The 72089-nt window shown below is 42.1% G+C and overlaps 4 protein-coding genes across 4 annotated transcripts; all 4 read left to right on the top strand.

The window, feature by feature from the left end:
• Positions 1-4519: 4519 nt before the first annotated feature.
• On the top strand, positions 4520-7178 carry LOC308290289 (T-box protein VegT-like; the record flags this gene model as incomplete). Its single annotated transcript, XM_080732074.1, has 6 exons — positions 4520-4535; positions 4838-4976; positions 5092-5194; positions 5799-5963; positions 6084-6387; positions 6514-7178. 6 exons carry the CDS (start codon positions 4520-4522, stop codon positions 7176-7178), a joined length of 1392 nt encoding a protein of 463 aa, XP_080588200.1.
• Positions 7179-13166: 5988 nt separating this feature from the next.
• On the top strand, positions 13167-15490 carry LOC308290288 (T-box protein VegT-like; the record flags this gene model as incomplete). Its single annotated transcript, XM_080732073.1, has 5 exons — positions 13167-13288; positions 13404-13506; positions 14111-14275; positions 14396-14699; positions 14826-15490. 5 exons carry the CDS (start codon positions 13167-13169, stop codon positions 15488-15490), a joined length of 1359 nt encoding a protein of 452 aa, XP_080588199.1.
• A 7475-nt stretch (positions 15491-22965) lies between these two features.
• Positions 22966-25303, top strand: LOC308290287 (T-box protein VegT-like; the record flags this gene model as incomplete). Its single annotated transcript, XM_080732072.1, has 5 exons — positions 22966-23087; positions 23203-23305; positions 23910-24074; positions 24195-24498; positions 24630-25303. The coding sequence occupies 5 exons, from the start codon at positions 22966-22968 to the stop codon at positions 25301-25303; spliced, it is 1368 nt and encodes a 455-aa protein (XP_080588198.1).
• A 28813-nt stretch (positions 25304-54116) lies between these two features.
• LOC308290286 (T-box protein VegT-like) lies at positions 54117-56798 on the top strand (the record flags this gene model as incomplete). The annotated part of the gene is given in 6 exon segments (XM_080732071.1): positions 54117-54227; positions 54231-54238; positions 54361-54463; positions 55015-55179; positions 55301-55604; positions 56155-56798. Coding segments are annotated over 6 exon segments (1335 nt in total).
• Between the last annotated feature and the right edge of the window lie 15291 nt (positions 56799-72089).

The following is a 72089-nucleotide window of genomic DNA, read 5'->3' as shown; positions in this document are numbered from 1 at the left end:
ACTTATGGGGGCTAGAAGTGTTACTGTAAATAGCAATAAAGAAACTGCTGGCTTATTGTGTCTAAAAAGACATATTTAGCCACTTGTACGCATGCCCCACATTTTAGCACGGTAAACGTGATAAAATAATAGAACGAAGCAAATGAAAACATTTTAACACTCACTTTCTCTAATTACAATCTAAAATATGTCCTTTAAGAAAGGAAGCACTGCCTGGGTTCATTCAAAGTGGCTCAAAGTCTGCAATAGGTATATGCATGGAAGCAACAGTCAAAAGACAAAGCTTCTGCTAAATAAGGTACAACTGTAAGGCTTTCCCCCTAACTGAACTCTCATGCTGCTTCAATGCTAAGTGAACTGTACTGTCATGAAACTGTACCTTTTCCTATGCAAACTTCTAATAAACTAAGTCTTCAATCAATCAAGCAATGCTCAAGTGCTTCTTCAAACTATCAATCTGGCTAATGTTGTTGCCTCAAACATTACAGCTAAAGGGGTGTTCAGCTGTATGAACCCTTGTGTGTTTCTCCAAATTACACAATCTGTACAGCTAAAGGGTTTTTCACCTGTATGAATCGTCACATGCTGCTTCAGAGTACTATCATCACTAAAGCTGTTATGGCTTTTCCCCTGTTGGAACCATTATGTGATTCTTCAAACTAACAATATGGCTAAAGCTGTTGCCACAAACGTTACAACTGAGTGTTTTTTTTTAATAAATCACCTTTTTTATTACATAGTTACACAACTTCTATGATATTAGGTTATACAAAAGTCCTGACAGCTTTTGCTTAAAGCTGTTGCCACAATCTGTGCAGCTGCGGTTTTCCTGTGAATGAATTCTCATGTGTTTCTTCAAAGTTGTAAAACTACTAAAGCTGCTGTCAAACACAGTAGGCTACAGCTAAAGGGTTTTCCCCTGTATGAATCCTCATGTGCTGCATCAAACCACGTTTTTTCTCTAAAGCGGCAGCTACACATTTTACAGCTAAAGGGTTTTCCCCCTGTATGAATCCTCATGTGCAGCTTCAGACTGTCTGCCTGACTAAAGCTGCCGCCACAACCTGTACAGCTAAAGGTACAGGTTTTACCCTGTATGAATCCTTGTGTGCTGCTTCAAATTACTACTTTTATTAAAGCAGATGCCACACACTGTAAAGTTGAAGCGGTTTCCCCCCGTATGTACCCTCATGTGCAGCTTCAGAATACTATTAAGACTAAAGCAGCAGCCACAAACTGTGCTGCAATTTTTTTTCCCCCCTGTATGAATCCCTATGTACTACTACCAAACACTCTAACTCAGACATATTGGATTGTAGAGCTATGTAACTTATTTCTACAAAACATATCCATTACACCACATTTACATGCATCTGTGCCAGTTTACACAAATGAAACCATTATTTCTGGTTGTAGGGTTTTAATACTCAATATTTATTTAATCTGTTAGAGGTGACAGATTGTGAATGGTGTGGACTGTTTTCTTTAGAGGATGCTTGGCCCTTTGTTAATGGGTTAGGGTGTGTAGCCCTGTTGCTGAATGGATGGACCAACTCATTTGCATGTATTCCCTTTAGTATGATAAGTATAGTGAGCATAAAGCCCCCAACAGTGTTGTATGAATGGTCTGGAACATAGGATTAGGATTCTTTTGTATTCAAATTGCTTATAGCTTATTTGGCTTTTACAGGGTTAAACATGTAAACGAGCACAGAGCACTGTATAGATCAGACATACACATCATCTTAAAAGGGTTTATTCTACCAATTAGGGGCACAGGTTGTACAGGTTGAAAGAGTCAATAGTGGCACTCGGGCAATTAACCCATTTAGGCCTAACCTATAGTTAGGCCCAAATCAGAAATTAGCCTTATGCGTCTTACTGGTAGATAATGCAATAACACAAACATAACAAACCTGGTTCTCAATCTTCCTCCTTTTGGTTTCTCTACAGGACTGTTCAACTTCCCCAGGTCGGTTCATCTGTAATGATAAATGTCTTGGTATTAAACAAAGGGGGGAAAATACTTAGCATTCTGCAACATTAGAAAGGTGACACACATGTTTCATCCATATATTTGGGTTTTACAGGGTTAAACATGTAAATGAGCACAGAGCACATAATCTTAGAAGGTACACAGTGTCACCTTCCTAAAACAATTACATGCTGTTTTGAGTATCATTTTGATTAGGCTGACAACATCCATATAGAGAAGTTGGTGCTGTTCTCACCCCAGTAGTGGTCTCTGTAAAGAGCTACTATGCCATTTTATTTTCACAATACAATGTGACTATTTAGCACAAGGCACAAGACAATGTGTCCTTTAAAACATTTACACACTAATTCAGATGTTTAGTTTAGTTAGGCCTGGCTGAAATGGTTGAACAAAGAATACTTTCATTACTTTCACTTACTACACACTATAAACATTGCTTAAGTGTACATGTTTCTTTGGTTTGTTACATTATACAAATTGGAAAACATTTACATTAATATCTAGTCAGTTTAAAACGTAAGAAAGGAAGGTCTGCCTGCAGGTTAATTCACATTGGCTCTATGCCTATACCTATTAGGCTATGCATGGAAGCAAAGGAACCAAAAGTTATGCTTGTTGTGAGGCAGACTGTAGCATCTGTGGCTTGCCATACTGTGATTAGAATGAATGTTCCTCATGCACATTTACAGACTTCGGAAAAAGTCAAATAATGTACAACTGTAAGGCTTCCCCCCCAAATTTCCAGACTTCCCCCTAACTGAACCCTCATGCTGCTTCAATGCTGAGTGAACTGTACCGTCATGAAACTGTACCCTTTCCTATGCAAACTTCTAATAAACTAAGTCTTCAATCAATCAATCAATCAATGCTCATGTGCTTCTTCAAACTATCAATCTGGCTAATGTTGTTGCCTCAAACATTACAGCTAAAGGGGTGTTCACCTGTATGAACCCTTGTGTGTTTCTCCAAATTACACAATCTGTACAGCTAAAGGGTTTTTCCCCTGTATGAATCGTCACATACTGCTTCAGAGTACTATCATCACTAAAGCTGTTATGGTTATGCTTTTCCCCTGTTGGAACCATTATGTGATTCTTCAAACTAACAATATGGCTAAAGCTGTTGCCACAAACGTTACAACTGAGTGTTTTTTTTTTATAAATCACCTTTTTCATTCCATAGTTACACAACTTTTATGATATTAGATTATACAAAAGTCCTGACCTGAGTCACCTGACCCAAATTCTCAAAAATATGTGAACATTTTGGTCCGGCGGGGGTCAGGTCAAGCTGACGGGCTCGGTCTGAAAGCTTAAAGCTCTACTCCACGAGGAACCAACAAAATGATTTATTATAGCATAAAGATAATTTAACCCAGTTTAATCCTATCATCGGTATTGAAAATAGATGATCAACAAGCTTAAAATGCTGTCGTGAGCTTGTATATTATGTCAAATAGCAAAATGTACCTTCCAAAAAAGAGTTATTGAGAAATAATTGATCATGCTGTTCCCACCCCAGTAATAATAGCCTGTGTCAAGAGTGTAACCTATGACCTTTTATTTTCACGCTTTTGCAACAAACTGTACAGATGAAGGGTTTTCCCTGTATGAATCCTCATGTGCAGCTTCAGACTATTTGATTCACAGCTTCAAAGATTCAGAAAAGTTCCTCACTGTAAACACTCACGTGGGCTACATGTTTACCACAGGCTCTTGTATGGTGTTTCAAGTGCACCATCCATTTTCAGGGAGTGATGGATCAGATAATGCAGGGTCTTGACCTCTTCATAGAGTTTAATAGAGTTGAACATTAAATGAATCTAATTGACAAATTGAGGCAGCGGAAGGAAACAGGGCTAATGAAAAAGGGTTAGAAAAACATTAACAGTCAAAACTATATTTCTCTGTCCAACTCCTTGCAACCACATGAAATGTCCCTATTCTGGGTGCATACTAGCCTGACACTCAACCTGAATTGATATTTTGTTTCACTCATATCGCTGAAACATATTTTCCATATACATTTGGGGGTCCTTGACCTTAAAATGTTTGAGAACCATTGACTTTGAGACACAGACAAGCATAGTGTACTTTGCAAGCATGTGTATCCACTGGAACAAAAGGCCACCAACAACTCTAGTAGATCTATGCATAATGTCACAGTGTGAGCACTCCCCTGATGAGCCCACTTCAAAGGGTTAGACACCAGATAATGAGCCTGCCTGCCCCCCCCCCCCCCACTCTATCCTGAGCACTCTACCTACCTTGGCCCCTCCCCTTCTGGGAGGACCAATCAAGTTCAAGGGTCAGGCCTTCAGTCCAAAACATGAGGGGAGAGGATCATTTAAAAGGTCTTCACTCCATGGATGAACAGCACAAGCAACTTGAACTAAAGCTCTTGGAACTCCTGCACTTCACTGCTTTGTCTCACAAGAACCTTTGCATCAAGGTTCCACCAGCTGCCCACTACTACCACTAGTTCTACTACTGCTGCTAGTGGTGAAGATCTTAAGAAGATAGAATGCAGCAAATCTGTGGTAAGTCTCACTTTTAATTATCTTTGGGATCTAACTTTACACAGCAAGCTCCTCTGTGTTATTTTAACTTGCAAGAGTTACTTAAAATAGGCCCATTCTGTTTAGAGTTAAATTAATGATCCTGAAGTGTGCATTTTTTTTTTAACTTTTCATCAAAGTTAAATTAACATTAATGATTTCACTGTATTATTATTATTAGAGCATGCAACTTGTGTGCCATGCAGCTAAAACACAATGAAACTGTCTACTTGCAAGCATGATGATACAATGATTTTAATTCTATATTCTATTTGCTTTTGTAGACACCAAGCCCTTCAGCATGGCACAGTACCCTCCTGCAGATGAACCCTACCAGCAGACAAAGTTGACGTTGGAGAACTCTGATCTGTGGAAGACCTTCCATGGCTTTGAAACAGAGATGATTATCACCAAGCATGGAAGGTACTTTCACCCAACAGTCTTACAGAAACTAATAATCACAGGCATTCCTATAGCTTCAACTAACTGGTAGTTGAACAGTAAGCTCATCAGTGTTTTTGTTTCTGTGTCTTTTCAGGAGAATGTTTCCACACTGTAACATCAGCCTCTCTGGACTCCAGCCCTATGCCAACTACGTTGTTATGGTGGACATGGTTCCTGTGGATAACTTCAGATACAAGGTAAGGATAATTTTCTGCCGAGATAAACAATATTTGCAGGCTCCAGGTTATCCAATTATCACTGTTTGTTTAACCCTCGGTTGGAGGCCTTTCAATTAGCACCCTTCCAAGACTTCTCTTCATAGGAGCAATCTGGCTTTTTATATGTCCATATCAGTTGGCCTGGACCGTGTGGTCTCATACACACTTATTAGCATGCACATGAAAATAGAGGTGAAGTGCATTCACTAGGATTTGGTGATAGGAAAGAAAGAGGCCAATGTTGCATGTATGATGTTGGATCGGTTTTTAAAGACTAAACCAAAATTATCAACTACAATTGTATTTTTTATTATATACTATATTGTATATAGTATATATTGTATAAATAGCATTTTTTTTGCAGTGGAAATTGCCCTTTGTCGTAATGTAGCATAGAATCAGATTTCCATTATCACCAATATAGGCTTAATTCCATATGGATTGATTTCATGCATATTTGTTTTACCCAACAAGATGTTTTTTTTCTTGTGCAGAGAAAAAGATGTAAAACCCAGACATGCTTGACATCAGACTTGCCCCATGGTTTCACTCCTAACCCCCCTTCTTCTCCCATCTTCTGTAGTGGAATAATGAGAAGTGGGAAGTAGCAGGAAAGGCAGAGCCCCAGCCCCCGTGTCGAACCTACGTCCATCCTGACTCCCCCGCCACGGGAACCCACTGGATGAAGCAGTCTGTGTCCTTCCTCAAGATGAAACTCACCAACAACACCTTGGATCAGTTTGGACATGTAAGGATAGCAACTACAACTTGCAGTGTTATGAAAGCACATTACTACAACTACTATTGTTAGCAGCAGTACTTATGCATTATGTCTCATGCTATTTTTTGCCCTCTCTTTGATTATCAGATCATCATGCACTCGCTGCACCGCTACCAGCCCAGGTTCCATGTGATCCAGGCAGACAGCCTCTACACAGTCTGCTGGGGACATGTCCAGACCTTCACCTTCCCAGAGACCGCTTTCACGGCAGTCACTGCTTACCAGAACACCAAGATCACCAAACTGAAGATCGACCACAACCCCTTTGCCAAAGGATTCAGAGAGGACGGCACCCGCCCTCAAAGCAAGAGGTGCCGCTCAAACAACAGTCCCAAGAGGGCTGCAAAGAAAGCTAAGATGGATATGAAGGCCATGCACAATAGTCCTCCAGGTAATACCCCCTTCCAAAAAATATATATTTACATCTTAAACTAAACCAGGATGGAATTCTAAATGTATTAATAATGCATAACTATGAAAACAATTCTCAAATTAAACTGTGTGATTTTCCCCTCAGGCATCCAGAGGTCACCCTATGCCACTCAATCAATGAAGAGTCCCAAGGAGGAAGAGCAACTTTCACCCTGGGCTGTGGAGTCCTTGGAGCTGCAAGGACAAGACTACAGCAGCGAAGAGCAAATGGTCCCAGCATCCATTGCATACCAGCACTACCCCTCCAGATCCGGTGAGCATTCAGGACTCCCATCCCCTGTCTCTGTGGCGGGAGAAAGTGACGGACGGCGCAGCTACGAATCCCACGTCCCAGACGTGGCCACCGTTCCCGAGCACAACCAGGGCTTCAGGTTGGACCTCTGCAGGGAGATGGATCATCTGAACCAGCAGCGATCCCCGGTCCAGAGCCAGGCTGCCATGCCCGTCAGCCAAGACTACCGGCCGTCCCCGGCCGTTGGCATGTCTGTGTCATTCAAAACGAACGCTGCCATCCGGGGTTACCCACTCTACGGGCACGGGTACTACCCAGCTGAGCAGGGTATTAGTCACAGAGGAGAGGCAGAGGCAGCAGGACAGTACGTGATTCACCCGCTCACGCACCCCTCTCTCCATTCGCACGTCGCCACCGTCCCCGAGCACAGCAGCCACCAACAACGCAGCTACCATCACCATGATGGGAACACGGCAGAGTGGAGCCAGCACCCACTCTTCTCCTACCCTTGTTGGTGAATTGTGAAATGACAATATCCCCTTTTATTTTGAGAGAACATGTAACGGAGGTGATGCAAACCGCCCCACCCAGGCTTCGAACCCGGGCCTCCTGTGTGAAAGTCCAATATCTTAACCATTACAATGGGATATCCCTATGGACTGAGGGAGATACTAGCCTTTTTAGAGGCTTCAGGCTAGGGCTGTGACTTTCTCTGCCACAAACCCACTTAGTTTCTTGGGGTAAAATGTAAAAAGCATTGTATGAAAATGAAGAACTTGTTTATATTGTAAAAAGTGTTAGATTTTAGAGAGTTAGACTCTCTGGCTTGTACAGTGTACATTAACAATGGAGTCTGTTGAATCACAGACTACACATTCTTTTTTTGTGATATGCACCTATGCAACACTATATGAAATGTAAAAAGAAAAAAATCTGTATCACTGTGTGATGGACAATAAAGTTTATTTTTACATTTTAACCATGTGTCATGTATATTTATAATATAGCATAATCAAATTGTTTTTCTTCCTGGTACGAGAAACACAATAGGTTTCGGATGTTGGATACCTTCTTACTCAAATGTTAGAACATACATTCTTACCCAGTTATTAGAATAAACAGTCTAAAAACGGTTAATCTTCAGCAAGAGTATAAAATCAGCAGTATTATCATTACTGCGTTTGTGTTACCCTGGCCACACGAAACACAGGAGTTGACTTAGGACATTGATCATTTACATGAGGCAAGGGCAAGAGGCAAGAGTACGAACGAATGTCAACCAGCATAGCACCATTCAATGGAAATCAGAATCTCCAGAAGATACTTAAAGATACATGCACACAATGCGAACTCAATTGGCCCATATTACCTTGTTACATTATAACAAAATGTAAAACATTGTCATTGTTATCTTGTCAGCTAAAGGACAACTTTAGTTTTTTACAACAAGGGTTCATATTTTAGATTGTACCGGTAATTAAAGAATATAAAAGATGAGTGTTAAAATGATTTCATTTACTTCTTTCTATTGTTTTAGAGATTCTTATTTCAGTGCTTGTATGCAATGCATACAAGTTGGCTAAATATGTAATTTTACACAGGATAAGCCCATTCCCAAGATACAACGCAACCTTTCATGGTTGGATGTGACTTATGGGGGCTAGAAGTGTTACTGTAAATAGCAATAAAGAAACTGCTGGCTTATTGTGTCTAAAAAGACATATTTAGCCACTTGTACGCATGCCCCACATTTTAGCACGGTAAACGTGATAAAATAATAGAACGAAGCAAATGAAAACATTTTAACACTCACTTTCTCTAATTACAATCTAAAATATGTCCTTTAAGAAAGGAAGCACTGCCTGGGTTCATTCAAAGTGGCTCAAAGTCTGCAATAGGTATATGCATGGAAGCAACAGTCAAAAGACAAAGCTTCTGCTAAATAAGGTACAACTGTAAGGCTTTCCCCCTAACTGAACTCTCATGCTGCTTCAATGCTAAGTGAACTGTACTGTCATGAAACTGTACCTTTTCCTATGCAAACTTCTAATAAACTAAGTCTTCAATCAATCAAGCAATGCTCAAGTGCTTCTTCAAACTATCAATCTGGCTAATGTTGTTGCCTCAAACATTACAGCTAAAGGGGTGTTCAGCTGTATGAACCCTTGTGTGTTTCTCCAAATTACACAATCTGTACAGCTAAAGGGTTTTTCACCTGTATGAATCGTCACATGCTGCTTCAGAGTACTATCATCACTAAAGCTGTTATGGCTTTTCCCCTGTTGGAACCATTATGTGATTCTTCAAACTAACAATATGGCTAAAGCTGTTGCCACAAACGTTACAACTGAGTGTTTTTTTTTAATAAATCACCTTTTTTATTACATAGTTACACAACTTCTATGATATTAGGTTATACAAAAGTCCTGACAGCTTTTGCTTAAAGCTGTTGCCACAATCTGTGCAGCTGCGGTTTTCCTGTGAATGAATTCTCATGTGTTTCTTCAAAGTTGTAAAACTACTAAAGCTGCTGTCAAACACAGTAGGCTACAGCTAAAGGGTTTTCCCCTGTATGAATCCTCATGTGCTGCATCAAACCACGTTTTTTCTCTAAAGCGGCAGCTACACATTTTACAGCTAAAGGGTTTTCCCCCTGTATGAATCCTCATGTGCAGCTTCAGACTGTCTGCCTGACTAAAGCTGCCGCCACAACCTGTACAGCTAAAGGTACAGGTTTTACCCTGTATGAATCCTTGTGTGCTGCTTCAAATTACTACTTTTATTAAAGCAGATGCCACACACTGTAAAGTTGAAGCGGTTTCCCCCCGTATGTACCCTCATGTGCAGCTTCAGAATACTATTAAGACTAAAGCAGCAGCCACAAACTGTGCTGCAATTTTTTTTCCCCCCTGTATGAATCCCTATGTACTACTACCAAACACTCTAACTCAGACATATTGGATTGTAGAGCTATGTAACTTATTTCTACAAAACATATCCATTACACCACATTTACATGCATCTGTGCCAGTTTACACAAATGAAACCATTATTTCTGGTTGTAGGGTTTTAATACTCAATATTTATTTAATCTGTTAGAGGTGACAGATTGTGAATGGTGTGGACTGTTTTCTTTAGAGGATGCTTGGCCCTTTGTTAATGGGTTAGGGTGTGTAGCCCTGTTGCTGAATGGATGGACCAACTCATTTGCATGTATTCCCTTTAGTATGATAAGTATAGTGAGCATAAAGCCCCCAACAGTGTTGTATGAATGGTCTGGAACATAGGATTAGGATTCTTTTGTATTCAAATTGCTTATAGCTTATTTGGCTTTTACAGGGTTAAACATGTAAACGAGCACAGAGCACTGTATAGATCAGACATACACATCATCTTAAAAGGGTTTATTCTACCAATTAGGGGCACAGGTTGTACAGGTTGAAAGAGTCAATAGTGGCACTCGGGCAATTAACCCATTTAGGCCTAACCTATAGTTAGGCCCAAATCAGAAATTAGCCTTATGCGTCTTACTGGTAGATAATGCAATAACACAAACATAACAAACCTGGTTCTCAATCTTCCTCCTTTTGGTTTCTCTACAGGACTGTTCAACTTCCCCAGGTCGGTTCATCTGTAATGATAAATGTCTTGGTATTAAACAAAGGGGGGAAAATACTTAGCATTCTGCAACATTAGAAAGGTGACACACATGTTTCATCCATATATTTGGGTTTTACAGGGTTAAACATGTAAATGAGCACAGAGCACATAATCTTAGAAGGTACACAGTGTCACCTTCCTAAAACAATTACATGCTGTTTTGAGTATCATTTTGATTAGGCTGACAACATCCATATAGAGAAGTTGGTGCTGTTCTCACCCCAGTAGTGGTCTCTGTAAAGAGCTACTATGCCATTTTATTTTCACAATACAATGTGACTATTTAGCACAAGGCACAAGACAATGTGTCCTTTAAAACATTTACACACTAATTCAGATGTTTAGTTTAGTTAGGCCTGGCTGAAATGGTTGAACAAAGAATACTTTCATTACTTTCACTTACTACACACTATAAACATTGCTTAAGTGTACATGTTTCTTTGGTTTGTTACATTATACAAATTGGAAAACATTTACATTAATATCTAGTCAGTTTAAAACGTAAGAAAGGAAGGTCTGCCTGCAGGTTAATTCACATTGGCTCTATGCCTATACCTATTAGGCTATGCATGGAAGCAAAGGAACCAAAAGTTATGCTTGTTGTGAGGCAGACTGTAGCATCTGTGGCTTGCCATACTGTGATTAGAATGAATGTTCCTCATGCACATTTACAGACTTCGGAAAAAGTCAAATAATGTACAACTGTAAGGCTTCCCCCCCAAATTTCCAGACTTCCCCCTAACTGAACCCTCATGCTGCTTCAATGCTGAGTGAACTGTACCGTCATGAAACTGTACCCTTTCCTATGCAAACTTCTAATAAACTAAGTCTTCAATCAATCAATCAATCAATGCTCATGTGCTTCTTCAAACTATCAATCTGGCTAATGTTGTTGCCTCAAACATTACAGCTAAAGGGGTGTTCACCTGTATGAACCCTTGTGTGTTTCTCCAAATTACACAATCTGTACAGCTAAAGGGTTTTTCCCCTGTATGAATCGTCACATACTGCTTCAGAGTACTATCATCACTAAAGCTGTTATGGTTATGCTTTTCCCCTGTTGGAACCATTATGTGATTCTTCAAACTAACAATATGGCTAAAGCTGTTGCCACAAACGTTACAACTGAGTGTTTTTTTTTTATAAATCACCTTTTTCATTTCATAGTTACACAACTTTTATGATATTAGATTATACAAAAGTCCTGACCTGAGTCACCTGACCCAAATTCTCAAAAATATGTGAACATTTTGGTCCGGCGGGGGTCAGGTCAAGCTGACGGGCTCGGTCTGAAAGCTTAAAGCTCTACTCCACGAGGAACCAACAAAATGATTTATTATAGCATAAAGATAATTTAACCCAGTTTAATCCTATCATCGGTATTGAAAATAGATGATCAACAAGCTTAAAATGCTGTCGTGAGCTTGTATATTATGTCAAATAGCAAAATGTACCTTCCAAAAAAGAGTTATTGAGAAATAATTGATCATGCTGTTCCCACCCCAGTAATAATAGCCTGTGTCAAGAGTGTAACCTATGACCTTTTATTTTCACGCTTTTGCAACAAACTGTACAGATGAAGGGTTTTCCCTGTATGAATCCTCATGTGCAGCTTCAGACTATTTGATTCACAGCTTCAAAGATTCAGAAAAGTTCCTCACTGTAAACACTCACGTGGGCTACATGTTTACCACAGGCTCTTGTATGGTGTTTCAAGTGCACCATCCATTTTCAGGGAGTGATGGATCAGATAATGCAGGGTCTTGACCTCTTCATAGAGTTTAATAGAGTTGAACATTAAATGAATCTAATTGACAAATTGAGGCAGCGGAAGGAAACAGGGCTAATGAAAAAGGGTTAGAAAAACATTAACAGTCAAAACTATATTTCTCTGTCCAACTCCTTGCAACCACATGAAATGTCCCTATTCTGGGTGCATACTAGCCTGACACTCAACCTGAATTGATATTTTGTTTCACTCATATCGCTGAAACATATTTTCCATATACATTTGGGGGTCCTTGACCTTAAAATGTTTGAGAACCATTGACTTTGAGACACAGACAAGCATAGTGTACTTTGCAAGCATGTGTATCCACTGGAACAAAAGGCCACCAACAACTCTAGTAGATCTATGCATAATGTCACAGTGTGAGCACTCCCCTGATGAGCCCACTTCAAAGGGTTAGACACCAGATAATGAGCCTGCCTGCCCCCCCCCCCCCCCCCACTCTATCCTGAGCACTCTACCTACCTTGGCCCCTCCCCTTCTGGGAGGACCAATCAAGTTCAAGGGTCAGGCCTTCAGTCCAAAACATGAGGGGAGAGGATCATTTAAAAGGTCTTCACTCCATGGATGAACAGCACAAGCAACTTGAACTAAAGCTCTTGGAACTCCTGCACTTCACTGCTTTGTCTCACAAGAACCTTTGCATCAAGGTTCCACCAGCTGCCCACTACTACCACTAGTTCTACTACTGCTGCTAGTGGTGAAGATCTTAAGAAGATAGAATGCAGCAAATCTGTGGTAAGTCTCACTTTTAATTATCTTTGGGATCTAACTTTACACAGCAAGCTCCTCTGTGTTATTTTAACTTGCAAGAGTTACTTAAAATAGGCCCATTCTGTTTAGAGTTAAATTAATGATCCTGAAGTGTGCATTTTTTTTTTAACTTTTCATCAAAGTTAAATTAACATTAATGATTTCACTGTATTATTATTATTAGAGCATGCAACTTGTGTGCCATGCAGCTAAAACACAATGAAACTGTCTACTTGCAAGCATGATGATACAATGATTTTAATTCTATATTCTATTTGCTTTTGTAGACACCAAGCCCTTCAGCATGGCACAGTACCCTCCTGCAGATGAACCCTACCAGCAGACAAAGTTGACGTTGGAGAACTCTGATCTGTGGAAGACCTTCCATGGCTTTGAAACAGAGATGATTATCACCAAGCATGGAAGGTACTTTCACCCAACAGTCTTACAGAAACTAATAATCACAGGCATTCCTATAGCTTCAACTAACTGGTAGTTGAACAGTAAGCTCATCAGTGTTTTTGTTTCTGTGTCTTTTCAGGAGAATGTTTCCACACTGTAACATCAGCCTCTCTGGACTCCAGCCCTATGCCAACTACGTTGTTATGGTGGACATGGTTCCTGTGGATAACTTCAGATACAAGGTAAGGATAATTTTCTGCCGAGATAAACAATATTTGCAGGCTCCAGGTTATCCAATTATCACTGTTTGTTTAACCCTCGGTTGGAGGCCTTTCAATTAGCACCCTTCCAAGACTTCTCTTCATAGGAGCAATCTGGCTTTTTATATGTCCATATCAGTTGGCCTGGACCGTGTGGTCTCATACACACTTATTAGCATGCACATGAAAATAGAGGTGAAGTGCATTCACTAGGATTTGGTGATAGGAAAGAAAGAGGCCAATGTTGCATGTATGATGTTGGATCGGTTTTTAAAGACTAAACCAAAATTATCAACTACAATTGTATTTTTTATTATATACTATATTGTATATAGTATATATTGTATAAATAGCATTTTTTTTGCAGTGGAAATTGCCCTTTGTCGTAATGTAGCATAGAATCAGATTTCCATTATCACCAATATAGGCTTAATTCCATATGGATTGATTTCATGCATATTTGTTTTACCCAACAAGATGTTTTTTTTCTTGTGCAGAGAAAAAGATGTAAAACCCAGACATGCTTGACATCAGACTTGCCCCATGGTTTCACTCCTAACCCCCCTTCTTCTCCCATCTTCTGTAGTGGAATAATGAGAAGTGGGAAGTAGCAGGAAAGGCAGAGCCCCAGCCCCCGTGTCGAACCTACGTCCATCCTGACTCCCCCGCCACGGGAACCCACTGGATGAAGCAGTCTGTGTCCTTCCTCAAGATGAAACTCACCAACAACACCTTGGATCAGTTTGGACATGTAAGGATAGCAACTACAACTTGCAGTGTTATGAAAGCACATTACTACAACTACTATTGTTAGCAGCAGTACTTATGCATTATGTCTCATGCTATTTTTTGCCCTCTCTTTGATTATCAGATCATCATGCACTCGCTGCACCGCTACCAGCCCAGGTTCCATGTGATCCAGGCAGACAGCCTCTACACAGTCTGCTGGGGACATGTCCAGACCTTCACCTTCCCAGAGACCGCTTTCACGGCAGTCACTGCTTACCAGAACACCAAGATCACCAAACTGAAGATCGACCACAACCCCTTTGCCAAAGGATTCAGAGAGGACGGCACCCGCCCTCAAAGCAAGAGGTGCCGCTCAAACAACAGTCCCAAGAGGGCTGCAAAGAAAGCTAAGATGGATATGAAGGCCATGCACAATAGTCCTCCAGGTAATACCCCCTTCCAAAAAATATATATTTACATCTTAAACTAAACCAGGATGGAATTCTAAATGTATTAATAATGCATAACTATGAAAACAATTCTCAAATTAAACTGTGTGATTTTCCCCTCAGGCATCCAGAGGTCACCCTATGCCACTCAATCAATGAAGAGTCCCAAGGAGGAAGAGCAACTTTCACCCTGGGCTGTGGAGTCCTTGGAGCTGCAAGGACAAGACTACAGCAGCGAAGAGCAAATGGTCCCAGCATCCATTGCATACCAGCACTACCCCTCCAGATCCGGTGAGCATTCAGGACTCCCATCCCCTGTCTCTGTGGCGGGAGAAAGTGACGGACGGCGCAGCTACGAATCCCACGTCCCAGACGTGGCCACCGTTCCCGAGCACAACCAGGGCTTCAGGTTGGACCTCTGCAGGGAGATGGATCATCTGAACCAGCAGCGATCCCCGGTCCAGAGCCAGGCTGCCATGCCCGTCAGCCAAGACTACCGGCCGTCCCCGGCCGTTGGCATGTCTGTGTCATTCAAAACGAACGCTGCCATCCGGGGTTACCCACTCTACGGGCACGGGTACTACCCAGCTGAGCAGGGTATTAGTCACAGAGGAGAGGCAGAGGCAGCAGGACAGTACGTGATTCACCCGCTCACGCACCCCTCTCTCCATTCGCACGTCGCCACCGTCCCCGAGCACAGCAGCCACCAACAACGCAGCTACCATCACCATGATGGGAACACGGCAGAGTGGAGCCAGCACCCACTCTTCTCCTACCCTTGTTGGTGAATTGTGAAATGACAATATCCCCTTTTATTTTGAGAGAACATGTAACGGAGGTGATGCAAACCGCCCCACCCAGGCTTCGAACCCGGGCCTCCTGTGTGAAAGTCCAATATCTTAACCATTACAATGGGATATCCCTATGGACTGAGGGAGATACTAGCCTTTTTAGAGGCTTCAGGCTAGGGCTGTGACTTTCTCTGCCACAAACCCACTTAGTTTCTTGGGGTAAAATGTAAAAAGCATTGTATGAAAATGAAGAACTTGTTTATATTGTAAAAAGTGTTAGATTTTAGAGAGTTAGACTCTCTGGCTTGTACAGTGTACATTAACAATGGAGTCTGTTGAATCACAGACTACACATTCTTTTTTTGTGATATGCACCTATGCAACACTATATGAAATGTAAAAAGAAAAAAATCTGTATCACTGTGTGATGGACAATAAAGTTTATTTTTACATTTTAACCATGTGTCATGTATATTTATAATATAGCATAATCAAATTGTTTTTCTTCCTGGTACGAGAAACACAATAGGTTTCGGATGTTGGATACCTTCTTACTCAAATGTTAGAACATACATTCTTACCCAGTTATTAGAATAAACAGTCTAAAAACGGTTAATCTTCAGCAAGAGTATAAAATCAGCAGTATTATCATTACTGCGTTTGTGTTACCCTGGCCACACGAAACACAGGAGTTGACTTAGGACATTGATCATTTACATGAGGCAAGGGCAAGAGGCAAGAGTACGAACGAATGTCAACCAGCATAGCACCATTCAATGGAAATCAGAATCTCCAGAAGATACTTAAAGATACATGCACACAATGCGAACTCAATTGGCCCATATTACCTTGTTACATTATAACAAAATGTAAAACATTGTCATTGTTATCTTGTCAGCTAAAGGACAACTTTAGTTTTTTACAACAAGGGTTCATATTTTAGATTGTACCGGTAATTAAAGAATATAAAAGATGAGTGTTAAAATGATTTCATTTACTTCTTTCTATTGTTTTAGAGATTCTTATTTCAGTGCTTGTATGCAATGCATACAAGTTGGCTAAATATGTAATTTTACACAGGATAAGCCCATTCCCAAGATACAACGCAACCTTTCATGGTTGGATGTGACTTATGGGGGCTAGAAGTGTTACTGTAAATAGCAATAAAGAAACTGCTGGCTTATTGTGTCTAAAAAGACATATTTAGCCACTTGTACGCATGCCCCTATGCGTACGCATGCCCCATATTTTAGCACGGTAAACGTGATAAAATAATAGAACGAAGCAAATGAAAACATTTTAACACTCACTTTCTCTAATTACAATCTAAAATATGTCCTTTAAGAAAGGAAGCACTGCCTGGGTTCATTCAAAGTGGCTCAAAGTCTGCAATAGGTATATGCATGGAAGCAACAGTCAAAAGACAAAGCTTCTGCTAAATAAGGTACAACTGTAAGGCTTTCCCCCTAACTGAACTCTCATGCTGCTTCAATGCTAAGTGAACTGTACTGTCATGAAACTGTACCTTTTCCTATGCAAACTTCTAATAAACTAAGTCTTCAATCAATCAAGCAATGCTCAAGTGCTTCTTCAAACTATCAATCTGGCTAATGTTGTTGCCTCAAACATTACAGCTAAAGGGGTGTTCAGCTGTATGAACCCTTGTGTGTTTCTCCAAATTACACAATCTGTACAGCTAAAGGGTTTTTCACCTGTATGAATCGTCACATGCTGCTTCAGAGTACTATCATCACTAAAGCTGTTATGGCTTTTCCCCTGTTGGAACCATTATGTGATTCTTCAAACTAACAATATGGCTAAAGCTGTTGCCACAAACGTTACAACTGAGTGTTTTTTTTTAATAAATCACCTTTTTATTACATAGTTACACAACTTCTATGATATTAGGTTATACAAAAGTCCTGACAGCTTTTGCTTAAAGCTGTTGCCACAATCTGTGCAGCTGCGGTTTTCCTGTGAATGAATTCTCATGTGTTTCTTCAAAGTTGTAAAACTACTAAAGCTGCTGTCAAACACAGTAGGCTACAGCTAAAGGGTTTTCCCCTGTATGAATCCTCATGTGCTGCATCAAACCACGTTTTTTCTCTAAAGCGGCAGCTACACATTTTACAGCTAAAGGGTTTTCCCCCTGTATGAATCCTCATGTGCAGCTTCAGACTGTCTGCCTGACTAAAGCTGCCGCCACAACCTGTACAGCTAAAGGTACAGGTTTTACCCTGTATGAATCCTTGTGTGCTGCTTCAAATTACTACTTTTATTAAAGCAGATGCCACACACTGTAAAGTTGAAGCGGTTTCCCCCCGTATGTACCCTCATGTGCAGCTTCAGAATACTATTAAGACTAAAGCAGCAGCCACAAACTGTGCTGCAATTTTTTTTCCCCCCTGTATGAATCCCTATGTACTACTACCAAACACTCTAACTCAGACATATTGGATTGTAGAGCTATGTAACTTATTTCTACAAAACATATCCATTACACCACATTTACATGCATCTGTGCCAGTTTACACAAATGAAACCATTATTTCTGGTTGTAGGGTTTTAATACTCAATATTTATTTAATCTGTTAGAGGTGACAGATTGTGAATGGTGTGGACTGTTTTCTTTAGAGGATGCTTGGCCCTTTGTTAATGGGTTAGGGTGTGTAGCCCTGTTGCTGAATGGATGGACCAACTCATTTGCATGTATTCCCTTTAGTATGATAAGTATAGTGAGCATAAAGCCCCCAACAGTGTTGTATGAATGGTCTGGAACATAGGATTAGGATTCTTTTGTATTCAAATTGCTTATAGCTTATTTGGCTTTTACAGGGTTAAACATGTAAACGAGCACAGAGCACTGTATAGATCAGACATACACATCATCTTAAAAGGGTTTATTCTACCAATTAGGGGCACAGGTTGTACAGGTTGAAAGAGTCAATAGTGGCACTCGGGCAATTAACCCATTTAGGCCTAACCTATAGTTAGGCCCAAATCAGAAATTAGCCTTATGCGTCTTACTGGTAGATAATGCAATAACACAAACATAACAAACCTGGTTCTCAATCTTCCTCCTTTTGGTTTCTCTACAGGACTGTTCAACTTCCCCAGGTCGGTTCATCTGTAATGATAAATGTCTTGGTATTAAACAAAGGGGGGAAAATACTTAGCATTCTGCAACATTAGAAAGGTGACACACATGTTTCATCCATATATTTGGGTTTTACAGGGTTAAACATGTAAATGAGCACAGAGCACATAATCTTAGAAGGTACACAGTGTCACCTTCCTAAAACAATTACATGCTGTTTTGAGTATCATTTTGATTAGGCTGACAACATCCATATAGAGAAGTTGGTGCTGTTCTCACCCCAGTAGTGGTCTCTGTAAAGAGCTACTATGCCATTTTATTTTCACAATACAATGTGACTATTTAGCACAAGGCACAAGACAATGTGTCCTTTAAAACATTTACACACTAATTCAGATGTTTAGTTTAGTTAGGCCTGGCTGAAATGGTTGAACAAAGAATACTTTCATTACTTTCACTTACTACACACTATAAACATTGCTTAAGTGTACATGTTTCTTTGGTTTGTTACATTATACAAATTGGAAAACATTTACATTAATATCTAGTCAGTTTAAAACATAAGAAAGGAAGGTCTGCCTGCAGGTTAATTCACATTGGCTCTATGCCTATACCTATTAGGCTATGCATGGAAGCAAAGGAACCAAAAGTTATGCTTGTTGTGAGGCAGACTGTAGCATCTGTGGCTTGCCATACTGTGATTAGAATGAATGTTCCTCATGCACATTTACAGACTTCGGAAAAAGTCAAATAATGTACAACTGTAAGGCTTCCCCCCCATGTGTTGTTTCAAAGTTTAAATTAGACCAAAGCTGAGAAGTATGCAGCTAGAGCGTTCCCCCTGTATCAATCTGCATGTGCATCTTTTACTTAAAGGTGTTGCCACAATCTGTGCAGCTAAAGGGATTTCCTGTGAATTCATTCTCATGTGTTTCTTCAAAGTTGTAAAACTACTAAAGCCGCTGCCACAACCCATACAGCTAAAGGGCTTTCCCCTGTATGAATCCTCATGTGCTGCTTCAGATTACTACTTTTATTAAAGCTGATGCCACACACTGTACAGTTGAAGGGTTTCCCCCCTGTATGTATCATCGTGTGCAGCTTCAGAATACTATAGACTAAAGCAGCAGCCACAAACTGTGCTGCAAAAGGTATTTTTTTCCCTGTATGAATCCCTATGTACTACCAAACACTCTAACTCAGACATATTGGATTGTAGAGCTTTGTAACTTATTTCTACAAAACATATCCATCACACCACATTTACATGCATCTGTGCCAGTTTACACAAATCAAACCATTATGTATGGTTGTAGGGTTTGAATACTCAATCTTTATTTAATCTGTTGGAGGCCACAGGTTGGGAATGCTGTGGACTGTTTTCTTTAGAGGATGCTTGTCCCTTTGTTAATGGGTTAGGGTGTGTAGCCCTGTTGCTGAATGGATGGACCAACTCATTTGCATGTATTCCCTTTAGTATGATAAGTATAGTGAGTATAAAGCCCCCAACAGTGTTGTGTGAATGGTGTGAATGGTCTGGAACATAGGATTAGGATTTTTTTTGTATTCAAATTGCTTATAGGACTACTGGAACATCATGACGGTGACACATATTCAGCCGTGTTTCATCCATATATTTGGCTTTTACAGGGTTAAACATGTAAACGAGCACAGAGCACTGTATAGATCAGACAGCCACATCATCTTAAAAGGGTTTATTCTACCAATTAGGGGCACAGGTTGTACAGGTTGAAAGAGTCAATAGTGGCACTCGGGCAATTAACCCATTTAGTCCTAACCTGTAGTTAGGCCCAAATCAGAAATTAGCCTACAAAAACAAATATGTTGATACATACCGTACATGTACTGTAAGCCCCTCCCATACACTAAAATTTGTACACGACAATGTAATACCATTGTATTATAACATTTATTTTCAAAAGTGTATATGAATACAATGAATAATGGTATCATTATTCCAAACTAAAACAACGCACAAAAGAAAACATTTCTCTTACTACACACTATAATAAACATTACAAAAGTGTACACATTTATTGGGTTTGTTACATTATAACAAAATGTAAAACATTGACATTGTTATCTTGTCAGTTAAGAAAGGAAGCACTGCCTGGGTTCATTCAAAGTGGCTCAAAATCTGCAATAGGTAAATGCATGGAAGCAAAGGTACCAACAGTTATGCTTGTGGTGAGGCAGACTGTAGCTTCTGTGATTAGAATGTTCCTCGTTCAAATTTCCAGACTTCCCCCTAACTGAACCCTCAAGCTGCTTCAATGCTGAGTGAACTGTACCGTCATGAAACTGTACCCTTTCCTATGCAAACTTCTAATAAACTAAGTCTTCAATCAATCAATCAATCAATGCTCATGTGCTTCTTCAAACTATCAATCTGGCTAATGTTGTTGCCTCAAACATTACAGCTAAAGGGGTGTTCACCTGTATGAACCCTTGTGTGTTTCTCCAAATTACACAATCTGTACAGCTAAAGGGTTTTTCCCCTGTATGAATCGTCACATACTGCTTCAGAGTACTATCATCACTAAAGCTGTTATGGTTATGCTTTTCCCCTGTTGGAACCATTATGTGATTCTTCAAACTAACAATATGGCTAAAGCTGTTGCCACAAACGTTACAACTGAGTGTTTTTTTTTTTATAAATCACCTTTTTCATTTCATAGTTACACAACTTTTATGATATTAGATTATACAAAAGTCCTGACCTGAGTCACCTGACCCAAATTCTCAAAAATATGTGAACATTTTGGTCCGGCGGGGGTCAGGTCAAGCTGACGGGCTCGGTCTGAAAGCTTAAAGCTCTACTCCACGAGGAACCAACAAAATGATTTATTATAGCATAAAGATAATTTAACCCAGTTTAATCCTATCATCGGTATTGAAAATAGATGATCAACAAGCTTAAAATGCTGTCGTGAGCTTGTATATTATGTCAAATAGCAAAATGTACCTTCCAAAAAAGAGTTATTGAGAAATAATTGATCATGCTGTTCCCACCCCAGTAATAATAGCCTGTGTCAAGAGTGTAACCTATGACCTTTTATTTTCACGCTTTTGCAACAAACTGTACAGATGAAGGGTTTTCCCTGTATGAATCCTCATGTGCAGCTTCAGACTATTTGATTCACAGCTTCAAAGATTCAGAAAAGTTCCTCACTGTAAACACTCACGTGGGCTACATGTTTACCACAGGCTCTTGTATGGTGTTTCAAGTGCACCATCCATTTTCAGGGAGTGATGGATCAGATAATGCAGGGTCTTGACCTCTTCATAGAGTTTAATAGAGTTGAACATTAAATGAATCTAATTGACAAATTGAGGCAGCGGAAGGAAACAGGGCTAATGAAAAAGGGTTAGAAAAACATTAACAGTCAAAACTATATTTCTCTGTCCAACTCCTTGCAACCACATGAAATGTCCCTATTCTGGGTGCATACTAGCCTGACACTCAACCTGAATTGATATTTTGTTTCACTCATATCGCTGAAACATATTTTCCATATACATTTGGGGGTCCTTGACCTTAAAATGTTTGAGAACCATTGACTTTGAGACACAGACAAGCATAGTGTACTTTGCAAGCATGTGTATCCACTGGAACAAAAGGCCACCAACAACTCTAGTAGATCTATGCATAATGTCACAGTGTGAGCACTCCCCTGATGAGCCCACTTCAAAGGGTTAGACACCAGATAATGAGCCTGCCTGCCCCCCCCCCCCCCACTCTATCCTGAGCACTCTACCTACCTTGGCCCCTCCCCTTCTGGGAGGACCAATCAAGTTCAAGGGTCAGGCCTTCAGTCCAAAACATGAGGGGAGAGGATCATTTAAAAGGTCTTCACTCCATGGATGAACAGCACAAGCAACTTGAACTAAAGCTCTTGGAACTCCTGCACTTCACTGCTTTGTCTCACAAGAACCTTTGCATCAAGGTTCCACCAGCTGCCCACTACTACCACTAGTTCTACTACTGCTGCTAGTGGTGAAGATCTTAAGAAGATAGAATGCAGCAAATCTGTGGTAAGTCTCACTTTTAATTATCTTTGGGATCTAACTTTACACAGCAAGCTCCTCTGTGTTATTTTAACTTGCAAGAGTTACTTAAAATAGGCCCATTCTGTTCAGAGTTAAATTAATGATCCTGAAGTGTGCATTTTTTTTTTTACTTTTCATCAAAGTTAAATTAACATTAATGATTTCACTGTATTATTATTATTAGAGCATGCAACTTGTGTGCCATGCAGCTAAAACACAATGAAACTGTCTACTTGCAAGCATGATGATACAATGATTTTAATTATATATTCTATTTGCTTTTGTAGACACCAAGCCCTTCAGCATGGCACAGTACCCTCCTGCAGATGAACCCTACCAGCAGACAAAGTTGACGTTGGAGAACTCTGATCTGTGGAAGACCTTCCATGGCTTTGAAACAGAGATGATTATCACCAAGCATGGAAGGTACTTTCACCCAACAGTCTTACAGAAACTAATAATCACAGGCATTCCTATAGCTTCAACTAACTGGTAGTTGAACAGTAAGCTCATCAGTGTTTTTGTTTCTGTGTCTTTTCAGGAGAATGTTTCCACACTGTAACATCAGCCTCTCTGGACTCCAGCCCTATGCCAACTACGTTGTTATGGTGGACATGGTTCCTGTGGATAACTTCAGATACAAGGTAAGGATAATTTTCTGCCGAGATAAACAATATTTGCAGGCTCCAGGTTATCCAATTATCACTGTTTGTTTAACCCTCGGTTGGAGGCCTTTCAATTAGCACCCTTCCAAGACTTCTCTTCATAGGAGCAATCTGGCTTTTTATATGTCCATATCAGTTGGCCTGGACCGTGTGGTCTCATACACACTTATTAGCATGCACATGAAAAGAGAGGTGAAGTGCATTCACTAGGATTTGGTGATAGGAAAGAAAGAGGCCAATGTTGCATGTATGATGTTGGATCGGTTTTTAAAGACTAAACCAAAATTATCAACTACAATTGTATTTTTTATTATATACTATATTGTATATAGTATATATTGTATAAATAGCATTTTTTTTGCAGTGGAAATTGCCCTTTGTCGTAATGTAGCATAGAATCAGATTTCCATTATCACCAATATAGGCTTAATTCCATATGGATTGATTTCATGCATATTTGTTTTACCCAACAAGATGTTTTTTTTCTTGTGCAGAGAAAAAGATGTAAAACCCAGACATGCTTGACATCAGACTTGCCCCATGGTTTCACTCCTAACCCCCCTTCTTCTCCCATCTTCTGTAGTGGAATAATGAGAAGTGGGAAGTAGCAGGAAAGGCAGAGCCCCAGCCCCCGTGTCGAACCTACGTCCATCCTGACTCCCCCGCCACGGGAACCCACTGGATGAAGCAGTCTGTGTCCTTCCTCAAGATGAAACTCACCAACAACACCTTGGATCAGTTTGGACATGTAAGGATAGCAACTACAACTTGCAGTGTTATGAAAGCACATTACTACAACTACTATTGTTAGCAGCAGTACTTATGCATTATGTCTCATGCTATTTTTTGCCCTCTCTTTGATTATCAGATCATCATGCACTCGCTGCACCGCTACCAGCCCAGGTTCCATGTAATCCAGGCAGACAGCCTCTACACAGTCTGCTGGGGACATGTCCAGACCTTCATCTTCCCAGAGACCGCTTTCACGGCAGTCACTGCTTACCAGAACACCAAGATCACCAAACTGAAGATTGACCACAACCCCTTTGCCAAAGGATTCAGAGAGGACGGCACTCGCCCTCAAAGCAAGAGGTGTCGCTCAAACAACAGTCCCAAGAGTGCTGCAAAGAAAGCCAAGATGGATATGAAGGCCATGTACAATAGTCCTCCAGGTAATACCCCCTTCCAAATTATATATATTTGCTATTTGGATCTTAAACTAAACCAGGATGGAATTCTAAATGTATTGATGCATAACTATGAAAACAATTCTCAAATTAAACTGTGTGTATTTCCCCCTCAGGTATCCAGAGGTCACCCCATGCCACTCAATCAGTGGATACAATGAAGAGTCCCAAGGAGGAAGAGCAACTTTCACCCTGGGGCGTGGAGTCCTTGGAGCTGCAAGGACAAGACTACAGCAGTGAAGAGCAAATGGTCCCAGCATCCATTGCTTACCAGCACTACCCCTCCAGATCCGGTGAGCATTCAGGACTCCCATCCCCTGTCTCTGTGGCGGGAGAAAGTGACGGACGGCGCAGCTACGAATCCCACGTCCCAGACGTGGCCACCGTTCCCGAGCACAACCAGGGCTTCAGGTTGGACCTCTGCAGGGAGATGGATCATCTGAACCAGCAGCGATCCCCGGTCCAGAGCCAGGCTGCCATGCCCGTCAGCCAAGACTACCGGCCCGCCCCGGCCGTTGGCATGCATGTGTCATTCAAAACCAACGCTGCCATCCGGGGTTACCCACTCTACGGGCCCGGGTACTACCCAGCTGAGCAGGGTATTAGTCACAGAGGAGATGCCGAGGCAGCAGGACAGTACGTGATGCACCCGCTCACACACCCCTCTCTCCATTCGCACGTCGCCACCGTCCCCGAGCACAGCAGCCACCAACAACACAGCTACCATCACCATGATGGGAACACGGCAGAGTGGAGCCAGTACCCACTCTTCTCCTACCCTTGTTGGTGAATTTTGAAAGGACAATATCCCCTTTTCTTTTGAGAGAACGTGTAACGGAGGTGATGCAAACACACAGCCTCCTGTGTGAAAGTCCAATATCTTAACCATTACAATGGGATATCCCTATGGACTGAGGGAGATACTAGCCTTTTTAGAGGCTTCAGGCTAGGGCTGTGACTTTCTCTGCCACAAACCCACTTAGTTTCTTGGGGTAAAATGTAAAAAGCAGTGTATGAAAATGAAGAACTTGTTTATATTGTAAAAAGTGTTAGAGTTAGGTTTTAGAGAGTTAGACTCTCTGGCTTGTACAGTGTAAATTAACAGACTACGCATTCTATTACTTTTTGCAATATGCAGTGCACATATGCAACACTATATGAAATGTAAAAAAGAAAATCTGTATCACTGTGTGATGGACAATAAAGATTTATTTTTTATTTTAACCATGTGTCATGTATGTTCATAATATAGCATAATCAATTTGTTTTTCTTCCTGATACGAGAAACACGATAGGTTTCAGATGTTGGATACCTTCCTACTCAAATGTTAGAACATACATTCTTACTCAATTATTAGAATAAACGGTTAATCCTCAGTAAGAGAATAAAATCAGCAGTATTATCATTACTGTGTCTGTGTTACCCTGGCCACATGAAGAAAAAAAGCAGTTTTACATCTGCCCGTTTACACAAATTAAACCATTATTTCTGGTTGTAGGGTCTGAATACTCAATCTTTATTTAATCCGTTATAGGTCACATGTTGTGAATATTGTGGACTGTTTTCTTTAGAGGATGCTTCTCCCTTTGTTAATGGACAGGTGAGAATGGGTTAGGGTGTGTAGCCCTGTTGCTGAATGGATGGACCAACTCATTTGCATGTATTCCCTTTAGTATGATAAGTATAGTGAGCATATTGGGGGGATGAGTTATACAGTATGCGACTATTATGCGTGCAATGTATATCCAAGCAAATGCAAGGGCTGTAATATGACATGTTAACCTATGACTAATCATGTTGTCTTACAGACAAGGAGGGCAGAAGTTAAAATGGCTGCAACTCTTGTACTCCATAATGTACCACTGGCTGTAACTGACCATCTGGGGCCTCTCACGAAGGAATGTTTCAAGGATTCAAAGACAGCCCAGGAATACAGGTGTGTTACAGTATATTGTTTAACTGTCACTGTCTCTCTGCATTCTTTGTATGCAATTACCTTATTGTAAGTCGCTCTGGACAAAGAGCATCTGATGAATGTCTAAATTGCTAACTGTAGGTGTGCTAGGACTAAGATGACAAGCATCATAAATGGGGCATTGGCAGCCCATTCCTGAACTCTGGCCAACCATCACTAGAAAGTTCCTCCGGTACACCAAAGGAGCCGAAGAACGAACGGAGGTGGCGAACATCATTTCTGGTTGTAGGGTTTGAAACTCAATCTTCATCTAATCCGTTAGAAGACACACATTGTGAATGTTGTGGAATGTTTTATTTAGAGGATGCTTGTCCCTTTGTTAATGGACAGGTGAGAATGGGTTAGGGTGTGTAGCCCTGTTGCTGAATGGATGGACCAACTCATTTGCATGTATTCCCTTTAGTATGATAAGTACAGTGAGCATAAAGCCCCCAACAGTGTTGTGTGAATGGTGTGGAACATAGGATTAGGATTCATTTGTATTCGAATTGCTTATAGGCCTACTGGAAAAAACTTAGCATTCTGCAACATTAGAAAGGTGACACATATTCAGCTGTGTTTCATCCACACGTTTGACTTTTACAGGGTTAAACATGTAAATGAGCACAGAGCACTGTATAGATCAGACAGCCACATGATCTTAAAAGCTTTATTCTACCAATTAGGGGTGTAGGTTGTACAGGTTGAAAGAGTCAATAGTGGCACTTGGGCAATTAAATCACAGGACAATGTTATACCATTGTATTATGACAAGTCAATTTGACTTGGCTTAGTGGAGCCAGTACCCACTCTTCTCCTACCCTTGTTGGTGAATTTTGAAAGGACAATATCCCCTTTTCTTTTGAGAGAACGTGTAACGGAGGTGATGCAAACACACAGCCTCCTGTGTGAAAGTCGAATATCTTAACCATTACAATGGGATATCCCTATGGACTGAGGGAGATACTAGCCTTTTTAGAGGCTTCAGGCTAGGGCTGTGACTTTCTCTGCCACAAACCCACTTAGTTTCTTGGGGTAAAATGTAAAAAGCAGTGTATGAAAATGAAGAACTTGTTTATATTGTAAAAAGTGTTAGAGTTAGGTTTTAGAGAGTTAGACTCTCTGGCTTGTACAGTGTAAATTAACAGACTACGCATTCTATTATTTTTTGCAATATGCAGTGCACATATGCAACACTATATGAAATGTAAAAAAGAAAATCTGTATCACTGTGTGATGGACAATAAAGATTTATTTTTTATTTTAACCATGTGTCATGTATGTTCATAATATAGCATAATCAATTTGTTTTTCTTCCTGATACGAGAAACACGATAGGTTTCAGATGTTGGATACCTTCCTACTCAAATGTTAGAACATACATTCTTACTCAATTATTAGAATAAACGGTTAATCCTCAGTAAGAGAATAAAATCAGCAGTATTATCATTACTGTGTCTGTGTTACCCTGGCCACATGAAGAAAAAAAGCAGTTTTACATCTGCCCGTTTACACAAATTAAACCATTATTTCTGGTTGTAGGGTCTGAATACTCAATCTTTATTTAATCCGTTATAGGTCACATGTTGTGAATATTGTGGACTGTTTTCTTTAGAGGATGCTTCTCCCTTTGTTAATGGACAGGTGAGAATGGGTTAGGGTGTGTAGCCCTGTTGCTGAATGGATGGACCAACTCATTTGCATGTATTCCCTTTAGTATGATAAGTATAGTGAGCATATTGGGGGGATGAGTTATACAGTATGCGACTATTATGCGTGCAATGTATATCCAAGCAAATGCAAGGGCTGTAATATGACATGTTAACCTATGACTAATCATGTTGTCTTACAGACAAGGAGGGCAGAAGTTAAAATGGCTGCAACTCTTGTACTCCATAATGTACCACTGGCTGTAACTGACCATCTGGGGCCTCTCACGAAGGAATGTTTCAAGGATTCAAAGACAGCCCAGGAATACAGGTGTGTTACAGTATATTGTTTAACTGTCACTGTCTCTCTGCATTCTTTGTATGCAATTACCTTATTGTAAGTCGCTCTGGACAAAGAGCATCTGATGAATGTCTAAATTGCTAACTGTAGGTGTGCTAGGACTAAGATGACAAGCATCATAAATGGGGCATTGGCAGCCCATTCCTGAACTCTGGCCAACCATCACTAGAAAGTTCCTCCGGTACACCAAAGGAGCCGAAGAACGAACGGAGGTGGCGAACATCATTTCTGGTTGTAGGGTTTGAAACTCAATCTTCATCTAATCCGTTAGAAGACACACATTGTGAATGTTGTGGAATGTTTTATTTAGAGGATGCTTGTCCCTTTGTTAATGGACAGGTGAGAATGGGTTAGGGTGTGTAGCCCTGTTGCTGAATGGATGGACCAACTCATTTGCATGTATTCCCTTTAGTATGATAAGTACAGTGAGCATAAAGCCCCCAACAGTGTTGTGTGAATGGTGTGGAACATAGGATTAGGATTCATTTGTATTCGAATTGCTTATAGGCCTACTGGAAAAAACTTAGCATTCTGCAACATTAGAAAGGTGACACATATTCAGCTGTGTTTCATCCACACGTTTGACTTTTACAGGGTTAAACATGTAAATGAGCACAGAGCACTGTATAGATCAGACAGCCACATGATCTTAAAAGCTTTATTCTACCAATTAGGGGTGTAGGTTGTACAGGTTGAAAGAGTCAATAGTGGCACTTGGGCAATTAAATCACAGGACAATGTTATACCATTGTATTATGACAAGTCAATTTGACTTGGCTTAAAGTGGGGACCTGAAAGATTGCAAAGTCATTTTTCATCCATATGTTTTGCCTTTGCAACTGCAATAGTCAGGTCCACTACGTATTTTTGTTGGATTTTTTTGGAGATTAGTAAAACTATACATTTCTGGAATCTTCAGAGCATGGGGAATCCAAAATCTTTGTTTGCATTTGCACAGATGCATGCAAAGCCGCCATTTTGGACGTTCAAAATGGCCGAAATGAATTACATAATGTGTGCTATCTTGGCTTCTAGACAACCTAGAAACCTAATTAAACATGCCAATCCTATGTTTTCTGGGTCAAGGAATCGACTGAGTGAATGATGGGTGTAAAATGTTCCGGACCCCACCCCCCTTCTGGGGGTTATCTATTTTGGGACCTCCCCGAACAGTACGCCAGCCAGTTAATGTCTGATTTTCATAATATTAGAGTTTTGTAGGTTTGTCATGTATGTTCATAATATAGCATAATCAATTTGTTTTTCTTCCTGATACGAGAAACACGATAGGTTTCAGATGTTGGATACCTTCCTACTCAAATGTTAGAACATACATTCTTACTCAATTATTAGAATAAACGGTTAATCCTCAGTAAGAGAATAAAATCAGCAGTATTATCATTACTCAGAGATGCCCACGAGTCTCGTGATCACGAGTCGAGTCGAGTCAAGAGTCTTTGGGGGAGGAGTCCGAGTCGAGTGTCGAGTCTCTGGGGGACGTGGGGGACGAGTCGAGTCGAGTCTCAAGTCTTTAAGTGGCGAGTCCGAGTCGAGTTACGAGTCTTTATATACATATATATCTTTTTTTATTATTTTTTATAATGATCTAGCCTCCAGCTGAAAAAGTTAGATGGCGCATCATGATCACCCGGTACTCACAGATACAGCTACAGCAGCAGCCAGAAGCCATGGCAGGCTAAATTAGGAAAGACACATGCATGTATGTACTCACAATCACGCTACGGAGGCTGTTAAATGTTCCACGATTAATAATAATGGATCCATTTCCCCCAGAAAACAGCTCTGAAGTAGACCTCCTGCCTCTCCTTCCTCGGTGAAAGTTCCTTGGAAGCAACGCAGTTATGTCCAATAGTAGCAGGGTCCCCGGCCGTCCGATCATCATCCAATGAATAAAATAATCCCAAAACCAGCCACACTTCAGTTGCTTGCTTGACACTTAAATCCTTTTTGTAGACCTTTGTAGCTATCTGTACTGACATTTTCCTAAGACAGCTTGAGCTAGACAAGTACTCAAATGTTGTTTTTAATAGGAATTGCGAAGCAATCACAATTTTTCTATTTGAAGAAGCCGCCAGAGCTGGACAGTAAGCAACATAACACTTTACTGCAGTTACTGCCGTAAAACGTATCGCTACTGGTTACCATAGCGACGTGTACTCTCAGTGGGGATTGGACCTGGGAATACATTTTACATCACTGTCGTAAACGTTTGTTGCCGGCGTATAATTAATATACTATATTAATTAAATTGTACTGGCAAGTGCATGATTGTATTCATGATCACTCCTTTACTAAACAGACAGTATGTCAGGATTGATACATTACTTAGTCATTGATACAGCATCATTTTCAATAGCAGTTTTAGTTAAGATATAAATAAAAAAAAATAAACGTGGTTCAACATAATCTTTATTCCAAAATAAAGCTTTTCTTTTACTTCTTTAGCATAAAGTTTTTTTTCCCCTTTCATTTCCACTCCCTCCTGCTTTTTTAAAAGCTATTTTTCTTTTTTAAAGTTACTGCAGTGCTGTGAAGAATCCTGACAGCACAACTGTAACATTACGGGCATATTTGGCATAACTTCACGTTAATGCTTTGAACAATAATTACGTGGGGTTAATTAGTAGATGCAGCTGGTGGAATTGACATCATGAAGAGAAGAGCCCACCGGAGAAAAAAGTGAAAACCCGACGCTAGAAAAGCACTGTCTCACGGAAAATCCTATTATCTTATCAAATTATTAAACAAATGCCACGTTAACTGAAGTAGAATAGCTGATGATGAGCTAAACATATGTGTTTTATTTCGCCGTTTTAATATTTAAATCTTATTCTGAAAGGCTGCATGCAGCAGCTGTCCTGCCTACTGCTGCTACTGAACTAACAGCCTAGGCCTAGGCTACTGTAGGTTTATTGTTCAGCCTATAAACCTCTCAAAATCAACTATGGCTTATATTGTTTAGCCTATAAGGCTCCCAAAAAATCAGAGTTGCAAGCTATTAATCCACCTTGTCATGGCGCGTCGGCGTCTAGATATAGATTGGAAAGACGCACTATAGCCTATAGGCCTACGTGCGAGCGCAACAGATACAAAAAACAATTTAATAATCCTCTAGCAGTGTAACAGTAGGGCTACTGGGCATGGTAACCTCACGTTACTGCTTTAAACAATAAGTTAACTTACGAGGGGTTAATGAGCTCAGCTATTAGACCTATATAGCTGCAGCTGGTGGTAGTGGAACATTATTAATATTATTACGAGAGGAGGCTGCGCTCTGGAGAGAAACCCGACGTTAGATAAGCAGGTTCTCACAGATAATCCTATCATTTTATACAATTATTGAACAAATGCCTGGTTAGCTGAAGTAAAATAGCTGATGATGAGCTAAACATATATGTTTTATTTCGCCGTTTTAATATTTAAATCTTAGGATGAAAGGTCCATGCAGACGGCTGTGTCTGCCACGCTTTGCGAGACAGACTGCGGTTTTCCCAACGGCCCTGAGCTGCGCGCGGTCCAAGTGAACACAGCGAAGCGCTCCTGGCCCCCACCGTTGCGCTTAAGTACGTTGGGAAAAACAACGCGGTCGCCGCTGTCTCCGTGCGCAACACTCAGCAGCACAGCGGCGCGCAGCCGCGCAACAGAGAAGAAAGAAAGAAGAAAGGAGAAGGAAAGGCAATATTTGTCGTGCTTGTCATGCATTATAGTGCTTAAAATAAAGATTGTTCACGTCGTGAACAATGTTTATTTTAAGCACCGCTCATAAGACTCGTGAACTTAACGAGTCTTATGAGCACGAGTCGAGTCAAGTCACGAGTTTTTGAGGGGCGAGTCCGAGTCGAGTGACGAGTCGCCAAAAGTGTCACTCGATTCGACTCGAGTGACGAGTCTTTAACTCGAGTCCCCATCTCTGTCATTACTGTGTCTGTGTTACCCTGGCCACATGAAGAAAAAAAGCAGTTTTACATCTGCCCGTTTACACAAATTAAACCATTATTTCTGGTTGTAGGGTCTGAATACTCAATCTTTATTTAATCCGTTATAGGTCACATGTTGTGAATATTGTGGACTGTTTTCTTTAGAGGATGCTTCTCCCTTTGTTAATGGACAGGTGAGAATGGGTTAGGGTGTGTAGCCCTGTTGCTGAATGGATGGACCAACTCATTTGCATGTATTCCCTTTAGTATGATAAGTATAGTGAGCATATTGGGGGGATGAGTTATACAGTATGCGACTATTATGCGTGCAATGTATATCCAAGCAAATGCAAGGGCTGTAATATGACATGTTAACCTATGACTAATCATGTTGTCTTACAGACAAGGAGGGCAGAAGTTAAAATGGCTGCAACTCTTGTACTCCATAATGTACCACCACAGGGGCGGCATAGCTCAGGGGTAGAGAAACTGGTATTAGAGCACGAAGGGTATAAATCCTGAAGGGTTCCCAGTTCGAAGCCGGGCTCCCCCTGAGTTAATGTCGAAGGGTCCTTGGGCAAGACTCTGAACCCCTAATTGCCTCCGGTGAGTAGGTTGGTGCCTTGCATGGCTTCCTCCGCCACCGGTGTATGAATGTGTGTGTGAATGGGTGAATGTAATGCACAATCTATGTAAAGCGCTTTGGATTAAAAGCGCTATATAAATGCACCATTTACCATTTACCATTTACCACTGGCTGTAACTGACCATCTGGGGCCTCTCACGAAGGAATGTTTCAAGGATTCAAAGACAGCCCAGGAATACAGGTGTGTTACAGTATATTGTTTAACTGTCACTGTCTCTCTGCATTCTTTGTATGCAATTACCTTATTGTAAGTCGCTCTGGACAAAGAGCATCTGATGAATGTCTAAATTGCTAACTGTAGGTGTGCTAGGACTAAGATGACAAGCATCATAAATGGGGCATTGGCAGCCCATTCCTGAACTCTGGCCAACCATCACTAGAAAGTTCCTCCGGTACACCAAAGGAGCCGAAGAACGAACGGAGGTGGCGAACATCATTTCTGGTTGTAGGGTTTGAAACTCAATCTTCATCTAATCCGTTAGAAGACACACATTGTGAATGTTGTGGAATGTTTTATTTAGAGGATGCTTGTCCCTTTGTTAATGGACAGGTGAGAATGGGTTAGGGTGTGTAGCCCTGTTGCTGAATGGATGGACCAACTCATTTGCATGTATTCCCTTTAGTATGATAAGTACAGTGAGCATAAAGCCCCCAACAGTGTTGTGTGAATGGTGTGGAACATAGGATTAGGATTCATTTGTATTCGAATTAGGGATGTGCGCGTGTACACGGTTATCCGTGTACACGGTTTGAAAACCACTATTCGTTTTGAAAATACAATTCGATTATTCTATTAAATATATTTTTAATTATTGAGATATTAACTTTATTAAACATTTAAACTCTGCGCCCATATTACTGTCTTGTCTTAATAAAATGTTACTTTTTAACAAGCAAATTAAGCAATCCCTTGGTTGATTTGCGGAGCATGCCTGTCTGTGTGACAGTCTGACTGACTATTGCGCGCTGCAGTGGTCGCGCTGACACGCAGCCACACACCAGGCAGGCTGTCCGCTAAGCAAGTAAATTAATGGCAATTAAGCGACGTGTATCTTAAACATACTGGATGTGAATCACTCGCCTGCACGCTGCATCTGTGATCCGGTCCATGAATTAATCCATATTTTGAGGTGAGAACATGCCAAGGAGAATGCTTAATCATACATTGGCTGAGTATGGAATACCATTATGTAGCTAACTTTGAACAAAGCTGTTGCTCATTACTATAGCGACTCCAGTCAGACAGACATCAGCTGTTATAGCGAGTCTAGCGACCCAGCTGAGACTGATGCGCTAATTATTACTGACCCAGATTCACGCAATGACAAATTTGAGCAAGATTTCAATATTATATAACATTTTAAAAGGCTTTTATATACTCTTGATACTTTTTTCAAACGAGGTTTGCCCTAATAGATCGAAGTGCTCAGTTTTGGCTATTTTCTGTGTGAAATTACAATAAAAAAAAAAATAACAATTAATTTTAGATTAATCGTGTATTCGATTACAAAACGGTCGTGTACACGTCAGTGAAATTAGTCGCTAGGAACATCCCTAATTCGAATTGCTTATAGGCCTACTGGAAAAAACTTAGCATTCTGCAACATTAGAAAGGTGACACATATTCAGCTGTGTTTCATCCACACGTTTGACTTTTACAGGGTTAAACATGTAAATGAGCACAGAGCACTGTATAGATCAGACAGCCACATGATCTTAAAAGCTTTATTCTACCAATTAGGGGTGTAGGTTGTACAGGTTGAAAGAGTCAATAGTGGCACTTGGGCAATTAAATCACAGGACAATGTTATACCATTGTATTATGACAAGTCAATTTGACTTGGCTTAAAGTGGGGACCTGAAAGATTGCAAAGTCATTTTTCATCCATATGTTTTGCCTTTGCAACTGCAATAGTCAGGTCCACTATGTATTTTTGTTGGATTTTTTTGGAGATTAGTAAAACTATACATTTCTGGAATCTTCAGAGCATGGGGAATCCAAAATCTTTGTTTGCATTTGCACAGATGCATGCAAAGCCGCCATTTTGGACGTTCAAAATGGCCGAAATGAATTACATAATGTGTGCTATCTTGGCTTCTAGACAACCTAGAAACCTAATTAAACATGCCAATCCTATGTTTTCTGGGTCAAGGAATCGACTGAGTGAATGATGGGTGTAAAATGTTCCGGACCCCACCCCCCTTCTGGGGGTTATCTATTTTGGGACCTCCCCGAACAGTACGCCAGCCAGTTAATGTCTGATTTTCATAATATTAGAGTTTTGTAGGTTTTAAAACATCCTGAGTTCATTTATTAGACTTTTAAAGCAGCCAGAATAACCGTTCTGACTTTTCGTTGGGGTCTTTCCTCACCTGGGACCCCCAAGACAGACCCCTGAGCAGTGGTGGCTGAGTGGTTAGTGTCCACACCTAGGACTCCGGAGGCCCCAGAGGTCGCAGGTACGATTCCCCGCTCCAGCTACCACTGCTCCCCTTCCCCCGTGCGCTCCTTGTGGGCATAACATGGGTTGAGTTCAGCTGGGTTAAAGCTGATAAAAAAAGCAGCTGGGTTGGGCTGCGATATCTGAATTTCCCTCGCGGGAGGAGTAGGTAACTATTATTATTATCTCAATAATCGCTCTGCTCCTGCTCCAGAACAATGTTAAATTAGATCATAATTGAAGAATAAAAGTTGTTGTAGCTGGGCTCTGAAAACAAAGATGAGTAAGCAAAATACCAGGGGTCTTCCTCAGGGGGCCCGGGACCCCTGGGGGGTCCTCAAAGTTACCACAGGTGGCCCGCCAAATCTTTATGGGAAAGGATTTTCTTTTTTTACATTTGAAACTTTATGTTTTAATGTATCCTGGGTTTATGTATTGTACTTAGATGATTTATTAGTATTCTCAGTATTATTTACAATTTTTTTGTGTTAGACAGTTATGGTTGACAGGTGTTACACCTCAAAACCCTCACCCTATCCTCTTAACACATGGGCGGCCAAGGTTTATAACATTTATAGCTGTTGCTGGTGCCACCATTGACTTACGTTATGTTTTGATGAGCCCCGCAAGCTTCGTGCGTGTGCACGTGCGTGTCCAGAGAAGATTGAGGAGGTACTCCATTTGTTTACAAACGCTCGCGAAACTCGCGGTAAAAAAATCGCGGTAAATTCGCGGTAAAGTGTCGCCGTGAAAACAATCAGCTCTCTGCCTCCATGGGGCTGTTTTTACCTCATTCTCAGATAAAGCCGTTCTTATGTTTCAAAGTAGAATCTAAAGCCATGTAAAATCCTTCCGTGTGGGGAGAGACAGGGGGCTTCCTGCCCTGGCTGGGTGACGTAATGGATTCAGGGCATGCAAAGGGAAGCTGCGGTCTCGAAAAGTTAACTATTTGTTGACTCGTCCCTCGACGATATAACTTCCTGTGGCAGGGTGACATCTAGTGGCCAAAACTCGTCCCTGAACGAGTTTGGCTCCCCAAGTGTTAAAGAGCTCATGGTCAATTATGCCCAAAGAGATTCACTACAATACCGTACATGTCCTCCGTAATTGTGTTGACAGTCTCCACCATAGCATTTGCAGGGAGGAGTGCAACCTGCTTTGCAGCCAAATTTCATGGGCTCAAATACTGCCTTTGTAGCAGGGAGGGCAAGGCACCTGACTGGAACATACCCTCCACTCTCTAAATGCCATCTATTTTCTTTGATTGATCGAAGCTTGGGGCAATTTGTCAGGTATGACACAGTAGGCATCATAATACGATACCTTCATCAAGGGACATGATTTTGTGGAAGTGCACACACATGAAGAGGCTGATACCCTGATTCCTCATCAAGTCCTTGCCTCTGCGGCTTATGGTGCTTTGCAAGACATATGTGTTTGGTCACCCGACACCAATGTCCTCCACCGATGGAAATAGATATATTCAAGCAAGTTCAAGTTATTGGATGTCACAAATGACAAGGGTTCCTTGGCCTACACAATTTTTCTGGTGATGGCTGGGGAAGAGCATTTGTTGGAATCTCCAAAAAGACATGGGTCAATGCCTACTTGAAGCCTGATGATGATGACCAAGTCATTAACCACTTCAAAGACCTTGACAAGGGTTCCATTCCTCCTGAGCTTATTATTGGTGAGCTTCCATCAACATTGCAGTCATTGGAGCATTTTGCATGCCATGTTTACAGTTCAAAAGGTCCAACAACCCTGCGATTACTCAGATAGGAACTATTTCTGTCAAATAACTTTGAGGGTGAGATGCTACCTCCAACTCGTGCTGCACTGCTACCACATATCCTCCGTGCCAACTACGTCACAATGCGGGATAAATCATACCTGACAAATTGCCCTGAGCTTCCACCAATCGAAGAAAATAGATGGAATTCAGAGAGTGGTGGGTATGTTCCAGTCAGGTGGCTTGCCCTCCCTGCTCCAAAGGCAGTACTTGAGCTAATCAAATATGGCTGCAAAGCAGGTTGCAAGGGACGGTGCAGCTGCTCAAATAACCTGCCTTTCACTCCATGGTGGAGATGTGTCAACACTATTAGGGTTGGACATTGAATATGACAATGATGAAGACAAGATCCTGCATGTCTGAAATGACTCCATTGTAGTGAATCCTTTTGGGCATAATTGACCATGGGGTTTTTAAGAGGATAGGGTGAGGGTTTTGGGGTGACAATAACAAAGAGGTGTGTGTGTGTGTGTGTGTGTGTGTGTGTGTGTGTGTGTGTGTGTGTGTGTGTGTGTGTGTGTGTGTGTGTGTGCGTGTGCGCGTGTGCATGTGCGTGTGTGCGTTGTGTTGTGTTGTGTTGTGTTGTGTTGTCAGTGTGAGTGCAGTGCAATAAATGGACACATTGGTCTGCACTCTCAAAGTGAGAAGTTGCAATACCTTCATTATGTCAAATTCTGGGTCTGGCCCTTCCCCTGTTCTACCACACTTTGCTCACGCCCTCCCCTCCTGTGAACCTGATTGTCAGTCTGAACACCTCCCGGCTTCACAGCTGTGAGCTGTTGCCGGATGACTACCTAGTTGTCCATAAAAGGGATTTGGTTCCCCTGGCATCACAGGGATCTCCATATATGGGCATAAAGGGGATTTGGTTCCCCTGATATCACAGTGATGTCAGAGCGGGATGTCAGAGTGTGAGAGTCAATCAACAAAAAAACTTTACCCGTCCAGACAGACAGACAGATCAAGATGTCAAGAGGTCAAGATGTGGCGGTTCTGTTGGTAAACTGCGACCTATGGTCGCAAACTGCGACCTATGGTCGCAATAAACCCAGGATAAGTTTCAGTTTCAAATGTGAAAAAAAAAAGATCCCATCAAGATTTGGCGGGCCCCCTGTAGTAACTCTGAGGACCCAGCAGGGGTCCCGGAACCCCTGTGGAAGACCCCTGGTATTTGCTACAACTCATTTTTTTTTCAGAGCCCAGCTACAACAACTTTTATGCTTCAATTATGATCTAATTTAACATTGTTCTGGAGCAGTAGCAGAGCAATTACTGAGATAGGCTCAGGGGCTGAGATAGTCTGTCTAGGGGGTCCCAGGTGAGGAAAGACCCCAAACAAAAGTCAGAAAGGTTATTCTGGCTGCTTTAAAAGTCTAATAAATGAACTCGGGATGTTTTAAAACCTACAAAACAACTCTAATATTATGAAAATCGGACATTAACTGGCTGGCGTACTGTTTGGAGGTCCCAAAATAGATAACCCCCAGAAAGGGGGTGGGGGTCCAGAACATTTTACATCCATCATTCATTCATTCGATTCCTTGACCCAGAAAACATAGGATTAGCACGTTTAATTGAGTTTCTAGGTTGTCTAGAAGCCAAGATAACACAAATTATGTATTTTATGTCGGCCATTTTGAACGTCCAAAATGGTGACTTTGCAGGTGTCTGTGCAAATGCAAACAAAGATTGTTGGATTCCCCATGCTCTGAAGATTCCAAAAATGTATAGTTTTACAAATCTCCAAAAAAATCCAACGAATAAACCTTTATTAACATAGTGAACCTGACTACAAGGTTAACGTTCATATGAGCACTGTACAGATTGCACACATCAATGTACAAACATTATGTGATTCTGTCTGTATGGTCAAATAGCAAATGTACACATTGTCACCTCCCTAAAACAATTACATGCTGTTTTGAGTATCTCTGGTTAAATAGCTACATCCTTATAGAGAATATGATGCTGTTCTCACCCCAGTAGTGGTCTATGTAAATAACTACTATGCCATTTTATTTTCACAATACAATGCGACTATTTAGCACAAGGCACAAGACAATGTGTCTTTTAAAACATTAAAAAAAATAATGTATATATTTAGTTTCGTTGGCTGAAATGGTTGAACAATTGCCCCCCCCCCTCCCACACATATTTTCAAAGGTGCACAAAAGAATACTTTCATTATCACTTACTACACACTATAACATTGCAAAAGTGTACATATTTCTTTGGTTTGTTAAATTGTCAATGACATTCATATCTAGTCAGTTTAACACTTAAGAAAGGAAGTTCTGCGTGCAGGTTAATTCACAGTGGTTCTATGCCTATATGCTACCTATAGGTAACGGAATGTGGAAGCAAAGGAACCAAACATTATGCGTGTGGTGAAGCAGACTGTAGCATCTGTGGCTTGTCATACTGTGATTAGAATTAATGTTCCTCATGCACATTTCCAGACTTTGGAAAAAGTCAAATAATGTACAACTGTAAGGCTCCCCCTGTGTGTTGTTTCAAAGTTTAAATTAGACCAAAGCTGAGAAGTATGCAGCTAGAGCGTTCCCCATGTATCAATCTGCATGTGCATCTTCAGACCTTTTGCTTAAATGTTTTATTTAGAGGATGCTTGTCCCTTTGTTAATGGACAGGTGAGAATGGGTTAGGGTGTGTAGCCCTGTTGCTGAATGGATGGACCAACTCATTTGCATGTATTCCCTTTAGTATGATAAGTACAGTGAGCATAAAGCCCCCAACAGTGTTGTGTGAATGGTGTGGAACATAGGATTAGGATTCATTTGTATTCGAATTGCTTATAGGCCTACTGGAAAAAACTTAGCATTCTGCAACATTAGAAAGGTGACACATATTCAGCTGTGTTTCATCCACACGTTTGACTTTTACAGGGTTAAACATGTAAATGAGCACAGAGCACTGTATAGATCAGACAGCCACATGATCTTAAAAGCTTTATTCTACCAATTAGGGGTGTAGGTTGTACAGGTTGAAAGAGTCAATAGTGGCACTTGGGCAATTAAATCACAGGACAATGTTATACCATTGTATTATGACAAGTCAATTTGACTTGGCTTAAAGTGGGGACCTGAAAGATTGCAAAGTCATTTTTCATCCATATGTTTTGCCTTTGCAACTGCAATAGTCAGGTCCACTATGTATTTTTGTTGGATTTTTTTGGAGATTAGTAAAACTATACATTTCTGGAATCTTCAGAGCATGGGGAATCCAAAATCTTTGTTTGCATTTGCACAGATGCATGCAAAGCCGCCATTTTGGACGTTCAAAATGGCCGAAATGAATTACATAATGTGTGCTATCTTGGCTTCTAGACAACCTAGAAACCTAATTAAACATGCCAATCCTATGTTTTCTGGGTCAAGGAATCGACTGAGTGAATGATGGGTGTAAAATGTTCCGGACCCCACCCCCCTTCTGGGGGTTATCTATTTTGGGACCTCCCCGAACAGTACGCCAGCCAGTTAATGTCTGATTTTCATAATATTAGAGTTTTGTAGGTTTTAAAACATCCTGAGTTCATTTATTAGACTTTTAAAGCAGCCAGAATAACCGTTCTGACTTTTCGTTGGGGTCTTTCCTCACCTGGGACCCCCAAGACAGACCCCTGAGCAGTGGTGGCTGAGTGGTTAGTGTCCACACCTAGGACTCCGGAGGCCCCAGAGGTCGCAGGTACGATTCCCCGCTCCAGCTACCACTGCTCCCCTTCCCCCGTGCGCTCCTTGTGGGCATAACATGGGTTGAGTTCAGCTGGGTTAAAGCTGATAAAAAAAGCAGCTGGGTTGGGCTGCGATATCTGAATTTCCCTCGCGGGAGGAGTAGGTAACTATTATTATTATCTCAATAATCGCTCTGCTCCTGCTCCAGAACAATGTTAAATTAGATCATAATTGAAGAATAAAAGTTGTTGTAGCTGGGCTCTGAAAACAAAGATGAGTAAGCAAAATACCAGGGGTCTTCCTCAGGGGGCCCGGGACCCCTGGGGGGTCCTCAAAGTTACCACAGGTGGCCCGCCAAATCTTTATGGGAAAGGATTTTCTTTTTTTACATTTGAAACTTTATGTTTTAATGTATCCTGGGTTTATGTATTGTACTTAGATGATTTATTAGTATTCTCAGTATTATTTACAATTTTTTTGTGTTAGACAGTTATGGTTGACAGGTGTTACACCTCAAAACCCTCACCCTATCCTCTTAAAGAGCTCATGGTCAATTATGCCCAAAGAGATTCACTACAATACCGTACATGTCCTCCGTAATTGTGTTGACAGTCTCCACCATAGCATTTGCAGGGAGGAGTGCAACCTGCTTTGCAGCCAAATTTCATGGGCTCAAATACTGCCTTGTAGCAGGGAGGGCAAGGCACCTGACTGGAACATACCCTCCACTCTCTAAATGCCATCTATTTTCTTTGATTGATCGAAGCTTGGGGCAATTTGTCAGGTATGACACAGTAGGCATCATAATACGATACCTTCATCAAGGGACATGATTTTGTGGAAGTGCACACACATGAAGAGGCTGATACCCTGATTCCTCATCAAGTCCTTGCCTCTGCGGCTTATGGTGCTTTGCAAGACATATGTGTTTGGTCACCCGACACCAATGTCCTCCACCGATGGAAATAGATATATTCAAGCAAGTTCAAGTTATTGGATGTCACAAATGACAAGGGTTCCTTGGCCTACACAATTTTTCTGGTGATGGCTGGGGAAGAGCATTTGTTGGAATCTCCAAAAAGACATGGGTCAATGCCTACTTGAAGCCTGATGATGATGACCAAGTCATTAACCACTTCAAAGACCTTGACAAGGGTTCCATTCCTCCTGAGCTTATTATTGGTGAGCTTCCATCAACATTGCAGTCATTGGAGCATTTTGCATGCCATGTTTACAGTTCAAAAGGTCCAACAACCCTGCGATTACTCAGATAGGAACTATTTCTGTCAAATAACTTTGAGGGTGAGATGCTACCTCCAACTCGTGCTGCACTGCTACCACATATCCTCCGTGCCAACTACGTCACAATGCGGGATAAATCATACCTGACAAATTGCCCTGAGCTTCCACCAATCGAAGAAAATAGATGGAATTCAGAGAGTGGTGGGTATGTTCCAGTCAGGTGGCTTGCCCTCCCTGCTCCAAAGGCAGTACTTGAGCTAATCAAATATGGCTGCAAAGCAGGTTGCAAGGGACGGTGCAGCTGCTCAAATAACCTGCCTTTCACTCCATGGTGGAGATGTGTCAACACTATTAGGGTTGGACATTGAATATGACAATGATGAAGACAAGATCCTGCATGTCTGAAATGACTCCATTGTAGTGAATCATGGGGTTTTTAAGAGGATAGGGTGAGGGTTTTGGGGTGACAATAACAAAGAGGTGTGTGTGTGTGTGTGTGTGTGTGTGTGTGTGTGTGTGTGTGTGTGTGTGTGTGTGTGTGTGCGTGTGCGCGTGTGCATGTGCGTGTGTGCGTTGTGTTGTGTTGTGTTGTGTTGTGTTGTGTTGTCAGTGTGAGTGCAGTGCAATAAATGGACACATTGGTCTGCACTCTCAAAGTGAGAAGTTGCAATACCTTCATTATGTCAAATTCTGGGTCTGGCCCTTCCCCTGTTCTACCACACTTTGCTCACGCCCTCCCCTCCTGTGAACCTGATTGTCAGTCTGAACACCTCCCGGCTTCACAGCTGTGAGCTGTTGCCGGATGACTACCTAGTTGTCCATAAAAGGGATTTGGTTCCCCTGGCATCACAGGGATCTCCATATATGGGCATAAAGGGGATTTGGTTCCCCTGATATCACAGTGATGTCAGAGCGGGATGTCAGAGTGTGAGAGTCAATCAACAAAAAAACTTTACCCGTCCAGACAGACAGACAGATCAAGATGTCAAGAGGTCAAGATGTGGCGGTTCTGTTGGTAAACTGCGACCTATGGTCGCAAACTGCGACCTATGGTCGCAATAAACCCAGGATAAGTTTCAGTTTCAAATGTGAAAAAAAAAAGATCCCATCAAGATTTGGCGGGCCCCCTGTAGTAACTCTGAGGACCCAGCAGGGGTCCCGGAACCCCTGTGGAAGACCCCTGGTATTTGCTACAACTCTTTTTTTTTTCAGAGCCCAGCTACAACAACTTTTATGCTTCAATTATGATCTAATTTAACATTGTTCTGGAGCAGTAGCAGAGCAATTACTGAGATAGGCTCAGGGGCTGAGATAGTCTGTCTAGGGGGTCCCAGGTGAGGAAAGACCCCAAACAAAAGTCAGAAAGGTTATTCTGGCTGCTTTAAAAGTCTAATAAATGAACTCGGGATGTTTTAAAACCTACAAAACAACTCTAATATTATGAAAATCGGACATTAACTGGCTGGCGTACTGTTTGGAGGTCCCAAAATAGATAACCCCCAGAAAGGGGGTGGGGGTCCAGAACATTTTACATCCATCATTCATTCATTCGATTCCTTGACCCAGAAAACATAGGATTAGCACGTTTAATTGAGTTTCTAGGTTGTCTAGAAGCCAAGATAACACAAATTATGTATTTTATGTCGGCCATTTTGAACGTCCAAAATGGTGACTTTGCAGGTGTCTGTGCAAATGCAAACAAAGATTGTTGGATTCCCCATGCTCTGAAGATTCCAAAAATGTATAGTTTTACAAATCTCCAAAAAAATCCAACGAATAAACCTTTATTAACATAGTGAACCTGACTACAAGGTTAACGTTCATATGAGCACTGTACAGATTGCACACATCAATGTACAAACATTATGTGATTCTGTCTGTATGGTCAAATAGCAAATGTACACATTGTCACCTCCCTAAAACAATTACATGCTGTTTTGAGTATCTCTGGTTAAATAGCTACATCCTTATAGAGAATATGATGCTGTTCTCACCCCAGTAGTGGTCTATGTAAATAACTACTATGCCATTTTATTTTCACAATACAATGCGACTATTTAGCACAAGGCACAAGACAATGTGTCTTTTAAAACATTAAAAAAAATAATGTATATATTTAGTTTCGTTGGCTGAAATGGTTGAACAATTGCCCCCCCCCCCCCTCCCACACATATTTTCAAAGGTGCACAAAAGAATACTTTCATTATCACTTACTACACACTATAACATTGCAAAAGTGTACATATTTCTTTGGTTTGTTAAATTGTCAATGACATTCATATCTAGTCAGTTTAACACTTAAGAAAGGAAGTTCTGCGTGCAGGTTAATTCACAGTGGTTCTATGCCTATATGCTACCTATAGGTAACGGAATGTGGAAGCAAAGGAACCAAACATTATGCGTGTGGTGAAGCAGACTGTAGCATCTGTGGCTTGTCATACTGTGATTAGAATTAATGTTCCTCATGCACATTTCCAGACTTTGGAAAAAGTCAAATAATGTACAACTGTAAGGCTCCCCCTGTGTGTTGTTTCAAAGTTTAAATTAGACCAAAGCTGAGAAGTATGCAGCTAGAGCGTTCCCCATGTATCAATCTGCATGTGCATCTTCAGACCTTTTGCTTAAAGCTGTTGCCACAATCTGTGCTAAAGGGATTTCCTGTGAATGAATTTTCATGTGTTTCTTCAAAGTTGTAACACTACTAAAGCTGCTGTCACACACAGTAGGCTACAGCTAAAGGGCTTCCCCTTTATGAATCCTCACGTGCTGCATCAAACCACGTTTTTCTCTAAAGCGGTTGCCACACATTTTACAGCTAAAGGGTTTTCCCCGTATGAATCCTCATGTGCAGCTTCAGACTATCTGCCTGACTAAAGCTGCTGCCACAACCTGTACAGCTAAAGGGCTTTTCCCTGAATGAATCAAATTACTACTTTTATTAAAGCTGATGCCACACACTGTATGTATCCTCATGTGCAGCTTCAGAATAGTATCAAGACTAAAGCAGCAGCCACAAACTGTGCTGCAAAAGGGTTTTTCCCCTGTATGAAATCTCATGTAGGCCTAGGCCTACTACCTAAGACCAAACACTCTAACTCAGACATATTGGATTGTAGAGCTATGTAACTTATTTTTACAAAACATGTCCATCACACCACATTTACATGCATCTGTCCCAGTTTACACAAATTAAACCATTATTTCTGGTTGTAGGGTTTGAATACTCAATCTTTATTTAATCCGTTAGAGGTCACAGGTTGTCAGTTTAGAAAGGAAGCACTGCCTGGGTTATTTCAAAGTATCTCACAATCTGCAATAGGTATATGCATGGAAGCAAAGGAACCAACAGTTATGCTTGTGGTGAGGCAGACATCTGTGATTAGAATAAATGTTCCTTGTTCAAAGGCCTCGCTTCTGCTAAATAACGTACAACTGTAAGGCTTTCCCCCTAACTGAACCCTCATGCTGCTTCAATGCTGAGTGAACTGCATCATCATGAAACAGTACCCTTTCCTATGCAAACTTCTTATAAAGTCTTCAATTAATCAATGCTCATGTGCTTCTTCAAACTATCAATCTGGCTAATGTTGTTGCCTCAAACACTACAGCTAAAGGGTTTTTCCCCTGTATGAATCATTACATGCTGCTTCAGAGCACTATCATCACTAAAGCTGTTATGGCTTTTCCCCTGTTGGAACCATTATGTGCTTCTTCAAACTAACAATATCGCTAAAGCTGTTGCCACAACCGTTACAGCTGAGGGTTTGTTCACTCTTATGAATCACCTTTTTCATTTCATAGTTACACAACTTCTATGATACAAAAGTCCTGACCCGACCCAAAGCCGGAACAATATGTGCGGGGAACCAACAAAATGATTTAATATAGCATGAAGATAATTTAACCCATCCATCCATCCATCTTCAACCGCTTATCCGGAATCGGGTCGCGGGGGTAACAGCTCCAACTGAGACTTCCAGATTTCCTTATCCTGCGCAACTTCCTCCACTCCCTCTGGGAGTATACCAAGGCGTTCCCAGGCCAGTCTGGAGATATAATCCTTCCATCTGGTCTTAGGTCTGCCACGGGGTCTCCTCCCAGTGGGACGTGCATCGAGGACCTTCCTAGGAAGGCGCTCGGGGGGCATCCGTACTAGATGCCCGAACCACCTAAGCTGACTCCTTTCCAAGTTAAGGAGCAGCGGTTCTACTCCAAGTCTCTCGCGGGTGATTGAACTTCTCACCCTATCTCTAAGGGAGATACCAGCCACCCTTCTGAGAAAACTCATAATCTTATCGTCGTTATTGAAAATAGATGATCAACAAGCTTACAATGCTGTTGTGAGCTTGTATATCATGTCAAATAGCAAATGTACCTTCCAAAAAAGAGTTGTGATGAATAGCATACAGTATATCCATATTGAGAAATAATTGATCATGCTGTTCCCATCCCAGTAATGATAGCCTGTGTCAAGAGTGTAACCTATGCCCTTTTATTTTCACGCAACAATCTGTACAGATGAAGGGTTTTCCCCTGTATGAACCCTCATGTGCAGCTTCAGACTATTTGCTCGAAGCCGTTGCCACAATCTGTACAGCTAAAGGGCCTTTCCGCTGTATGAATCCTCATGTGCTGCTTCAGACTATTTGATTCACAGCTTCAAAGATTCATAGAGTTGAACATTAAATGAATCTAATTGACACATTGAGGCAGATGAAGAAAACAGGGCTAATGAAAAATGGAAATGGAGTAGGCCTAACAGTCAAAACTATATTTCTCAGTCCAACTCCTTGCAACCACATGAAATGTCCCAATTCTGGGAACATACTAGTCTGACACTCTGATATTTAGTTTCACACATATTTCAAACATATTTTCCATATACATGTGGGGGTCCTTGACCTTAAAATGTTTGAGAACCATTGACTTTGAGACACAGACAAGCATATTGTACTCTGCAAGCTTGTGTATCCACTGGAACAAAAGGCCACCAACAACTCTAGTAGATCAATATGCACAATGTCACAATGCCACTTCAAAGGGTTAGACACCAGATAATGAGCCTGCCTGCCCCCTCACTCTACCTACCTTGGCAATCAAGTTCAAGGGTCAGGCCTTCAGTCCAAAACATGAGGGGAGAGGATCATTTAAAAGGTCTTCACTCCATGGATGAACAGCACAAGCAACTTGAACTAAAGCTCTTGGAACGTGGGGTTACGTTGTAACCTATGTTCTCTGAGTGAAGAGATCATCTCTCCACTTACATATTTAATATGTATTAATATGTATGGGGGAATGACCCCACCTCACATGTGACGTGGATATTCTTTTAAGACACACCAGTGTCACCTGACACTGGCACGCACGGGTATATAAGGCCCAGGTGTGCGTGATCACACTGGTTTACCTTGATCGACATCGTCGCTTCTGAGCGACCTCGAGTGGAGAGATGATCTCTTCACTCAGAGAACATAGGTTACAACGTAACCCCACGTTCTCTATCGTATCGAGATCATCTCTCCACTTACATATTTAATATGTATTAATATGTATGGGGAAACTCTGTAAGACACCTCGTGAAGAAGCGAAGCAGTCCCAGAACCCCAAAGCCAACACCAGTGGGCTCCGACCCAGCACATACCGAATCTAGAATATATTCACATTCATGTGCAATTTAAGGTATTTACAGACGCCAACCACCGCTAAATGCACGGCGTAAGACGCCACCCAGAGCCTTGCCCCGCCAGATGCTAAGGCCACTGATACAGGGAGCTGGCCTGCTAGACTCAGGTCTGACTTGACTGGTGAAGGTGACGGTGACACCTACCGCTGAGTAGCATACAAGACCAACCCCCCGGAGGGTGGATGCAGCCTCGTCCAGTCGGTGAAGCCGGGTGAATGTCAACCGTGTTGACCATGTCGCTGCCGTGCAGATCTCGGACAGAGATGCACCATTCCACAGCGCCCTGGAGGCCACCGATCCACGGGTGGAGTGGAGTGTACTCGCACTCCCACCTGCTTGTATGCCTGCTGAACCACTTCAGTGGGACAGTCTAGCCTTTGACCACGGTCTACCCAAGCACTCAGCTTGAGCCCCCGACGAGCTGTTTCGTTTCACTGTGGGCACCTGTGGCCCTGATGAACGACCAATGCTCTTAACAGGACAGAGTGTGGACCGACTGTGTCTCCACTCTGCCTGTCTGCATGTCAAAGAGAGGACAGAGCTCAATCACCTGAGTGAGCCGTGTCTCTGAGAGAACCATGGGGAGAAAGGCCGGGTTGGGGTGTAACATTACTCCCCCATCATGTGGCCAGGACCTGCCAAGCTCTTCATGGACTGACAGGGCTTGCAACTCCCCAGCTCTCTCTTCTTGCTGTACTCAACAGAGACACATGTTGTTCTGCTGTTACAATATGTCATAGTCAGGTGGAGATTCAATTTAAATTGCTTAAATAGAATCACTGCTTAGCAACTCTGCAACCACGTCGGACTGGTTGGTAGACCATAATCATCTTAGAATGATTGTAAAGGGTCATGGTGCTACACCGACCATTTACAGTGACCGTGTACTGTGCGTAACCAAGCACTGTAAACTTGTGAGTGACACAGAGTAGTCTCAAGAGCTACTGCCATACACCTTACTTGAGGTTTTGTATGAATCGAGTTCAAAGGGACCCCCAATGTAAACAAGCCAACAGCTTTATTGTGGTCTTATCCCTTTTTGTTGACCTTGTATCAGTGAACTGTACTGTCAACCCAACTCACTTGTATCCGTGCCTGCCGCGGCTCTGCCGTGCCACAGCACGGCAGAGCGCGATCATCCTGTGATGGGAAGAGCGCTTCACTGCGTGGCTTAACACCATCACTGGTTTCCACCATGCAGAAACACCACGGATGCGTAGACAGCACTGCTGCAACACACCGTATAGTGCGCTGTTTACAGTATTAAGCACGCTCCGCTGTGATCGCCCATCAGGCTCCACAGCGAAGCTACACCACAGTATGCATCAGCCGTATTCACGCCAATACGTCTGTATAGTGTGCAAACTGTATTACAAGAGAACTTGTTGATCCAGCTCACAGCACGACACTGCGTGATGTGTAATGAGCCTGTAGATCGTTCGGTTACGCTGTAACCTTTGCTCCCATGAGGCTGTGTGCCATGTGGGATGTGCACACATTCCTGTTGGGGCTGGCCTTCCTGCCTGCCTATACAGTATGCCCGCTGGGATTGTTTCACAACCCAATGAGAGAGCCCAGTCTTGGAGACCATCCGCCCAAGGCAGTTAGGTCTATACTTACCTTTGAGGCCCGGCAGGGCCCAATAGTGACTGCAACCCTGCTTCAACACCCTACTGGAGGGTGGGAAGGTTGCAGCTAAATAGACAGACTGGCTCGTACTCTGATCAGGCCATAGGCTGGAATGCAGGGATTGGCGCCAGCACCACCCAAACATTGCCATGTAGGAAGCATCTGCGTCCCTCATGCTCATAGGGAGACATTCTTTTAGCTGACCCCGTTAGAGCAAGAATACGTCCCCGACAGCCGACGTAGCGACGCGACCAACTCGGGACGAGGAGGGAGCTCACTCTGCGGCCTCATACCTCATGCCGGCTTCTACCATGCAGGATCACCCTCAGCGTGGGAACCTGTATGGAGCATTCTTGCATTAGCATGCTCTGTTGTGTCACCGAACAGACATAACTATACAACCGAACGTGTAAGCTGACACCGCCAGCAACACGCCCATATGGTGCATGACTGTGACCAACAAGGAATGCACTGGCCGCATGTTCAGGAAAGCCGGGGGCACCATGTGCTCCGGGCTGACACAAGCCCCAAAGGGCGGAGGCACAAACTCCAGGTCTCTCCACAGAGTTGGGAGGAGCGAGCCCTGAGGATAGCCCGTCCCACTGGAGCAAGGGACAGAGTCCCTGCTTCGGCCTCGATACTTGCCGAGGAACCCTGTGGACTGTGAGAGCTGCTCTTGCCGAGGCATCGGTCTAGGTGCCCAAAGTGCTGCCGGAGCCTGGCCACATTGCCGTGGCACTGCTTCTCTGAGCAAACGGCCCGACCTGTCACCCATTGTTCATCCTGTGCACCCCGCAACTAGTGGGGGGCAGAGATCGGCGAACGAGGGGGCCTGGAACTCAAAGGTTCTGTCGTCTAAGATGAACCTGAGATTGTGCTCACCCTTCCAGACACACGGAGATCCCTGATGCCCATATATGGGCATATTGGTTGGATCGATAGTTCTGGACCACTGGATGTCCCTATATGCACATAGGGACATCCGACCCACTCACAGTGGTAACCACAAATGATTTGTTTGGGTCCTGATGTCATGCTGCCATGGTCTGCATGGCACTATGCATATTTGGGTGTAGCTGAAGCAGGAGCTCATACTAATGTCTATGAGTACGTGTCATAGTCATAGTGATGGGACAGCAATCTGCCGACGGAGCATGCAGGCCACGCTCTGCTCCGCCCGGCTCAGCTATGTTCTGCTGTGTTTTTGCCGAATACGGCTCCACAGCGAAACTACACCAAGGATGTGCGAGCTGACACTGTCAGCTATACACCATATAGTGCGAAACAACTGCCCAAGTTGGAGCCTCTCTTTCCCTTCTCTTCTGAAGGAAAGTCGCCTGCGCGTTCTGTCTGTGTACAGATAGAACAACAACTCTGTTGCATAGGCTAGCATAACTGCTAACAATGTGATCGCAGAGTGTGCATACGAAGCGAATCCATATAAGTGTGTTTTGTCTGCCGGCAGACAGAACTACTCCGCAGCCGCGTGAACCGACACCATCGGCGATACGACGGTCACGAGAGGAGCGACTCGGCGCTAGCTCTCCGAGCTGCACAAAGCAGTGGATTACGAAGGCTGTCCAAGCTTGTAGTGGTTTCCCGCAGAAACCCTTCTTTGCACCAGGCAGGGCTGATCAAGAGGGAGCCATAGCCTAAGCTTGGCTCCTCCCCTGTAATGATGCGGGAGTGTGAATATATGCAGACCCGTCTACATCAGGCAGGGTGAATAATAGGATGGAGCCATAGCCTGAGCTTGGCTCACCTAGCACCGCCACCCTGAGACGTTAGTCTGTTGGGCTGGAGTGGACACGGCTGCTTTGCCTTTAAACAGCAGGCACTTAGCCTCCTATAGACCTAGCTGCAAGACAAGGTCATTCATACAGGAGGCGGGATCCTCACAAGCTGCTATGGCGTGACCCGGCCCAGGCAGGACACACACTGGTCACAGCCACCTCTGGGGAGCAAGCCCCCATTTGCAGCACCATAGAAACCTCCCGCTGTTTCTGTCTCCAGCTTCCATTTATTCACATATACATCCTTTAGATGTTTAGAATGGATGTCCATATGAAACTCAACGTCCAGTAGTTTACTTTGTGTTTCTAGCAGAGTTCTCAGTGTCTCTCTCTCCCTCTGGAAGAGATTGCGCATGAGCTCTGCTGCCACCCGGAGGCGCTAATACACACACTCTGACATTAAGCTCAATGGAATGCACCCATTTTAATGTTCATACTAGGGTCATCAGTATGCACATACACATGACAATGTGTTCGCAAACCACTATAATGTTCTTATTGTGGGCTCGCCTGAAAGGCGAGAACACTATATTATCCTCATTATTTATGAGTGTGGGCTCACAAGCGAGCCCACACTGTTTCGTAGGAACAGTGTTTCTAGTTTTGGTCGTAATCTTCAGTATACTTTATGATACTGATTTACTACGACACTAACATTAGGAGTCCACTTGTACAAGTGGATCTCACATGTTTTTATTTGCGAGGAGGACCACAGTAACTCTGACTCTGAGAGTGTACAAATGGATTTAGAACAGACCCGTTATGATTCGGGTCTGGCTTGTTGTGTGTTCTGGTAATATTTTTGCCATGCAACATTTACTCAGACAATTATGTCAAGCCATAGCATGGCGATGACCCCAGGTTTATGCATATAGGCCTACAGTATATATACATATATCTGTATACACATATACAGTGTTTCCACTGTTTGGGAGGTGCTTAGGACATTATAGGAATTGTGCTTGTGACAGAAGTCGCAACAATTTCTGCCTGCCTTTATGAATCAAGGCAACAGCCGGTACCCTAAGACCTTCACACGGACTTCCAGTGTGTTTGTGCTGTCTCTGTTTAGGAAGGATCGTCGTAAACAATGCCCCGCGGCTGTCTGTTTTGTGTCCAGCAAACTTTCTCGCGTTTTCATCTTCCCGATCTGGAAGAGGTCGCACATATTCTGCTGAGGCGATCCGACACCAACACTCAACATAAGCACACCGGAGTACTTCCCACAGACAGCTGATGCCTCTGCTACCACTTCACACGGCTACACAGCGGGACCCCCCGCGGCGCGTGGCCACGATGGTGTGCAGATGACATGATTAAGAAGCGTCTGCTCTTAATTTCTGACAGCCTCAGAACAACACCAAGTCGTGTAAATCAGCCCTGCTGACAATACAACCTGTACATTGCAATGAAGACTGCCAAACCAAACTTTCATTCCTTGTTTTGCGATTATCCCGTGATGGGAAGAGAGCTTCACTGCGTGGCCGAAAACCATACCGGCCTCCACCACGCAGACACACCACGAATGCATCAACAGCATTGCTGCCATACAACGTATAGTGCGCTCTGTTCTACAGTATTAAGCACGCTCTGCTGTCATCACCCACCGGGCTCTGCAGCAGGCTACACCACGGACGCGTCAACCGAAACTCGGCAATACGTCCGTAGGGCCTATAGTGCGCAAACTGTATGTTAGTTTGTGTTTACAGTATTAAGCACGCACTGCTGTGATCGCCCACCGGGCTCTGCAGCAGGCTACACCACGGACGCGTCAACCGACACAATCGGCCATACGTCCGTATAGTGCGCAAACTGTATGTTAGTTTGTGTTTACAGTATTAAGCACGCACTGCTGTGATCGCCCACCGGGCTCTGCAGCAGGCTACACCACGGACGCGTCAACCGACACAATCGGCCATACGTCTGTATAGTGCGCAAACTGTATTACAAGGAAGAAAGGAAGAATGTTTGTTCTGGATTTACCTACAAACGACGTGACAGAAACCCAGGGAGGAGCACCTCAGCACCAGCTCCCTAATCTGCATTAAGCAGTGGATTCTTGACTTGGCTGCCAACTCGTAAGTAGTTTCCTCCAAAACTTTCTATATACAAAATTCTCTACACTTCTGCTAAGAAGTCCACGTCTTGGACTGCTCGGTGGAGATCATAAAATCAGTGTGATCACGCACACCTGGGCCTTATATACCCGTGCGTGCCAGTGTCAGGTGACACTGGTGTGTCTTAAAAGAATATCCACGTCACATGTGAGGTGGGGTCATTCCCCCATACATATTAATACATATTAAATATGTAAGTGGAGAGATGATCTCGATACGATAGAGAACTCCTGCACTTCACTGCTTTGTATCACAAGAACCTTTGCATCAAGGCTCCACCAGCTGCCCACTACTACCACTAGTTCTACTACTGCTGCTAGTGGTGAAGATCTTAAGAAGATAGAATGCAGCAAATCTGTGGTAAGTCTCACTTTAATTATCTTTGGGATCTAACTTTACACAGTAAGCTCCTCTGTGTTATTTTAACTTGCAAGAGTTACTTAAAATAGGTCCATTCTGTTCAGAGTTAAATTAATGAACCTGAAGGGTGCATTTTTTACTTTTCATCAAGTTAAATTAACATTAAGGATTTGACTGTATTGTTATTATTAGAGCTTGCAACTTGTGTGACATGCAGCTAAAACACAATTAAACAGTCTACTTGCAAGCATGATGATACAATGATTTTCTATATTCTATTTGCTTTTGTAGACACCAAGCCCTTCAGCATGGCACAGTACCCTCCTGCAGATGAACCCTACCAGCAGACAAAGTTGACGTTGGAGAACTCTGATCTGTGGAAGACCTTCCATGGCTTTGAAACAGAGATGATTATCACCTAGCACGGAAGGTAAATACACCCAAAAGTCTTACAGAAACTGTAATAATCACAGGCATTCCTATAGCTGACCCTAACTGGTAGAATTGAACAGTAAGCTCATCAGTGTTGTTTTTGTTTCTGTGTCTTTTCAGGAGAATGTTTCCACACTGTAACATCAGCCTCTCTGGACTCCAGCCCTATGCCAATTACGTTGTTATGGTGGACATGGTTCCTGTGGATAACTTCAGATACAAGGTAAGGATAATGTTCTGTCGAGATAAAAACAATATTTGCAGGCTCCAGGTTATGCAATTATCACTGTTTGTTTAACCCTCGGTTGGAGGCCTTTCAATTAGCTCCCTTCCAAGACTTCTCCTCAGGAGCAATCAGGCTTTTTATATGGCCATATCAGTTGGCCTGGACTGTATGGTCTCACACACACATGCACATGAAAAGAGAGGTGAAGTGCATTCACTAGGATTTGGTGATGGGAAAGAAAGAGGCCAATGTTGCCTGTATGATGTTGGATCTGTGTTTAACATTATCTCCTACAATTGTATTTTTTATTAAATACTATATTGTACAATGTTTGCAGTGAGTGGATATTGCCATTTCATAGAATCATATTTCCGTTATCACCAATATAAGCTTAATTCCATATGGATTGATTTCATGCATATTTGTTTTACCCAACAAGATGTTTTATTTCTTGTGCAGAGAAAAAGATGTAAAACCCAGACATGCTTGACATCAGACTTGTCCCATGGTTTCACACCTAACCCCCCTTCCTCTCCCATCTTCTGTAGTGGAATAATGAGAAGTGGGAAGTAGCAGGAAAGGCAGAGCCCCAGCCCCCGTGTCGAACCTACGTCCATCCTGACTCCCCCGCCACGGGAACCCACTGGATGAAGCAGTCCGTGTCCTTCCTCAAGATGAAACTCACCAACAACACCTTGGATCAGTTTGGACATGTAAGGATAGCAACTACAACTTGCAGTGTTATGAAAGCACATTTACTACAACTACTACTGTTAATAGCAGTACTTATGCATTATGTCTCATGCTGTTTTTTGCCCTCTCTTTGATTATTAGATCATCATGTACTCGCTGCACCGCTACCAGCCCAGGTTCCATGTGATCCAGGCAGACAGCCTCTACACAGTCTGCTGGGGACATGTCCAGACCTTCACCTTCCCAGAGACCGCTTTCACGGCAGTCACTGCTTACCAGAACACCAAGATCACCAAACTGAAGATTGACCACAACCCCTTTGCCAAAGGATTCAGAGAGGACGGCACCCGCCCTCAAAGCAAGAGGTGCCGCTCAAACAACAGTCCCAAGAGTGCTGCAAAGAAAGCCAAGATGGATATGAAGGCCATGCACAATAGTCCTCCAGGTAATACCCCCTTCTAAAAATATATATATTTGCATCTTAACCCATTCAGAACGGGTACACATTATTGTGTATTATTATTTTACGCTTTAACTATTAAAAAAAGCAATCTGGCTAGCCATCGTCAAAGAAAAGGTCCTTTTCATTTAACTGGAGCTCAGTTATTCTGTTCTTGAGAGACTACTATGTCAGTGGTTCTCAAACTTTTTCATGTGAAGGACCCCCAAAACGATATGTATTTGGTCACAGACCCACATCTCAAAATATTTAGTTCCAGGGACCCCCCAGAAGCAAAATTTGAGTTACAAACGTTTGCTTTAAAAATATACATATTCAAAGATTTGCACACATTTTCACGACTTTTAAAAAATAGCAGATCTACAAGCTCACAGCGCGGCACTTGATGCCATGCTGTGAGCTTGTATATCTGCTATTTTTCAATAATGCATTCAATAATGCTAGGACTACTAAACCAGGATGGAATTCTAAATGACTTTTAATGCATAACTATGAAAACAATTCTCAAATTAAACTGTGTGTATTTCCCCCTCAGGCATCCAGAGGTCACCCCATGCCACTCAATCAGTGGATACAATGAAGAGTCCCAAGGAGGAAGAGCAACTTTCACCCTGGGCTGTGGAGTCCTTGGAGCTGCAAGGACAAGACTACAGCAGCGAAGAGCAAATGGTCCCAGCATCCATTGCTTACCAGCACTACCCCTCCAGATCCGGTGAGCATTCAGGACTCCCATCCCCTGTCTCTGTGGCGGGAGAAAGTGACGGACGGCGCAGCTACGAATCCCACGTCCCAGACGTGGCCACTGTTCCCGAGCACAACCAGGGCTTCAGGTTGGACCTCTGCAGGGAGATCGATCATCTGAACCAGCAGCGATCCCCGGTCCAGAGCCAGGCTGCCATGCCCGTTGGCATGCATGTGTCATTCAAAACCAACGCTGCCATCCGGGGTTACCCACCCTACGGGCACGGGTACTACCCAGTTGAACAGGGTATGAGTCACAGAGGAGATGCCGAGGCAGCAGGACAGTATGTGATGCACCCGCTCACCCACCCCTCTCTCCATTCGCACGCCGCCACCGTCCCCGAGCACAGCAGCCACCAAGAACGCAGCTACCATCACCATGGTGGGAACACAGCAGAGTGGAGCCAGTACCCACTCTTCTCCTACCCTTGTTGGTGAATTTTGAAATGACAATATCCCCTTTTCTTTTGAGAGAACATGTAACAGAGGTGATGCAAACCTCCCCACCCGGGCTTCAAATCCGGGCCTCCTGTGTGAAAGTCCAATATCTTAACCATTACAATGGGATATCTCTATGGACAGAGGGAGATACTAGACTTTTTAGAGGCTTCAGGCTAGGGCTGCGACTTTCTCTGCCTCAAACCCACTTAGTTTCTTGGGGTAAGATGTAAAAAGCATTGTATGAAAATGAAGAACTTGTTTAAATTGTAAAAAGTAAAAAGAGTTAGATTTTAGAGAGTAAGACTCTCTGGCTTGTACAGTGTAAATTAACAGACTACGCATTCTATTCTTTTTTGCAATATGCACATATGCAACACTATATGAAATGTAAAAAAGAAAATCTGTATCACTGTGTGATGGACAATAAAGGTTTATTTTTTATTTTAACCATGTGTCATGTATGTTTATAATATAGCATAATCAATTTGTTTTTCTTCCTGATACGAGAAACACGATAGGTTTCAGATGTTGGATACCTTCCTACTCAAATGTTAGAATAAACATACATTCTTACTCAATTATTAGAATAAACAGTCTAAAACGGCTAATCCTCAGCAAGAGTATAAAATCAGCAGTATTATCATTACTGCGTTTGTGTTACCCTGGCCATGACAGGAGTTTTACATCTGCCAGTTTACACAAATTAAACAATTATTTCTGGTTGTAGGGTTTGAATACTCAATCTTTATTTAATCCGTTAGAGGTCACAGGTTGTGAATATTGTGGACTGTTTTCTTTAGAGGATGCTTCTCCCTTTGTTAATGGGTTAGGGCGTGTAGCCCTGTTCCTGCTGTCGGGGGGATGAGTTATACAGTATGCGACTATGCATGCAATGTATATCCAAGCAAATGTAAGGGCTGTAATATGACATGTTAACCTATGACTAATCATGTTGTCTTACAGACAAGGAGGGCAGAAGTTAAAATGGCTGCAACTCTTGTACTCCATAATGTACCACTGGCTGTAACTGACCATCTGGGGCCTCTCACGAAGGAATGTTTCAAGGATTCAAAGACAGCCCAGGAATACAGGTGTGTAACAGTTTATTGTTTAACTGTCACTGTCTCTCTGCATTCTTTGTATGCAATTACCTTATTGTAAGTCGCTCTGGACAAGAGCATCTGATGAATGTCTAAATTGCTAACTGTAGGTGTGCTAGGACTAAGATGACAAGCATCATAAATGGGGCATTGGCAGCCCATTCCTGAACTCTGGCCAACCATCGCTAGAAAGTTCCTCCGGTACACCAAAGGAGCCATGAAAGAACGAACGAACGGAGGTGGCGAACATCATTTCTGGTTGTAGGGTTTGAAACTGCATGTGCATCTTTTACTTAAAGCTGTTGCCACAATCTGTGCAGCTAAGAGGATTTCCTGTGAATGAATTCTCATCTGTTATTTCAAAGTTGAAAGAAAAAAAACTACTAAAGCTGCTGTCACACACAGTAGGCTACAGCTAAATGGCTTTCCCCTGTATGAATCCTCATGTGCTGCATCAAACCATGTTTTTCCTCTAAAGCGGCAGCCACACATGTTACAGCTAAAGGGCTTTTCCCCCGTATGAATCCTCATGTGCAGCTTCAGACTATCTGCATTTTGGATTTTAGAGCTTATTTTTTTTACAAAACATATGGATTTTCCATCCATGTGTTTTGCCTTTGCAAGGTTAAACATTCATTCTGTACAGAGCACTGTACAGATTGCACACATCAATGTACAAACATTATGTGATTCTGTCATTATGGTCAAATAGCAAATGTACACATTGTCACCTTCATCATTTTGATTATGCTGACAACCTCTCAGAAGTCTCTTCTCAATAAGGGGTCCTACATCCTTATAGAGAAGTTGGTGCTGTTCTCACCTCAGTAGTGGTCTCTGTAAACTAAGAGCTATTATGCCATTTTATTTTTACAATACAATGTGACTATTTAGCACAAGGACCAAGACATCTTGTCTTTTAAAACATTTACAAATTAATTTAGATGTTTAGTTTAGTTAGGCCTGGCTGAAATGGTGGAACAATTGTCCCCCCCTCCCACACTTATTTTCAAAAGTGCACAAAAGAATACTTTTACTTACTACCAGAGTTGGGGTGTAACGCGTTACAAGTAACGTGTTACTGTAATAATACTACTCGGTAACGAGTAGTGTAACGGCACTACTCCTCCGAATAACATTACAAATACTGCCTGGTCGCTTTACTCGCTACTTTCGTGCCTGCAGTTCCTGCTTCTGCCTTCAGCAGGAACCGATTGTAAACATCATCACATGTCTTTTAGAACATTGGAACTGCCATTTCCCTAAAATAACTAACCAAAGAAGAGGTAATCAAACACATTTGATTACACATGATTTTCAGCGCAGCAGCAGGTCATGGTGACACTGTGGCAATCAAGCAGCAGCCACCCGACATTTGATAACCGTCGCATATAGATTAATACAAGGGACTAAAAACAGCAAAACCCCCAAATAAGGAGATTTATAATATCAAGCAAAGAAATTAATTACCCTTTGCCTATGATTCAAGAGAGAGAGAAAGCGAGAGAGAGAAAAGAGGAAAAAAATCACACCCGTGTGAACTGAGCGGTGGTTTACCCACCAACCCCCCCCCCCCCCCTCCCCCCCTGTGTGTGTGTGTGTGTGTGCGTGTGTGTGTGTGCCTGGCCTGGCCTGAAAACAGCGCCCCTCCCTTAACATGTGTGGTCATAAAAGGTACTACACCACATGAGGCTACATACAGACCCACAGACCCACCCACATACCCACATACCCACCCACATACCTACACACACGGCCACGCTATGGAGACGGTGTGACCACCGCTCAAAAAAGAGTGGCACGGCAGCGCATCACAAGGTGCGCATCACGAGGTGCGCAAAGCCGACGCTTGAATCACAGCCTAGATTAATATCCTACATGTGACAAGATAAATAAAATCCCCCTATTAAATATCCAGCGACTGCGAGCCACAGGAATGAATTAGCCTACCGGAAATCCATGCGCGGTAGGCTGAGGGAGAGAGGGAAAAAGAGCACCTCACCTAGATCTGAGACTCTGACATGACGCTCATGATGAGGGACAATTAATAATTCCTTATGCAAAAACATCGCTGTTATGTTGCTTTTTTAAGCAAATGGGAAGTTTTCCGCTGCTAGAATCAATTTGACATTGTTTTAGTGCTTCTGCTGGAGTCTGGAGTCATCTCCTTAGTTCCATCACTTTCGCCTGCTAGCCTACAGTATGACCTGCTGCGCTCTGTGGGGGGAAAATCTCCGCCAGGTCATGTCCACCTCTGGACTGTAAAATTCATAGGAGCCAAATGGAATGAAATCTGCTTAAACTGACTGACATATGGATACAGAACTATAGGCTATATAATGTCAGGTGGAAACCTTGTATGTCCATAAATAAATGAATAAACTCATGAATGTATGTGAGCTGCACAAACCTTAATTACAACAAGGCCACAGGGGCTCAGAAACAATTACATTATTATCATTTTTATTAATTGTTCTTCTTCTTATTATTAATATTATTATTATTATTAGACTCATTCAAATGACCACCAGTGAGCCCTGGGACTCACTTCATTGAACAACATAACTGTATTGTATTAGATATTATTATAATATCTAATACATATTTAATACATCTAATATATGGCAATGCATCTCAGGATTATTTATGGAGTAACTCAAAAGTTTCAAAGGTAATTATGTAATATGTAGTGCACTACTTTTTTGAGTAACGGACCCCAACTCCCACATTGCAAAAGTGTACATATTTCTTTGATTTGTTACATTATAAAAATGGGAAAACATTGACATTAATATCTAGTCAGTTTAAAACTTAAGAAAGGGAGTTTAGATTAGAATGAATGTTCCTCATGCACATTTCCAGACTTCGGAAATGTGGCAAATAATGTACAACTGTTACCAATGTTTTCTGTTAATTTCCCTGTTTCATCACTTCAATTGTGCTTGTTTATCCTGTATCCTGCATGAGTTCTGTCTCCTGATTGGGTTAGTCTGTTTGATACAGAACTGGGGTAACACAGAGATCCCAGTTATAAACAAACACTCTAACTCAGACATAACTATTGGATAGAGCCATATAGCCTAACTTATTCTTTGCAAAACATATGAATTTGAATACAACATTTGGTTGTACGGTTTGAAACTCAATCTTCATCTAATCCTTTAGACACAGGTTGTGAATGTTGTGGAATGTTTTATTTAGAGGATGCTTGTCTCTTTGTTAGTGGACAGGTGAGAATGGGTTAGGGTGTGTAGCCCTGTTGCTGAATGGGTGGACCAACTCATTTGCATGTATTCCATTTAGTATGATAAGTATAGTGAGCATAAAGCCCCCAACAGTGTTGTGTGAATGGTGTGGAACATAGAATTAGGATTCATTTGTAATTGCTTATAGGCCTACTGGAAAATACTTAGCATTCTGCAACATTAGAAAGGTGACACACATTCAGCTGTGTTTCATCCATTTATTTGGCTTTTACAGGGTTAAAAATGTAAATGAGCACAGAGCACTGTATAGACCATCATCTTAAAAGGATTTATTCTACCAATTAGGGGTGTAGGTTGTACAGGTTGAAAGAGATCTGATTTAGGCTTAAAAGGGGACCTGAAGGATTGCAAATTAATTTAGCAATTTTTCACAATTGCCCCTCGCTCCCACATTTATTTTCAAAAGTGTATATGAATACAATGAATAATGGTATCATTATTCCAAACTAAAACAACGCACAAAAGAATACCTTTCTCTTACTACACACTATAATAAACATTACAAAACATTTATTGGGTTTATTACATTATAACAAAATGTAAAACATTGTTATCTTGTTGGTTAAGAAAGGAAGCACTGCCTGGGTTCATTCAAAGTGGCTCAAAATCTGCAATAGGTAAATGCATGGAAGCAAAGGAACCAACAGTTATGCTTGCGGTGAGGCAGACTGTAGCATCTGTGATTAGAATAAATGTTCCTCGTTCAAATGTCCAGACTTCCCCCTAACTGAACCCTCATGCTGCTTCAATGCTGAGTGAACTGTACCGTCATGAAACTGTACCCTTTCCTATGCAAACTTCTAATAAACTAAGTCTTCAATCAATCAATCAATGCTCATGTGCTTCTTCAAACTATCAATCTGGCTAATGTTGTTGCCTCAGACATTACAGCTAAAGGGGTGTTCACCTGTATGAACCCTTGTGTGTTTCTCCAAATCACACAATCTGTACAGCTAAAGGGTTTTTCCCCTGTATGAATCGTCACATGCTGCTTCAGAGTACTATCATCACTAAAGCTGTTATGGCTTTTCCCCTGTTGGAACCATTATGTGATTGTTCAAACTAACAATATGGCTAAAGCTGTTGCCACAAACGTTACAACTGAGTGTTTTCTTTTTTCATAAATCACCTTTTTTATTTCATAGTTACACAACTTCTATGATATTAGGTTATACAAAAGTCCTGACCCGAGTCACCCGACCCAAAGCCCCAAAAATATGTGAACATTTTGGTCCGGTGGGGGTCAGGTCAAGCTGACGGGCTCGGTCTGAAAGCTTAAAGCTCTACTCCAAAGGGAACCAACAACACGATTTATTATAGCATAAAGATAATTTAACCCAGTTTAATCCTATAATCGGTATTGAAAATAGATGATCAACAAGCTTAAAATGCTGTTGTGAGCTTGTATATCATGTCAAATAGCAAATGTACCTTCCAAAAAAGAGTTGTGATGAATAGCATACAGTCCTTATTGAGAAAGAATTGATCATGCTGTTCCCACCCCAGTAATGATAGCCTGTATCAAGAGTGTAACCTATGCCCTTTTATTTTCACGCTTTTGCAACAATCTGTACAGCCAAAGGTCCTTTCCCTTGTATGAATCCTCATGTGCTGCTTCAGAGTATTACTTTTATTAAAGCTGCTGCCACAAACTGTACAGCTAAAGGGCCTTTCCCCTGTATGAATCTTCATGTGCTGCTTCAGACTATTTGATTAACAGCTTCAAAGATTCAGAAAAGTTCCTCATTGTAAACACTCACTGTGGGATTTATGTTTACCACCAGCTCTCTTATGGTGTTTCAAGTGCACCATCCATTTTTCAGGGAGTGATGGACTGCAGGGTCTTGACCTCTTCATAGAGTTTAATAGAGTTGAACAATAAATGAATCTAATTGACAAATCGAGGCAGAGGAAGAAAACAGGGCTAATGAAAAATGGAAATGGAGTAGGCCTAACAGTCAAAACTATATTTCTCAGTCCAACTCCTTGCAACCACATGAAATGTCCCTATTCTGGGAGCATACTGGACTGAAACTCAGTCTGAATTGATATTTTGCTTCACTCATATCGCCAAAACATATTTTCCATATACATTTGGGGGTCATTGACCTTAAAATGTTTGAGAACCATTGACTTTGAGACACAGACAAGCATATTGTACTTTGCAAGCATGTGTATCCACTGGAACAAAAGGCCACCAACAACTCTAGTAGATCTATATGCATAATGTCACAGTGTGAGCACTCCCCTTATGAGCCCACTTCAAAGGGTTAGACACCAGATAATGAACCTGCCTGCCCCCTCTGCCACTCTATCCTGAGCACTCTACCTACCATGGCCCCTCCCCTTCTGGGAGGACCAATCAAGTTCAAGGATCAGGCCTTCAGTCCAAAACATGAGAGGAGAGGATCATTTAAAAGGTCTTCACTCCATGGATGAACAGTACAAGCAACTTGAACTAAAGCTCTTGGAACTCCTGCACTTCACTGCTTTGTCTCACAAGAACCTTTGCATCAAGGCTCCACCAGCTGCTCACTACTACCACTAGTTCTACTACTGCTGCTAGTGGTGAAGATCTTAAGGAAATAGAATGCAGCAAATCTGTGGTAAGTCTCACTTAATTATCTTTGGGATCTAACTTTACAAATCCACGGTGAGGCCTTTAGGAGGGCCATTCAACTGCAGCAGCTGAATGGAATGTTTGGATTGGGGTCTGGTGCAACGCACAGGTTCTGAACCTGGTGAGAGCAGGAGAGGACCTGGTAAGACGTAGGAGGAGCCCGGCCAGGAGTCAACCCATAGAGCCTAGTTCTTCCACGCGCCAGAATGGCTCCCCAATCCTGGCAGAGTAGTTCCGGTGCTGCACATTGAGTGACCCTGTCTTTCCCTAATAGGACTGATCGTGGATAGCTACTGGGACGTAAGTCGGGACTTGATCAACCCCGGCTGGGTCACCTGGGCGAGGGTGTATGATGTTGCGAGACCCGAAACACCCGTCGACCCCAGGCTACATCACTGATGATACGTCCCAGCTGCATCCTTGTGATGTTTTTTTTTACACTATTAGTTCTATTTATAGTGGCTCATAGGAATAGACTATGTGACAACCAGGAATAGTTTGGTGACCACCGGAGACTCGGTTGACGGCCGGAATTTAGATGGCACCCGGGAGCAGGTTGGGTTAGCGCCCCAGCCTGTGTCTTCCGTGAGGAAGAAGCCCAACAAATCCACGGTGAGGCCTTTAGGAGGGCCATTCAACTGCAGCAGCTGAATGGAATGTTTGGATTGGGGTCTGGTGCAACGCACAGGTTCTGAACCTGGTGAGAGCAGGAGAGGACCTGGTAAGACGTAGGAGGAGCCCGGCCAGGAGTCAACCCATAGAGCCTAGTTCTTCCACGCGCCAGAATGGCTCCCCAATCCTGGCAGAGTAGTTCCGGTGCTGCACATTGAGTGACCCTGTCTTTCCCTAATAGGACTGATCGTGGATAGCTACTGGGACGTAAGTCGGGACTTGATCAACCCCGGCTGGGTCACCTGGGCGAGGGTGTATGATGTTGCGAGACCCGAAACACCCGTCGACCCCAGGCTACATCACTGATGATACGTCCCAGCTGCATCCTTGTGATGTTTTTTTTTTACACTACACAGTAAGCTCCTCTGTGTTATTTTAACTTGTAAGAGTTACTTAAAATATGTCCATTCTGTTCAGAGTTAAATTAATGAACCTGAAGGGTGCATTTTTAACTTTTCATCAACATTAAATTAACAAGGATTTGACTGTATTATTATTAGAGCATGCAACTTGTGTGACATGCAGCTAAAACGCAATGAAACGGTCTACTTGCAAGCATGATGATACAATGACTAATTCCGTCTATATTCTATTTGCTTTTGTAGACACCTGAGAGCTGAGGAGAGGAGCAACGAGACTGCTGACTGCTCTATCATCTGCCGAGGACGCGAGGAGAATATATCACTTCTGTGATTCAACATGCTGCAGTCAAAGAAAAGAAAACTTGTCGAGGAAGGCCGTACATTCAAGTCTGAGTGGAGAGAGCGCTTTTTCTTCTATGAATACGATGGCAAGCCTACCTGTTTGATATGCAACATGTCCATTTGTGCAAAGGAATACAATGTGAGACGACACTATGAGAAGACGCATGAAGACAACTATGACAAGTTCACTGGAGCATCCAGAGCAGAAAAGTGTGACAAACTTGAAGCAGAAAAAGAACACAGCTGGAGAGCCAGCTACGTCGCTGCAGCAGCAATTGCTGAAGCCTCAAAGCCGTATTCCGAGGGGGAATTCTTCAAAAAGGTAATGCTGTCAGTGGCTGAAATAGTGGCACCTGACAAACGACAGGCATTCGCTAACATAAGTTTGTCAAGGAACACTATGACAGAAAGAGTCAGAGACATCGCAGAAGATTTGAACCGTCAACTGAAAGACAAAGTTATGTCATTTATTGCCTTCTCTCTTGCAATTGATGAGAGCACTGACATGACAGATGTCGCTCAGTTGGCCATATTCATTCGAGGTGTTGATGCGTCTTTGGCCATCACAGAGGAGTTTGTGGAGTTGGTGCCCATGCCAGACACTACAACTGCAAACAACGTATTCACCTGCCTGGTTGCTGCCCTGGATAGACTTGAGGTTGACTGGAGTCGTGCTGTTAGCATTGCAACCGACGGAGCACCATCCATGATTGGGAAAAGGGCAGGCGTTGTCGTGAAACTGAGAGAGAAAATCCAAGCTCAGAATCCAGACCAACAGTTCTGGAATTTTCATTGTCTTATACACCAAGAGTCGTTGTGTAGCAAGAGCCTGAAAATGGACAACGTCATGGAAGTTGTAATCCAAACTGTGAATTTCATCCGAGCCAAGGGACTCAACCATCGGAAGTTTGACAAACTTTTGTCTGACAACGATATCGGACATGGCCTGCCCTACCACACTGAGGTACGCTGGTTAAGCAGAGGAGCTGTTCTGAAGCGCCTTTTTGAATTGTGTGCCGAAATTGGACAATTCATGAAAGACAAAGGGAGACCTGTTGTACAGTTGGATGACCCAGACTGGATTCACGATCTGGCATTTTTGGTGGATATAACACAGCATTTAAATGTGCTTAATGTTGCCTTGCAAGGCCGTAACGTGCTGGTTACGGAACATGAAACAGAGATTTCTACCTTTCTGGTGAAATTAAGATTGTGGGGGAAACAACTGTCAAAACACTCCCTGTGTCACTTCCCTACTTTGCTGTCTGTAAATGTCGCTAATGGAAAGAAGCACAACATGCACATGTACGTGGACAAATTATCACAACTTGCAAGTGAGTTTCAGAATCGTTTTGATATCTTTGCTCAGCTAAAGACAGAATTCTCAGTATTTTCTCAACCTTTCGATACCGATGCAGAGTCGGATGCTGTGGAGAACTTGGATTGTAATGTCCAAATGGAACTAATTGAAATACAGCATAATTCTGACATAAAACGCATTTTTAATAATGGGCTAGGCCGGCAGGAATTCTATCGAATTCTGGGACTGGGAACGAAATATCCTGCGTTTAAAATGCCTCAAAGATCCTCTGTATGTTTGGCACAGCACATCTCTGTGAGCAGGCTTTATCTGTAATGAACCTGAATAAAACCAAACTGCGCTCAAAGCTGACACACAGACATCTAAATGACATCATGATAGTGCAAACCTGTCAGAAATTCGTCCCTGATATGGACAAGTTGGTTAAAGCAAAGAGATGTCAGGTGTCTGGAAAAAACAAGTAAAAGTATTGAGATGCTTTGAGCTGAGCTGCTGTTGGGTTATTTTTCTTCTATTTTTTAAGAAATAGGTCGATTTTGCATTAAGCGTTGAGTGTCTTATTTTGTATTGACATTTTCATTTTATTTTTTGCTTGTATTTTTAAAGAACCAATTGATATTTTTTTAACATTACATTTTTGTACATGTGTCAAGTCAATAAAACAACTAAAGTGAGTTCATTGTCTTGAGTTTGATTGCTGAAAGTAGGCCTGCATAATACATGTGCAACTATACAAGCTGAAACCTCAGAACAATAGCCACACATTAGCAACCATAACTACAGATAGCCACCCATTAGCTAACAGAAACTGCTTATGTAAATGTTGGGATGTTAAAAAGGTAATCTCTTTCACTTCAAATTGTATAAATTAGCTATTGTTCATAAGTACTGTAGTTATAGAACTGAAAAGGTAATCTCTTTCACTTCAAATTGGATAAATTATCTATTGTTCATAAGTACTGTAGTTATAAAGTTGACTGCCAACAGATTGAAAAACAATGCTGGTACAACAGCCATTCACACTAAGAATAATAGTTTGGAAAATTGTTTGAAATTGTGTGTGTGTGTGTGTGTGTGTGTGTGTGTGTGTGTGTGTGTGTGTGTGTGTGTGTGTGTGTGTGTGTGTGTGTGTGTGTGTGTGTGTGTGTGTGCATATATATATATATATATATATATATGTGTGTGTGTGTGTGTGTGTGTGTGTGTGTGTGTTTGTGTGTCTGCGCGCGCACTTAGCTGGATACGTGTGTGCGCACTCACTGGCTGCGGGCCAGCTCAAGTCACCTTTTGACCAATTTGGCCCTCAGCCAAAAATTAGTTCGATGTATGAGTTAGAGTCTAACTCATACATATTGGATTATAGAGCTATGTAACTTATTTTTTACAAAACATATCCATCACACCACATTTACATGCATCTGTGCCAGTTTACACAAATTAAACCATTATTTCTGGTTGTAGGGTTTGAATACTCAATCTTTATTTAATCCGTTAGAGGTCACAGGTTGTGAATATTGTGGACTGTTTTCTTTAGAGGATGCTTGTCCCTTTTGTTAATGGGTTAGGGTGTGTAGCCCTGTTGCTGAATGGATGGACCAACTCATTCCTTTTAGTATGATAAGTAGTGGGCATATACTGCAGCCCCCAACAGCGAATGCTGTGGAATTTAGGATTAGGATTCATTTGTATTCAAAGTGCTTATAGGCCTACTTAAAAATACTTAGCATTCTGCATTAGAAAGATTGTCAAATATTGTCACCTTCCTAAAATAATGACATCATTTTTTGAGAATCATTTTGATGATGTTGACAACCTGTGGTAAAATAGCATATATCCTTATTGAGAAGATGGTGCTGTTCTCACCCCAGTAGTATAATGGCCTGCGTCAAGAGTGTAACCTATGCCGTTATATGTTCACAAGAGATTTAGCACAAGAAAACATGACTTTTAAAACATTTACAAATGCATTGAGCTATTTTAGTTTAGTTGGGCCTGACTGAAATAGTTACACACAGCTTTGAATCTGAAGTTGTAAATCATTAGTTTGAATGTAAATTGGAGTCCATTCCCACACACACACACACACACACACACACACACACACACACACACACACACACACACACACACACACACACACACACACACACAGTCATAAGCTCATAACCAGTGTAATGTATGCTTTATGGCAACACTAAATATATTTACAAACATTTGGAACAATTGAGAACACAATGAATAATGGTATTCTTAATCCAAACTTTTATTTAAAAAACAATGCACAAAGGAATACTTTTCTCTTACTGCACACTATAATAAACATTGCAAAAGTGTACACATTTCTTTGGTTTGTTACATTATAACAAATTGGAAAACATTGACATTGTTATCTTGTCAGTTTAGAAAGGAAGCACTGCCTGGGTTCATTCAAAGTGGCTCAAAATCTGCAATAGGTAAATCCATGGAAGCAAAGGAACCAACAGTTACGCTTGTGGTGAGGCAAACTGTAGCATCTGTGATTAGAATAAATGTTCCTCGTTCAAATTTCCATTTTTCCAATTTCCAGAAAAAGACAAAGCTTCTGTTAAATAAGATACAACTGTAAGGCTTTCCCCCTAACTGAACCCTCATGCTGCTTCAATGCTTTGTGAACTGTACCGTCATGAAACTGTACCTTTTCCTATGCAAACTTCTAATAAAGTCAATCAATCAATCAATCAATGCTCATGTGCTTCTTCAAATTATCAATCTGGCTAAGGTTGTAGCTAAAAGGGTGTTCACCAGTATGAACCCTTGTCTGTTTCTTCAGATTACACAATAAGTACAGCTAAAGGGGTTCCCCCCTGTAGAATCACCACATGCTGCTTCAGAGTACTATCATCACTAAAGCTGTTATGGCTTTTCCCCTGTTGGAACCATTATGTGCTTCTTCAAACTAACAAGCTGTTGCCACAAACGTTACAGCTGAGGGATGTTTCACTTTTATAAATCACCCTTTTCATTTCATAGTTACACAACTTCTATGATATTAGGTTGTACAAAAGTCCTGAACCGACCAAAAGCCAGAAGAATATGTGAACATTTTGGTCCGGTGGGGGTCAGGTCAAGCTGACAGGCTCGGTCTGAAAGCTTAAAGCTCTACTCCACGGGGAACCAACAAAATGATTTAATACAGCATAAAGATAATTTAACCCAGTTTAATCCTATCATCGTTATTGAAAATAGATGATCAAAAAGCTTGCAATGCTGTTGTGAGCTTGTATATCATGTCAAATAGCAAATGTACCTTCCAAAAAAAGAGTTGTGATGAATAGCATACAGTATATCCTTATTGAGAAAGAATTGAACATGCTGTTCCCACCCCAGTAATAATAGCCTGTGTCAAGAGTGTAACCTATGCCCTTTTATTTTCACGCTTTTGCAACAATCTGTAGGCCTGCAGCTAAAGGGCCTTTCCCCTGTATGAATCCTCATGTGCTGCTTCAGACTATTTGATTCAGAAAGGTTCCTCACTGTAAACACTCACTGTGGGCTTTATGTTTACCACCGGCTCTCTTATGGTGTCTCAAGTGCACCATCCATTTTCAGGGAGTGATGGATCAGATACTGCAGGGTCTTGACCTCGTCATAGAGTTTAATAGAGTTAAATGAATCTAATTGACAAATTGAGGCAGAGGAAGAAAAAAGGGCTAATGGAAATGGAGTAGGCCTAACAGTCAAAACTATATTTCTCAGTCCAACTCCTTGCAACCACATGAAATGTCCCTATTCTGGGAGCATACTAGCCTGACACTCTGCCTGAATTGATATTTAGTTTTTTAGTATTCATATCGCCGGAAAACATATTTTCCATATACATTTGGGGGTCCTTGACCTTAAAATGTTTGAGAACCATTGGCTTTGAGACACAGACAAGCATAGTGTACTCTGCAAGCATGTGTATCCACTGGAACAAAAGGCCACCAACAACTCTAGTAGATCTATGCATAATGTCACAGTGTGAGCACTCCCCTGATGAGCCAGATAATGAGCCTGCCTGCCCCCTCACTCTATCCTGAGCACTCTACCTACCTTGGCCCCTCCCCTTCTGGGAGGACCAATCAAGTTCAAGGGTCAGGCCTTCAGTCCAAAACATGAGAGGAGAGGATCATTTAAAAGGTCTTCACTCCATGGATGAACAGCACAAGCAACTTGAACTAAAGCTCTTGGAACTCCTGCACTTCATTGCTTTGTCTCACAAGAACCTTTGCTTCAAGGTTCCACCAGCTGCCCACTACTACCACTAGTTCTACTACTGCTGCTAGTGGTGAAGATCTTAAGAAGATCTGTGGTAAGTCTCGCTTTAATTATATTTGGGATCTAACTTTACACAGTAAGCTCCCCTGTGTTATTTTAACTTGCAAGAGTTACTTAAAATAGGTCCATTCTGTTAAATTAATGAACCTGAAGGGTGCATTTTTAACTTTTCATCAAAGTTAAATTACATTAAGGATTTGACTGTATGATTATTATTAGATCATGCAACTTGTGTGACATGCAGCTATAAACACAATGAAACTGTCTACTTGCAAGCATGATGATACAACAATTTTAATTCTGTCTATTCTATTTGCTTTTGTAGACACCAAGCCCTTCAGCATGGCACAGTACCCTCCTGCAGATGAACCCTACCAGCAGACAAAGTTGACGTTGGAGAACTCTGATCTGTGGAAGACCTTCCATGGCTTTGAAACAGAGATGATTATCACCAAGCACGGAAGGTAAATACACCCAACAGTCTTACAGAAACTGTAATAATCACAGGCATTCCTATAGCTGACCCTAACTGGTAGAATTGAACAGTAAGCTCATCAGTGTTGTTTTTGTTTCTGTGTCTTTTCAGGAGAATGTTTCCACACTGTAACATCAGCCTCTCTGGACTCCAGCCCTATGCCAACTACGTTGTTATGGTGGACATGGTTCCTGTGGATAACTTCAGATACAAGGTAAGGATAATGTTCTGCAGAGATAAACAATATTTGCAGGCTCCAGGTTATCCAATTATCACTGTTTGTTTAACCCTCGGTTGGAGGCCTTTCAATTAGCACCCTTCCAAGACATCTCCTCATAGGAGCAATCAGGCTTTTTATATGGCCATATCAGTTGGCCTGAACCGTTTGGTCTCACACACACTTATTAGCATGCACATGAAAAGAGAGGTGAAGTGCATTCGCTTGGATTTGGTGATGGGAAAGAAAGAGGCCAATGTTGCATGTATGATGTTGGATCGGTTTTTAAAGACTAAACCAAAATTATCTCCTACAATTGTATTTGGAGCGGTGAAAGCGCTCCCAATAGACAGGTATGTCCGTGGGTATGTGGCTGGGTGGCTGGCTGGGTGGCTGGCTGGCTGGGTGGCTGGCTGGCCGTGTCCGTAGTCTGGCAATACCTTGAGTGGCCACACACAACACACTAGTTAAAGGAGGGGCGCTGTTTTGTGTAGGCCAGGCACACTCACCACTCACTCACAGGCACAGTTTACTCACTCACTCACTCACATAGGGTACAGCTCTTCAAATTCACCGCTCCACTTCGAACCGAGGTTTGATTTTTTTTATTATATACT

The sequence above is a fragment of the Nannobrachium achirus genome, assembly GCF_963921795.1.
Source record: "Nannobrachium achirus genome assembly, chromosome: 8".
NCBI lineage: Eukaryota > Metazoa > Chordata > Actinopteri > Myctophiformes > Myctophidae > Nannobrachium > Nannobrachium achirus.
Note: the sequence above shows the minus strand (reverse complement) of the source record. Positions and strands in the feature narration are given on the sequence as shown.